We start from the raw sequence: 72,089 nt of genomic DNA on the forward strand, positions 1-72,089 counted from the left end.
TACCTTCCATAAGATTCTTAAATTCGGTTAATGATCAATCCCTCGATTAACGAGTTTCTTACGAGCCGACCTCAACATGTTTTCGCTTGCATTTGGCGGTCCACCAGCTGTAGCATTAGTCCGCCAATACAGTAATCGGTTCTAGGGCTTATATTCCTTACCATTTTAGTAAATATCAAGAAGTTTATACTGTTCAATAATTTAAAAAGTTTAACATTAAATTTTGTAATAATTTTAACAATTATTGAACATAATTGAAGGTAATGAAACTAGTTTTATGCGCACCACCCAGCTTGTCAACACACCAAACAGGCGTCAGTCTTTGTGTCTTTACATTGGAGGTAACATCTTGCTTGAGACTCTTCAACTAAATGCTTTTTTTCTGTGTTTGCAAGCAAATTATTGGTCATTTTGAAATTTATTTTACATATTGACAATATATAATGCAGTGCAGTGTTGATTTAAGGAAAATAATCTTGAATTACACCAAGAGAACTAAAATTTTATGGGTGAAATGGTGCCATGGGGTGACTTCTCTTCCACCCCAATGCCTTCTCTTCTCCCTTCTCCTCCACCCCCTTCTAATTCCCATCATCATCATCATCCAGGAGCCTTCTACATACACACCTCAAAGCAAGTGTACTTTTCTACCTTTTTCGTTGAATTTAGGCAATTTTCGGTGAGCTGGAACCAATTACCCAAAAACCCATTGAAACAATGGTTTCGGTTAACTAGTTTTTCAGTTAACGAGCACCCTTCTAGAACGGATTGTGCTCGTTAACCGAGGGACCACTGTACATTACAGTAAAGTTGCGATAATCTGCGAAATACAAATTCGTGGGCACTGTTCCTATATTATTACCTCTTAAATTTTGCAGTTAAATACCCTGTTTTCATACGTAATTCATGGCCAAGCGCCGGCTGCAGCAGTGTTTATTTACATAAGAAACCTTAAAAGTTGTGGAAATATAATTTCAATGCTTTAGTTTGAATTTGAAATAAAAAATATAATATAAATACAGAAAATATATGAAACAAAATAAGAATAACGAGAAGTCGGGAGTGAATTGTATGGTGGGTGGCTGGTGGACTGACAATCTGATTTTTCTATACAACATCTGCAATCTCACTACAAAATTTTGTGACTTAGAAATACAGAAATTATAAAGTTAAACCATAAAATGAAAATATTGTAATAAAAAAAGATCACATCTGTAATTGTGTGTTATTAAATTATTGGTTCTTCGCTGACTGTGGTCACAGCCAGGTTGACGCTGGGCTGTTTCCATGATGGTGTACTGGTATAACCCACAAAATTATAGGGGAAGGAGCTGTTTCTGTAGTATAGAACTACTTTTTGTACAATATCTATGCGCTACTGACATTATGTATTCTATACAATGTTTAGTGTTTATTAAAGCAGTTTTAGAAGAGTTCATGGGTATTTTTTGGCCCCTGGAACCAAAATAATTACACGTATCCTTCATTTAACAATGGGGATGCATTCCTAAAAACCCACCGCTAAACAAAATGATAGCTATACGAGGGGAAATAAGTAGAATTTGTTATAATAAAAAAATCCGATACACTACAGTACTGTAACCATCGCAATCCATGTCAGAAGCAAAATCATCATGTATCCTCTTTGAGGCTGGGCCTAGATTCACTGTCACAGCTAAGTTAAGGAGTTCATAAACGCTGGGAGATCTGCAGTCCCTACAAACTACCGTAAGAGCGATTTACTAAGGGTTCGTAACTATACCGTGGTGTTCGTACAAACTCTGGCATTAGTTCGTAAAATGCCAACAGCTGGCGGTGATGTTTGTTTATTTTTTCTTAGCCAACCACTGCGACTGATACATAACTGAGTAGGAAACGTACGCCAATCATGTCAACATTAGACCCCATAGGATGCACTTGTGATCACCTGACATTTGAAGAGGAAAATAGGGTAAATTTGGATGACACCCGGCATCGATTTATATTTCGACAACGTGTTTTTCCGATTTATTTTTTGGTTGCGAAAATTTTTTATTATGACATTTCCAATACAAATTTATACTTTTAAGAGTATTTTACACGATAAAACCTCGCCAATTACCCAAAATATTGATTGCTTAAAGTGGACGGCTTTGAAGATGTGGGAAAATGTGGGGTTAAATACCAAAAAGAACACCAAACAAACCTTTGAAAACCTTTTTTAGCCAATAAAAAGGTTAAAAATTGCTTTCGAGTTCATGGATCCCCTCCTTAACTGAACACTGAAAACTACACTACAGTATTACCCCGCTTTAAGCGGTTTCACTTTCCGCGATTTCTCATTTACGCGGTGCCTCGCCAGAACCGAACTTTCACTTTCCGCGGTGCATCTACCCATATACGCGCAGAGTGTCTGGCTCGACACTATTTTTAGATTCGACCCTCCCGCCTGCTCCCGCTTGGGCAAGCCGCGCGGTAAGGTTGCGCAGTGCATGTCTCTATTGCGTTATCAGTGACGTTATAGGACGTATTGGACTGTGATTGGCCATGCATCCTTACCTCCCTCCGCTGCTAGCTGTGATTGGTTTAAAGTAATATGACGTGTCCACCCGCGGGAGGGAGGGAGGAAAGACGACACTTGACCTAACCGCGGCAGTTTCATCCCTCCAGGCCACACCGTGTATACGTGCATCCATTGTTCTGTGAAATGGCTTCCGCCGGACCACCGCTACCAGAGAGAAACCTTTCCTTACCTGGACCCAGCCGCCCTAAGCCAAAGAAGATACGACGTTCCCTAAGCTACGAAGTGAAATACCAGATAATTCAAGATTTGGAGAAAGGAACACGTCAAGCTGATCTCACGCGCCAGCATGGAGTCAACGAATCTACGATTCGTACTATTAAGAAGGATGCAGCCAAGATCAAAGAGCACATGAGAATCACAAAGTCTGCAGGTGCTTCAATGATCAAGTATTGCCAGAACAAGGTGCTGCTAAAGGTGGAAAATTTGCTGGTGAGTTACTTGATTCGTCAGGCGCGACGCAACATGGCGGTGGACATACGATCCGTTCAAGAGTACGCACGTGAACTGTACGCAGCAGTGTCACGTAAGATGGGAATTGCAGAGCCCAAACCCTTCAATGCTTACTATGGTTGGCTGCATAGGTTTAAGAAGAGGAACAATATCACCAACATCAACATTGGTGGTGAAGAAGCGAGTGCTGACCGTGTGGCGGCTACAGATTTTCCTCCGATCTTACGTGAAGTTATGGAGGAAGGGCAGTACACTGACGACCAGGTATTCAACATGGACGAATCCGGCCTATTTTGGAAAAAGCTGCCTACCAAGACCTTTGTTGTCCAGTCTGCCAGCAAGATTCGGGGTTGGAAGTTGCAGAAGGAGCGCATCACCGTCCTCTTTACCACCAATGCCTCCGGTACCTGTAAACCAAAGTTATCGGTGATTCACACAGCCCGCAAGCCGCACGCCTACAAGAACGTGGACATGAGCAAGATTAATGTCCACTGGCTGACCGCACGCAAGGCGTGGATGTTCTCTACTCTGTCCCTCTCCTGGTTTGATGACTGTTTCATTCCCGACGTGAAGAAATTCTGTGAGCAACAAAATGTTCCATTCAAGATTTTGTTGCTCCTTGACAACGCACCAGGACACTCGCCCCTACTTATGGATTGTCACCCCAACGTAAAAGTGGTCTTCCTTCCTCCCAACACTACGTCATTAATCCAGCCCATGGACCAGGAGTTGATCTGCAATGTGAAAGCTGCATACTCGGCAAAGAAATTCAAGCTCCTGAACGACTGTACCAACACCAAGGATGAGTTGCGTAAGCTGGGTGACACCGATAGCGAGAGTAAAAGCGACGAGGACAAGGAACACGAGGTAGTGACTCAAGAAGTTCTCGTCAAACAGTTTTGGAAAAAATTTAACGTCAAACAAGCTGTAGACTTCTTGGTGGAGGTATGGGATCAGCTGTCTATAGCTACGATTCGTCACGCATGGAGGCATGGTATACCAGGTGAGAGGCAGAGTCAACCTGTGACTGGTGAGGTTCAGTCTGTGACTGGCATGAAATGAGTGCCGACGAGATGTTGGAAGATGATAACGTCAGTGAAGAGGAAGGTGGTGCGTCAATCCCAGAAGAACACAAATAACGCATAGTAATATTAAGGGTGCCATCAAGTGTGCAGAGAAATTAAAGCTCTTCCTTTCCAATGACTGACGATGACCGCTATGAAGTCTTCCATACTGGCTGGTGCAGGCTATGGAGCCGTACATCAAGGTGTATCAAGACAACATCAACACTAGCCGTCAAAAAAGCATTACCGAGTTCTTCGCCCGCAACCCACCACAGCCAGCCAGAGCCAGTGATAGTGACAGTGAAAGTGACTGAGGGATTTGTTAGGGAGGCCCTGACAACTATGACTGATAGTGATGGTGATTCACTTAGTAATGGTGATTCACCTGAGGGCCAGCAATCTGCCCTCTGCCTCGGAACCAGCCTCCATCCCCATATGCCGACCCATCTCTTCTACTAACGTAAGTGTTACACCCAACCTTTAGTTTTCCTAACTTAACCTTTATTTTTCCTAACCTAAACTCTTCTATATTAATTGTGTGTGCATACCATCATAAAGTTAAGATAATATTTTTACTACAACATAGTTGTGTGTCGTCAAAAAGTGGAGTTTGGGGGTTGGGCCAGTCTCTATTGGAATTAATCCCATATGTTCTGTTGTTCACTTTACGCAGATTTCACTTTCCGCGGTACCCTGTGGGTTCAATTGACCGCGTAAATCGGGGTACTACTGTACATTAAACACCGACAAGAATATTTATTTTCTTTATAATATTTTCCCGTACAGAACTATACCTATTTATATTTTGAGGTTATAGAAAACAATAAAAAGTGTTAAACTTCATTTTAGGTCATTGTCCCTTTATTTTTGAGTAAAATTATATCTTCCTCTGCAAACTGAAGATAGTAGTTATAGCATTCTCTTAGTAAAAATCTTTGAAGAAATTACTTGGTATGTGTACCACATATGACTCATTTTTATGTGACAACAGTGATCTATGTAGGAGGTTTGGTAATGGTGAATTTGGACACTTATCTGCTTTTACACTTTGGTTGTTTTGGCTGTAAACCACTTCTCCATTACCTCACTAACTACAATTATCAAAATGATTAAAGACAAAATGTTGAACACTGGAATCATAGTTAAATACTACCCAACCCAAACCAAGTTCATCAAACCTAATAAAAAAAGGGGGGCAAAAATGCACAACAGTGGTATCTCAATTTTCTTAGAAAAAGTATAATTTTCATAGGTACAGAGTATTTGATTTGATACATTCAGTAGTGATTATTTTCCCCATTAAATTAGTGAAATGTATCTTAACCTAACATTGCCTTGCCCTACCTTACCTTACCTTACCTAAGACTATTGTAGTGTATTTTACTTGATAAATGTCCTCCATGCATTTATGATACTGTACTTAATTTCAATCGCCACACAGCATCACATCCAAATCAAAATATTCTTGGAATATCAGAGCCTCCGCACATGACAAACAATTAATCGATCGCCCAAGAGGCTAACGAGCTGATCAGTGGTGAAGAGGTTAAAAGTAAGAAATATAAATATTTCAATGACTTTTTTAAATTTATTTGTGGATATAACATTGTTTACAATAATTTCTCCATTATATCTATAAATCTGTTGATGATAAATAAACGTAAAGCAATACTACCACTGTTATGCATCTTACTTTTACTTTTATCCTTTTCACCACTCATCGGCTCATTAGCCGCTTGGGTGATCAGTCACGTCTCTGTTACTTTTCCTTTTCTTTTATCCTCTTCACCAAATGATCAGCTCGTTAGACGCTTGGGCGATCGGTCACGTCTCTGTTACGCACTGTTGGCAAGTACTGGGCATGCACCGACTCTTGAAAGTACCTGAACTTGCTCCAGTGTCGGTCAACTCTTGTCTTGAAAGAGCTCACACTCGGTGCCGTCACAACACTTTCTGGTAGATTGTTCCAAGAGTTCACTCCAAAAAAGTTTGCCCTCACAGTTTTCTGGACTTGCGGCTTCTTCAATCTTGAGCTGTGACCCCTTGTGGGGCAAGCATCCGCCAGCTCCAAGTAAGGATACTCGACTGAGTAGTGACCCTTGAGATGCTTATACACCTCAGTTAGGTCACCCCTTGCCCATCTGTAGCATAAGCTAGGTAAGTTCAGGCTCTCCAATCTCTCAGGGTAGCTGAGGTGCTGAAGTGCAGGCACCAGTCTGGTGGCCCTATTTTAAACATTTTCAACCAACTGACAGTCCCTACCATATCCCAGGGACCAGACGGGGTCACAGTACTAAAGATGGGGAAGCACTTCACTCTTGACGATCGTTACGAGGGACAGACCCTCTAGATATCTGAACAACCTTCTTATAAGACCCAATAATTTATTTGCCTGATTTACCTTCTTCTCGCAATGGCCCAAGAATTTCAGCTCTTTGTCAGCATACACACCTAGGTCCTTCTCACATTCAGTCTTAAATAGTGCAGTTTCTTTATCACGTTGGGACATATGATACGCCCCAGGTGCATCCTCTTACACTTCGTGACATTGAATCTCAGCAGCCATTTCTTTGACCATTCTTGGAGCCCATAGAGGTCCTTCTGCAGCTCTTCACAGTCCGCTTCATTCTTGATTTCCCGAAATAACTTGGCGTCATCGGCAAACATTTGTATGGAGGAGTGTACAACGTCAGGCATGTCATATATGAAACAAACAAACAACAGCGGGCCCAATACACTGCCCTGTGGTACCCTGCTTGTGACAGGTACGGATGATGATGATTTTGTGCCATTAATCACCACACACTGCTTGCGGTCATGTAGAAAGTCTTCTATCCACGCCAGGACATTTCCCCGAATTCCGTACCCTTCCAGTTTGATTTTCAGCCTTTCGTGGGGTACACTGCCGAAAGCCTTGGCAAAATCTAGGTAAATATTGTCGATATTACCACCCTTTTCCAGAATTTGGGTCCAAATATCCAATACCTTGTGCAATTGTGTTAAGCAGGAGTGCCCCGGCGTAAAACTGTGTTGGCAATCCTTTACAAGGTTGTTTCATAGCAGGTGTTCCATCGCTGCATCTCTGATAATACTCTCAAGTACTTTACAAATTATGATGGTCAGGCTCACCGGTCTATAGTTGTTCGTGGAGTGACTATCGCCCTTCTTGAAGATAGGACTCACATAAGCCACTTTCCATTCACTAGGGACCTTTTGTTCATCCAGGCATTTACAAAACAGGATCTTTAGGGGCTCAGCAAGCTCGTTGCACAACTCTCATAGCACTGTAGGATGCACCATGTCAGGGCCGGGACTCTTATGGGTCTTTAGCTTTGACAGTTTATTTCTAATACCCTCTTCTGTGAACACAATGTTGGTCAGTGCCCAGTCAAACCGTCTGTCCTCAAACGCAAGAAGGATAATTGCATCCTCTCTTGTGAACACCAAGGAAAAGAAGCTGTGCATGCCTCAGCTTTATCCTGGTCAGAATCTGCATAACTACCACCTTCAAGCCTTAGGTCTGATACTCCTACGTGCATTTTTAATTTCGACTTTGCATAGCGGTGAAACGCCTTTGGGTTTGACTTGACCTCGCTTGCAACCAGCCTCTGGAATTCCTTTTCAGCCCTTCTACTTTCTATCTTTGCTTGGTTTCTGGCTCTTGTATACATCCTCCTGTACTGCTCATCGTTTGATCCAACCCACATCTTGAATTTCTGGGTTTTCTTCTTAACCTTGTCGACCGCCACATGGTTCATGTGTAGGGATCCACTCGTATTCCCAGAGGCACTGGGTTTGGTCTTGGGTATATATTTATCTATCAAATGGGTCACTTTACTAGTTATGATATTCAGCGTAGTGTCTGCGTTCTTGTACCTTAATAAGTCAGGCCAGTGAATACCCCTCATCCCATTGTAATTTCCCTTGTAATATTTGCACCTTGGCCTGGCCTTATTTTGAACTAGGTAACAGTTAAATCTGAATGACAACACTATATGGTGACTGGTGCCAACTGGGGCAAGGTGCTCCAGTTTGGCCACCATACCCTGCTCGTTTGTTATGATGAGGTCTAGTGGCTTGGGTGTTTGCTCCCCTCTGTAATGTGTCGGGTCTCTAACATGTTGGAACAGAAAATTATCTCTCAGAGTTTCTACAAAAAGAGTTGCAGGGTTATTCAAGTCATCTGGGGTGAACTCGTTTCTCCAGTCGATGTCGCCATAGTTGAAGTCCCCCATGATAAGGTGGTGGCTAGGGTTGAGCATCACTGCATTGTCTATTAAGGCTCTTAAGTTCCTTTGATTTAATGGGCCACAGTTTGGGGATCTGTAGATACGCCTGACAATAAGTAACTCCCTTCCCTTTAGTTTAATTTTACACCGCTAGGACTCTTCAAAAACAACCTCTCCCTGTACCCTCGCCTGGCTGGCTCTAAGGTCTTGCCTAGCGTAGATAACCTCACCCCTCTTGCAAGTTTCTTGAGAAAGGTTCGTAAATGAGTCATATCCAGCAATACTGAACTCTCATTCCTCTGGGTTGATTCTCCTGTTCTTGTACAACAGTTCTACAACACCTACAATATCTGGTTGGTGTACTCTTAGTTGTGTTTCAAACTCCTCTCTCTTATCAAGAAACGTGTCAGTATTAGTGTACATGACATTCAAGCCAGAATTTGTTCTCGGTAACGTCTCTGCTCTTAGTAGTAACCCCGCCCTCTTCCCATTCTCAGAAGCTGCAACAATTGCTAAGTACACTGTATTTTGCAGGGTGTGGTTAGAAATTTCATTGTTTACAAGGCGCTCTCCTCCTCCCGGCTGATAGGCGGAGCTGGTGCCACCTCCCGGGCGGGGGGTAGAGCGGGTGGAGGGTGTGCTGCTGTCCCGTCGCTGTGTCGGCACACTTGCTTCCACCACTCTCTACCTGAATACAACCTCCCTCTTCTGCTTCAAGCCCTGCAGGATCTTCCTGTGCTGTTCCCTCTACATTACCATGCGATCTGGGTGAATGAATACACTCCGAAATGCCTCGCTCATTGCTAAGTTTTTTGCCTGCCGAATAACCTCCCATTTCTCCTCCTCACTCACTAGTGTGATCCTGAGGGGGTGAGGCTTGTCCCCCTGCCTTTGTCCCAGCCTCCTCACAGCTTGAGGGGTTGATGGCATCTTCAGAACCTCTGTACAGTACAAATATTTTTAAACTGCTTCTTATCGTGTGTTATCTCACTCTCAGTTCCCTCCGCCTGGCTCTCAGGGACTCCAAAAACTATTACATTGTTCCTGCGCTGGAGACGTTCCCGTTGTTCCTCCTCTCCCCTAACAGTAGGTCCGTTAATTTTCATTTCTTCGACACACTTCTTTAGAGTCCCTAGCTGCTGTAGAACCTGTTCTGATCCTGCATTACTCTCCGCCCCCTCACGTGGCCCAGCTAATACGTCAGCATAACTCCTCTTAGCAACCACCTCCATTCTGTCGGCTACTTCCTCAGTCTTAGCAAGGATCTCTTTCCCAACTTGTTCTGGTTTGGCAACCAGCAAGGTTCCAGCTTCATCTATTTTCGTCCCTAGGAAACTCGTTCCCCTATGGCTTGCAATCGCCTCATTCACCTTGACTACACAGTCAGGGCAATACCAGCAAGAGCCTTCGTGCTTTATGGCAGTTTGCAACATCCTAAACGCTGTAAGGGTGACTCAGGCCTGTATCCTCCATAGATCAAAATCATTAGTTTTGTTTTTTTTACAAATTCATACTCCGTAAAGTTCAAATGACAATCACTCCATGAGAGATGTTTCACCCTGTACACTAAAGCTACTTTATGGAAGAGGAAAAAATTAGCACCAAAATGTATTGTTTAATACCAAAAGAAGTCATTGATGATAATATTTAATAACAATATTTCGGGTATTACGTACAGTCTTTCCTCGACTTATGACCTGATCGTCGGGACGGAACCCCGTTGTAAGTTGAGGAGAGACTGTACTACAATTTCATCTTTAAACTCCTTTTATCTTACCTAACCCACCTTGCTGCTCCACTCAATTATAGCTAGATGTAATAATTGTAGAAAGTAATCACAGGTATGACTCCCTTTACCTTTAATTGGTTTATTATTACAATTCTTGGATATTCAAAGATAATGAAATTATGAATCTTCAACAAATGTGATACTGTACTGTATACATTCTAATGATTACAACAGAAATATGTCAGACTTGACTAATTAACTGTAACCAGAAATTAACCTAAATGAATTTGTCCTTAATCCAACCTTTAAAATATGAAAGACAGTACACTTTATTTTATGATAGTTAAGTCAGTTTACAGTTAGGTTAAGTTAGGTAGGTTAGGTTAACATTTTGATGTAGATCATTAAAATTTTAAAGGGCTTATAATTTTTGTTCTATGAATTTCTCCAAAAAAAGGGATCAAAGTTTTGGAGTCACCATAACAATTTACATTAGAAAAGAACAATCAATTTTTTGAGTGTGCATTGCATATCAAACCAAACATATCTGAGTTTCCATTGGAATTTTTTTATTATTTTTTTTAACAGACAAAATTACCCACAATATGTAGATGTTGGAAACTTATAAATATTAACCATCATAAATAAAGTTGTTTCAGAATTTGCAAATTTAACTAACACAATATTAATGACTTAATTTTCACTTACAGGTGGAGATACAGCTGACTATTCACCTTTCACCAATACTGAAGAAATAAATCTTGGTATCATGATTGATGGGGAATTTTTCCGGGTCCAGGGAAGATTTTGGAATTTGCTACCTAGCCTAACCACGGAATTGGTTCCCAGACTCGGAACAGAAAAATTTGGAGACTTTCCGTAAAATCCCCAAATAGACCAGAAAAAATGCAGTTTCTGCAATTTTCTGAAAATATGCCTTGGAGAAATCATAACATACTGTATGCCTTAATTATTTTTATTTTCTTCATTTTACACTCTGCATACATACGTGGATATTACGTATTAATATACAGTATTTGTGAAATTTGTGGATGATTTTTCTTTTAAAATACATTCTTGATCATCCATATATTAACATATCCTGCTTTTAATAAGGGCTATATTCTGACATAAGCATTTTCGCTGTATTCTTATCCTTATTATTATTAGTTTATATTAAACATTAAAAAATGCAGGAATAATTTGCAATTAACATTGCAGACTGTATTGGGGATATTTTTAAACCATTTAATTATCATCTTGTTCTGTTTAACATTATTAGTCTCTGATTAGTTGGTAGAATTTCATGAATATACCTACTGTATATGGGTTCCATGACATTTGCTCACAAGATGAACCTAATCTAACCTAACCTAACACATCTTCATTTCCATAACAGTTGAGTATGTGCCTTGTAAACAAATGTCTGCACACTAACTATATGAAGGCTCTCTGGTGAGGATCCATATACAGTATTTACATGGAATATTTTTCCAAATAAAAGACCATTTAAACAGCAGATACTTTCTCCAACTGCTGGTTTAGTCCATGTCATTAGCATATTGTATACATTTTTACTCCTGACATTGGGAAAGTGTTCATGTCTTGCTTTTTTTGAAAGGGTATTTATTACATTTCTATAATCAGGTGGAGACAAGTAGGAAACATTATCTCAAGTTTTCATATCTTGTAGATAACTGATCTTTATACTTGTATAATATGAAAGTAAAAATTTTTGGTACAAAGATAATTTCCTGCTTGATAGAAAGCTAACAGTTATGGTGATATTCTTCAAGATTTTATCCCAATCCATCTGTACAGTGAGTTCATCACTGTCACAGCAAAATTATAATACCTAATACTGTACTTTGTTATATTCTACTGACTTCATCCACAGAACAAGCCATAGTTCTCTTTATTACACTCACCCAACCCCAAGTTCATGAAAAACTTATAACTTTATTGTTAGATTTAATAAGGATAAAGAAGAAAGGAACAGATATTTCACTCTATTCCTATGTTTTTATGGTTGTCACAGGTTTTATTTACCTATATTCACTGTAAATGATCATATTTCATTTCCAGAATTGGCTTATAATCCAAGAAAATAGGAAAATGAGGTGCACCTTAGCTTGGGATTCAAGTTTTTTATACTTGTAAATCGTGTAGCAAGAGTAAACGTTTCGTGCCACTTGGAACGTTTTGAGGGTGCAAGCATACCAACTCCCAAGTCTTCCGCCAGTTGGTACACCTGACTACACTACAATGACGTAGTAACAACTAACGACGGTCGGGTACCACCATGGCCCATCTTGAAAAATCACAAAATTTTTACTCCATTGTATTACGACGGCTGATCTTGCAATTGGCCCTTCATACTAGTGATGCTGACGTCACCTTTCACAAGCCCAGCAGCCTCCATGCACAAGGCGTGTTTTTTTTTAATACATATCAGGATTTATTTATTATTTATATGAAAATGTAATTTTATTTTATTTCTTATTCCATTTTTGTCATAAATATGAATAAAATAATGGTGTAAACTGAATTGGGTCCTAAATTAACCAGGGTTTTAAATATGAATCGTTGTTATCGGAGGCTTTCCTGTATTTGCTGATAATGTTTGAGGTTTAATTTATCAAATTATACAAAAAATGCTACTTTATATATTAGTTGCCAAAATTATGATAAATACAGGCAGTCCCCGTGTTACGACCGTCCCACTTACAAACACCCACACTTATGAACGGGATCCTAATACAGTCATCGCAAAAATTAGTAAATAAAATCGTACTTTTTACATTACTTTCATTATTCCATATCGATTAACATCACTTTACTTAGAGTATTTACATTAATTGTTATGTATGGGATATTATTCTTGTTTTGTATGGGCAGGGTTGTGCTTTAACTTAACCTAAACTAAGGAATTAACACTGTTCTGAGTTAAAAACAAATCGACTTACGATCAGTGGCTTGGAACATACCCGTATCCCTGTTGTAAGTTGGGGACTGCCTGTATTACTAAACATAATTTTATAGTGTCATATTAATTTATTTTATAAATACTGTAAAGGCCAGATGAGTGTTGACACATCAATAAATCACAATTATCTACTGTACAGTACTACAGTATGCAAATAAATGTGATGAAGCCCAAGAAAGGGTCATTAGGTTTATGGACTAAGTGCAGACAGATCTGCTGAAGCATTGTATAAATATGATAGTTGTGGGATAGTAGAATTTTACGAGAAATTAGAAGAAATAACTGATAATGAGGGATCACATCAATTTAAGGTGTTTAGTAATTTATCTAAAACTCAGTTATGTTAATATTTTTATTATCAATATCATGTACAGTATAGTCTGCATTTACGCGGCTTTTGTTTACGCATTTGATCATTTACGCGGTGCCTTGCCAAAATGAAAATGCTTTAATTACGCAGTAAATTTGGTCATTTACGCGGCGAGCGGCTGGAGAGGTCCAGACCGTCGTGCCATTTTTTACCCACGCGGTCCATTCCTGACCATACGCGGGAAGCGGCAAGGTGAGTGGTGAGCATTAGGCCGCTTTTACGTTATCGCTGACGTCATATGACGTATCGGACTGTGATTGGGCAACGCATCCTTACCACCCACGCATTCCCTCGGCCGTTAGCTGTGATTGGTCTAATGTAACATGACGTGCCCTGCCACCAGAGGGTAGACGTCGCTGACCTAGCAGGGCCTGTCTCATTGTTCTCAGTCCGCGTATACAGTTCTCTCTTGTGCCCGCTATTCCCCTCACAACTCACAATGGCTTCCGCAGGACCCCCACCACCAGAGAAAAAACATTGAATTACCTGGACCAAGCCATGATAATGTGAAGGAAATCGAGTTGGGGGAGAAACTTAAGCTCATCCATGACAATGACCCAGACAAGCATCGGTATGAAGTGTCTAATAACCATCTGACGAAAGTTATGGAGCCGTATATCCACATCTATCTCGACAACATCAACGCTAGTCGTCAACGTAGTATTGAGGACTTCTTCGCCTGCAACCCACCACAACCACAGCCAGCCCAAGTCAGTGATAGTGATATTGACAGTGAGGATATGGACTTTGGGAGGTTTGTCTGGGAGGACCTGCAAACCTCTGCGAGTAGTGAAAGTGATTCACCGGAGGACAACTAATCTGCCCTCTGCCTCGGAACCAGCCGCCATCCACGTGCCGACCCAGCTTTTCTACTAACGTAAGTGTTAAAAAACCTAATATTATTGATATTTCTCTTAATTATTAATTGTGTGTGCATACCATCATAATATTAAGATGTTATTTTTACTACAAGGTACGGAAAAAGTGGAGTTTGGGGTGTCGGCCCAGTCTCTCTTTCAATTAATCCCATGTGTTCTGTTATTTCATTTACGTGTTTCTCGTTTTACGCGGTACTCCACGGGTTCAATTGACCGCTTAAATGCAGACTATACTGTACATAAAAAAGTAACGGTAACTCGTTACCTTTTAGAAAATGCAACGGCAGTGGTAACGGCCTTACATTTTCTACCGACTAACGGTAACGCCGTTACTTTTAGAAAGTAATGCGAACAACACGGGATATATTATAGTGCTAACTAATACTACTTCACAGAAAATTATGTTATCAGTCTAGGATCCTTTAAAAAAAGTGTTACATTGGTCTAATTAGTTGCAACACTTATCATGAGAATATACTTTTCTCATGATGTCTACTAATGTCTAGTCTTTTACACATTATCTCACACACACCACACACTACTTCAGGTCCCTTAGTCTTTTGGATTAAACAACTACGACACATAATATGGCAGCAGGGTAGTCTATACAGTCCCTCTTTCTCACCACATGAACACCTTACAAGGCTGTGTGATGTAAGATCAAGGAGCTGGGACTTACAGTCACCACTGATCAAGCTAGTTGGTTTTGCACTTGAGACATGTACAGGTATGCTGTTTACTTTCACAGCTCTTCCATGAGTTACAGATAAAGCACCACCAATCATATGCACCAGACCATGATGACCACTTGATGCCTCTTTTCCAACTACATGAGATAAGTGTGCAGGTCTCTTCATCGAGCTGACCGTGTGATTCACAGCTTGTAACCGTACTCTACTTGCACTGCATTTAGTCATTGTTAGTCGACTTTTTAGGGGTATCTTTTCACCAGTGTTCTTAGTTTCTCTTTTATAATTATTACCAAGAATTTTTTCATTTATATTTGTGGGAACATACTTAGGTTTTCCCCTCAAGACTGCCTCAATTTCAGCTTCTAATGTGTCATCAAGGCCTTGACCCCTCTCTGGTAAAGAGCTTTCATCAGCCTTATTTGTCACTATTTCTGCTCCCTGTGCATTAAATTCATTATTGAGGTTTTTGTCTTCCATACTCTTCTCTTGATCAACCTGGTCATCTGGGTCACCTAGTTTCAAGCCTCCCTCGTGTTTTCTCTTTCTGTTCTTAGTGAAGCAAGGAAGATTAATTTCCATCTCTTTTGATTTCTCCGGATGTGAACTTCTGTGTGTGATGAAACTGTGAGCAGAACCAACAGTGCGAGCAGTTCTCTGAACTTCTGGGAGGTCAGCATTCAGCAACAGAAATCTAAAGGATAAAAACTATCAGAGACCAAAACTTATGGAAACTTATCACATTGATTCTTATACAGTGGTCCCTCGGTTAACGAACTCAATTCGTTCCAGAGGGTCGTTCGTTAACCAAAAATTTCGTTGACCGAAACCAATGTTTCAACAGGATATTGGGTAATTGGTTCCAGCTCACAGAAAAGTATATACAAAGTAAAACCAAAAATGCATAAAGTCAGAAACACTCCTAAAATTCCCCTAAATTGCCCTTAAATCACTAAATATATATATATATATATATATATATATATATATATATATATATATATACAGTTACCCCACTTAACGCGGTCAATTGAACCCAGAGGGTCCCGTTAAAGTGAAAACCGCGTTAAGTGAATAACAGAACATATGGGATTAATTCCAATAGAACCCAGCCCGACCCCCAAACTCCACTTTTTGACGACAAATAACTATGTTGTAGTAAAAATAACATCTTAATTTTATGATGGTACATGCACACAATTAATACTTAAGAGAAATACAGTCGCCAAGTTAATGTCCATTCAAATAATGGACTCAACTCCCTCCCCTCTCACACTACACAGCCAGCTAACAGATGGTCGGTCGGTCCCTCCCTCCCCCCCCCCACCCCCCACCAACCGTCCCAAGGAGATGTGTGGGATAACCTCAAACTAAAGTTAGGAAAATATAATTGACATTGCTGGATTCCTTGTAAGACCAGGAATATTTTGAATATAAATGTCATATATTTTTCACAAAAGATAACATACTTACTCAGATTAAACATTTTATCTAAAAATTGTATGTTTAATGCAAAAAATATGTTGTTTATATTCAAAATGATCACCAAATTATAAGAATTCCAGCAATGTAAATTATATTCTGGCCGGATAATTTGTATGAATTTTATGAGCTAAAACAAATATCTACAGTTAATAAAAAAAAAAATATATTCTTCAACACTATCTGTCAATCAAAGTACCCCACCTTGCCTCCCCCCCTCTTCCAACCGCGCGGTCAGTCCCAACCCTCCCACCACCCCCCACCAATCCTCCATTCAAGAGTTTTTAACATTTAGTAATAAATAATACCTCAGATTAAAGTTAGGATAATATAATTGACATTGCTGGATTCCTTGTAAGACCAGGAATATTTTGAATATAAATGTCATATATTTTGGACAAAAGATAACATACTTACTCAGATTAAACATTTTATCTAAAAATTGTATGTTTAATGTAAAAAATATGTTGTTTATATTCAAAATGATCACCAAATTATAAGAATTCCAGCAATGTAAATTATATTCTGACCGGGAAATTTGTATGAATTTTATGAGCTAAAACAAATATCTTCAGTTAATAAAAAAAAAAATAATTCTTCACGGGGTAACAGATGGTCGGTCGGTCCCTCCCTCCCCCCCAACCCCCACCAACCGTCCCAAGGAGATGTGTGGGATAACCACTAAATTTTAATAAATAATACCTCAAACTAAAGTTAGGATAATATAATTGACATTGCTGGATTCCTTGTAAGACCAGGAATATTTTGAATATAAATGTCATATATTTTGGACAAAAGATAACATACTTACTCAGATTAAACATTTTATCTAAAAATTGTATGTTTAATGCAAAAAATATGTTGTTTATATTCAAAATGATCACCAAATTATAAGAATTCCAGCAATGTAAACTATATTCTGGCTGGGTAATTTGTATGAAATTTATGAGCTAAAACAGGCAGTCAGGCAGGGTGGCGGGTGGGGGGTGGTGCGAATCTAAAAATAGCTCTCGAGCCGGACACTCACCGCGTTGCTGTGGAAAAATCCGCGTTAAGTGAAAGTTCAGCTTTGGCAAGGCACCGCGTATATGCGAAAACGCGTTAAGTGAAAGCGCGTTAAGCGGGGTAATACTGTATATATATATATATATATATATATATATATATATATATATATATATATATATATATATATATATATATATATATATATATATATATATATATATATATATATACATACACCTAGACCCCGACTTACGACTACGTGGACTTACGACCGCCTCAGATATAGATAAAAAAAAAAATTTTTTTTTTTTTTAAATGACACGCATTTTCTATACCGAAACGTTTCCAGTTAATGTAGTCTCCATGTATAATTAGAAAATTATGGGGGCCCCATGTGCATTCAGCTGACTACATTAAAGGTTAAGTGCTCAGTCACACTGTATCCATTCCTTATTATTTATTACTTTCACTGTACTGTATCCATTCCTTATTATTTATTACTTTCACTGTACTGTATCCATTCATCATTATTCATTACTTTTACTGTACTGTATTTCATTGTAGATTTTTTATTAAATTTTTTTTATTTTTTTATTTTTTTATTTTTATTTTTTTTATCTATGTCGGACTTACGACCATGTCGGACTTACGACCTGGATTCGGGTCCCTAACCCCGTCGTAAGTGGGGGTCTAGGTGTATATATATATATATATATATATATATATATATATTTATATATATATATATATATATATATATATATATATATATATATATATATATATATATATATATATATATATATATATATATATATATAATATATATATACAGTTGTACCCCACTTAACGCGGTCAATAGAACCCAGAGGGTCCCGTGTTAAGTGAAATCCGCATTAAGTGAACAACAGAACATATGGGATTAATTCCAATAGAAACCGGCCCGACCCCCAAACTCCACTTTTTGAAGACACATAACTATGTTGTAGTAAAAATAACATCTTAATTTTATGATGGTACATGCACACAATTAATACTTAAGAGAAATAGAGAAATACAGTCGCCAAGTTAATGTCCATTCAAATAATGGACTCAACTCCCTCCCCCTCTTCTCACACTACACTCACTGGCTCTTCCCTCTGAGAAATTTTGGGGGAAAACCAGGTATAGTAATAAATAATTCCTCAAACTAAAGTTAGGATAATATAATTGACATTGCTGGATTCCTTGTAAGACCAGGAATATTTTGAATATAAATGTCATATATTTTTCACAAAAGATAACATATTTACTCAGAATAAACTTTACATCTAAAATTTGTATGTCTAATGCAAAATCTATGATGTTTATATTCAAAATGATCACCAAATTATAAGAATTCCAGCAATGTAAATTATATTCTGACCGGGTAATTTGTATGAATTTTATGAGCTAAAACAAATATCTTCAGTTAATAAAAAAAAAATATATTCTTCACTGTAACAGATGGTCAGTCGGACCCTCCCTCCCCCCCACCCCCCACCAACCGTCTCACCAGATGTGTGGGAAAACCAGAATATTTACCTTTTAGTAATAAATAATACCTCAAACTAAAGTTAGGATAATATAATTGACATTGCTGGATTCCTTGTAAGACCAGGAATATTTTGAATATACAGTTGTACCCCACTTAACGCGGTCAATTGAACCCAGAGGGTCCCGCGTTAAGTGAAAACCGCGTTAAGTGAATAACAGAACATATGGGATTAATTCCAATAGAACCCAGCCCGACCCCCAAACTCCACTTTTTGACGACAAATAACTATGTTGTAGTAAAAATAACATCTTAATTTTATGATGGTACATGCACACAATTAATACTTAAGAGAAATAGAGAAATACAGTCGCCAAGTTAATGTCCATTCAAATAATGGACTCGACTCCCTCCCCCTCTTCTCACACTACACTCACTGGCTCTTCCCTCTGAGAAATTTTTGGGGGAAAACCAGGTATAGTAATAAATAATTCCTCAAACTAAAGTTAGGATAATATAATTGACATTGCTGGATTCCTTGTAAGACCAGGAATATTTTGAATATAAATGTTATATATTTTTCACAAAAGATAACATATTTACTCAGAATAAACTTTACATCTAAAATTTGTATGTCTATATGCAAAATCTATGATGTTTATATTCAAAATGATCAGCAAATTGTAAGAATTCCAGCAATGTAAATTATATTCTGGCCGGATAATTTGTATGAATTTTATGAGCTAAAACAAATATCTTCAGTTAATAAAAAAAAAAAATATATTCTTCGACACTATCTGTCAATCAAAGTACCCCACCTTGCCTTCCCCCCCTCTTCCAACCGCGTGGTCAGTCCCAACCCTCCCCCCACCCCCCACCAATCCTCCATTCAAGAGTTTTTAACATTTAGTATTAAATAATACCTCAGATTAAAGTTAGGATAATATAATTGACATTGCTGGATTCCTTGTAAGACCAGGAATATTTTGAATATAAATGTCATATATTTTGGACAAAAGATAACATAATTACCTAGAGAACAATTTTTATCTAAAAATTGTATGTTTAATGCAAAATATATGTTGTTTATATTCAAAATGATCACCAAATTATAAGAATTCCAGCAATGTAAATTATATTCTGACCGGGTAATTTGTATGAATTTTATGAGCTAAAACAAATATCTTCAGTTAATAAAAAAAAAAATAATTCTTCACAGGGTAACAGATGGTCGGTCGGTCGGTCCCTCCCTCCCCCCACCAACCGTCCCAAGGAGATGTGTGGGATAACCACTAAATTTTAATAAATAATACCTCAAACTAAAGTTAGGACAATATAATTGACATTGCTGGATTCCTTGTAAGACCAGGAATATTTTGAATATAAATGTCATATATTTTGGACAAAAGATAACATAATTACCTAGAGAACAATTTTTATCTAAAAATTGTATGTTTAATGTAAAATATATGTTGTTTATATTCAAAATGATCACCAAATTATAAGAATTCCAGCAATGTAAATTATATTCTGGCTGGGTAATTTGTATGAATTTTATGAGCTAAAACAGGCAGTCAGGCAGGGTGGCGGGTGGGGGGTGGTGCGAATCTAAAAATAGCTCTCGAGCCGGACACTCACCGCTATATGATGAAAAATGCCGCGTTAAGTGAAAGTTCAGCTTTGGCAAGGCACCGCGTATATGCGAAAACGCGTTAAGTGAAAGCGCGTTAAGCGGGGTAATACTGTAAATGTCATATATTTTTCACAAAAGATAACATATTTACTCAGAATAAAGTTTACATCTAAAATTTGTATGTCTAATGCAAAATCTATGATGTTTATATTCAAAATGATCACCAAATTATAAGAATTCCAGCAATGTAAATTATATTCTGGCTGGGTAATTTGTATGAATTTTATGAGCTAAAACAGGCAGTCAGGCAGGGTGGCGGGTGGGGGGTGGTGCGAATCTAAAAATAGCTCTCGAGCCGGACACTCACCGCGTATATGATGAAAAATGCCGCGTTAAGTGAAAGTTCAATGTAAACGAGCACGTATATGTTAAAATAGCTAAGTATGAAACCAGCGTTAGTAATACTGACTATATATATATATATATATATATATATATATATATATATATATATATATATATATATATATATATATATATATATATATATATATATATATATATATATATATATATATATATATATATATATATATATATATATATATATATATATATATATATATATATATATATATATATATATATATATATATGTTATATATATATATATATATATATATATATATGTTAGGATGCTTATTAATCGGTTAGAATTTCGATTAACGAACTGCCTTCCATAAGGATCTTCAATTCGGTTAACGAAAAAAAATTCGCTTAACGAACTTCTTACGAACCGACCTCAACATGTTTTCGCTTGCACTGACGGGCAACCAGCTTTAGTATCAGTCCGCCAATACATTAATCGGTTCTAGGGCTTAAATTCCTTACTATTTTTGTAAATATCAAGAAGTTTATACTATTCAATAATTTTAAAAGTTTAATATTCAATTTTTTAGTCATTTTAACAATTATTGAACAAAATTGAAGGTAAAGTGACTAGTTTAATGCGCGGCATCCAGCCTCTTTACACAGCAAACAGGCGTCAGTCTCTCTCTGTTTTCACTGGAGGTAACATCTTGCTTGAGACTCTCTTCAACTAAACGCTTTTTTTCTGTGTTTCCAAGCAAATTATTGGTCATTTTGAAATATATTTTATATATTGACAATATATTTTATATATTGACAATATATAATGCAGTGCAGCGTTGATTTAAAGAAAATAATCTTGAATTAAACCAGAGAGCTAAAATTTTATGGGTGAAATGGCACCATGGGGTGACTTCTCTTCCACCCCAATGCCTTCTCTTCTTCCTTCTCCTCCACCCCCATTCTAAATCCCATCATCATCATCATCATCCAGGAGCCTTCTACATACACACCTCAAAGTAAGTGAACTTTTCTACCATTTTTGTTGAATTTAGGAAATTTTCGGTGAGCTGGAACCAATTACCCAAAAACCCATTGAAACAATGGTTTCGGTTATGAACGTTTCGTTAACGAACGACCTTTCTGGAACGGATTGAGTTAGTTAACCGAAACTGTATATATATATATATATATATATATATATATATATATATATATATATATATATATATATATATATATATATATATATATATATATATATATATATATATATACAGTAATTACTTCACTAGACCTTGGCGCCAGCTGTCAAACACATCACCTCCCCCTCCCCCCCATCTTCCCAGTCAGGGTTTGGTGGTTTTAGGCATAAAGTTTTTATCTTATAAAATATCAGACTAAAGTTGGGAGAATATAAATTGCATTGCTGGAATCCTTGCAAGACAGCAAATAATTTGAATATAGACATCATATAATTTGCACACGAGATAAAATTTGGTACATAAGTGTAGTACATTTTAGTAATGTACAAGTTTTTCAACTGTATTTTTGGGTAGATTTATATAACTTTCTTCATTTATTTTTACTTATTTACATGCACACACTATACTAAAAATGTTAAAGAATTAATTGTCCTGTACTGTATTCATATGTACTGTACTAAATAACACTGGTCATCATAAAAAAAAAATTCTCATGGTTCTGGATCAAAACAGTCTGATTCTAGTGTAATTGTATGTGCTGAACTCAATTATGACATTCGTATAGCTGTATCAGGCTCAGTTTTCCAGAACCAGCATATCTATATATTTAGTGTACCATGCTATTCATACAGTAATTTATATGCTCATTGGCTCCACTTATGCAATTATTTTGTCCTGATTTGTGCTTTTTTGTTTGTTTCAGTTTGCTGATTCATGATATTGCATATCTACACCTGCATGATTTGTAATTACTCTGAAATTAACAAAACATGGAACGTCGCAAGTGTGTGAACGGTGCTGACAGTTTTTGCTACATATGTGGTGCCTTCACTCCTGGTAGCCTCAAGAAACCAATCACAAAAGCTGTTCGACTGAACTACAAAAGTTACTTCAAATGTCATTTGGGTGACCAAGACAAGAAATGGGCACCTCATGTAGCCTGTAAGTCTTGTGTTAACCACCTGAGCGAGTGGATGTGTGGTAAACGAAGTTCAGGAATGCCGTTTGCTGTACCAATGATATGGCGTGAACCTAAAGACCACAGTAGTGACTGCTACTTCTGTCTCACAAATATTAAGGGAATAAAAATCAAGACACGAGGCAAGGTACAGTACCCCAATATTGCTTCTGCAATCCGACCAGTACCGCACAGTGCTGAACTTCCAGTCCCAAATCCACCGACTGAACAAGAATTGAGTGATTCCGATTCTACCTCTACCTCAATGGAAAACGACTACCAGGATGACTCTGAAAATACCAGGCCTAAACTATTTACTCAAGAAGCGCTTCATGATCTCATCAGGGACCTAAATTGTCAAAAGAAAAGGCTGAAGGTTTGGGATCCAGACTAAAGCAGCGTAACCTGCTAGAAGATGGAAAGCATATCACTACAGCGCGTTACCGACATAGACATCTGTCTGCATTTTTCAAGATGGCAAACAACCTTTGTTATTGCGAGGACGCAGTATCTCTCATGCAACAACTTTGCAAGTCTGAAACATACAAGACAGAGGATTGGAGGCTGTTTATAGACTCAGGAAAAGACTCTCTGAAAGCTGTTCTTTTACGCAATGGCAATCGGCTTCCATCTGTCCCAATAGCACACGCAACAAAAATGACTGAGAGCTATGAAACAATGAAAATTCTGTTGGCCGTTATAGAGTATGAGAAACACCAGTGAAAGATATGTGGCGATCTCAAAGTCATCAGTTTACTACTGGGCCTTCAGAGTGGCTACACAAAGCACATGTGCTTTTTGTGCTTGTGGAACAGCAGAGCTGATGCAGAGCACTATGTGAGAAAGGATTGGCCGACAAGACCAAGAGATGCGCCTGGAAGGTTTAACTGTGCTCACAATCCGTTTGTAGATCCAGAAAAGATATTTTTGCCTCCACTCCATCTAAAGCTCGGTTTGGCTAAAAATTTCATCAAAGCTATGGATCAATTCGGTGCTGGGACTCTATACTTATCTCAGAAACTAGGTGGTGCGGTTTCCGAAGCCAAGTTGAAAGCAGGTGTCTTGAATGGACCACAAATTCGTATACTAGTTAATGATAGCGAATTCACCAAAACATTGAACCCACTGGAGATAAAAGCATGGGAATCATTTGTCAATGTGTCAAAGAATTTTCTTGGAAACTATCGTGCTGACAACTACAAAGAAATCGTAACAACCATGCTTCAGAATTATCATGCATTGGGAGCAAGGATGTCCTTGAAATTGCATTTTTTCCACTCTCATATTGAATTTTTCCCAGGTAACCTTGGAGACGTTAGTGATGAACACGGCGAAAGATTTCATCAAGATATCGCCATAATGGAGAGCAGATATCAGGGACAATTCAGTCCTAACATGATGGGCGACTATTGCTGGACACTGCAACGAGAAGAGAGCAAGCTGTACAAGAGAAAGAGTAAAGTTCAGAAGCACTTTTAGAACTTCATATTTTGTCATTATAAAGGATTTGAACTTATGTTTTTTGGTACAATTTTTTATGAGCTTATCTGTGATAGGTTTAAAATTGTATCTTGCATGACGCGATAATGTTACTATATTTACTATTTTTTTTATTCTTTAAGAAAGTAGGTCTGATGGTAGAATGAAACATCCAATTAATATTCATTAATATGAAATTAGTCATGAAAGCACAGTCACATGAGATAATCTCATCTTTTGCACGACACGTGATGGAATATTAAATATTTGTACCTATTGATTTTTTTATAAAACCTGGTCTGATAGAACAAAACAAATATCAGATTCGAATTCAGCAATATGAAATTAGTTGTGTGAGCATGATCTCATATGTGAACCATTTTGGCTGTTGACCAGTGTATAATTACTAAATTTTTTGTCTAATGCAAATTATAGCATGTTTATATTCAAATTAATCACTGTCTTACAAGAATTCCATCAATGTACGTTATATTCTCCCAGGTCAATTCACTGACATTTTATAAGCGAAAAACAGATAAGACACACAGGATTAATGTCCCCCTCCGGCTGGTGAATACCTCACCTCACCCCCCACTTCTCCCCCTGCCTGGTTGTCAACACATCACCTCCCCTTCCCAGGGGTTCAGGTAGTTTTAGGCTTAAAATTTTTATCTTATAAAATGTCACAGACAAAAGTTAGGAGAATATAATTTGCATTGCTGGCATCCTTGCAAGATAGCGAATTATATATTAGAATGTAGACATCACACACCTCAAATGAGGGATAAGGGATTGTGGACCTGTATTACATTACAGAAGTGATTTATGAGTTCTAGTATATCTGGGTAGACTCTCAGTCGGGAAAGGAAGAGGGCCAGCATAAAGTAATGAAAAATTAAGTTGAGAGGAAAGTGAAAGTGCTTGGTGAGTCAGACAAGAGGTAGGTGATGCGCGGCGCCAGCGAGACCACCCTATCACATCAGCTGATTGCTAGTAAACAGAACATTTTACATCCCATAATTTTAGCTGTGTTGATTTATGAGTGTTTGTTTTAACATAATACTACAAAAAAAAAATGTTTTGTTCATTCTAGGAGATGGGCTGAGGTGCATCTGGGTAGACTCTCAGTCTTTTTAGTATGTTGTGTTCAAGTACCAAACTAAATTATTCCATTGAAACAACACTTGATTTAGTGCAAATTCGGTTTAAAGCAACCTCTCTTGGAACATATCTCGTGTTATATCAATGTTCTACTGTATAAAACAATTATTTTCACCTTTTTCTACTGTTTCACACATTTCTGTCTCTTAAAGGGTAAGCTTGACATACTAGGCTGCAAATACTGAAAATATATCAAATTAACGTCCAGTCTCCTGTGTTAGAGAGAAATGGAGTGATCCCTCTGGTCCAATCAGCCTTTAGGAGACATCATTCAACTGAAATTGCTGGATGCTCATGGTGTTGCTATAAAGTGGCCACTTCCATAACCCCAAAGAGAAGGACATTGTGTATGGCAGCTATTCTTATGACTCAATGTGAAAACCATAACCTATACAAGTGTTGGGTTTAATTTTATTTAAATTCCCTGAATTGAGGAAGTGATTTTTACTTAAAAAAAGATTCAAAATTTATCTAATTTTTAAATACCAGTACAGATATTCTCTTTTACCATTTACTGGGACATAATCTTCAATAAATCAATGCTCTTTGGACCAGTGTAAGTTAAACAAAGCCTTTTGTTTGGGAATTTTTAAGGTGTTGTTCGTTATGGTGAATGTAACCGACAAAAATTGCCCCCAGCCCACTTCATCTTCTCAGCTTGGCCACATTGGGCAGACAGGCTTCAGAGCGATATTTACAAATAAAGATTGGCAACCCTGAATCAGGGTTGCCAAACCTTCATTGTAAATACCGCTATATTCATGGTTCACCTCAAAAGTAGTTAAAAAGTAGGAGAATGTGTGAAAAAGCTGGAGAATTACATGTTAAAATGTACCTAAGATGAGAAAACTGCATAGTATTTTATTGTAGCTAAATGCCAGAATCTGTATATAGAAATTGGATATTTTCTAGTCAAGACCCCAAAAAGAGGACAAATCAGCGTCCAGCTAGTAGATGCACCGAACGGAGGACAGGGAGCTAAAAAACCAGACTTTCTGGCCTTAAGCCCTGGAAGTCTGGCCACCCTAGTTGTCTACCATTTTTATGCTAATGAAACACAGCTTTATGCGAAAATAATAAATGTTGAGGATATTGAGGAGATAATGAAACCTTTGATGCCTGATATTATGATTATGATGGCTAGGAGAAAACTTAAGCTGAATGGCAGCAAAACAGAGATTATGTCATACAGTACAAGGAAATAGGAGGGGAGACAGCACAGATGATTTTGGTTCTTTAAACTTTGGGGAAGTACAACTCGGTCCTGTTGATTCTGTTCATAATCTTGGCGTGCACAGTACTTTGACTCAAAACTGAATTTTAAAGACCATATAAATTCAGTATTTAAGAGCAGCAACTTTTATATTCAAAATATATATGATATTAAACAGTTTTTGGATAAACAGTTTCTTGTGACACTATTAGTCACTTATTTTGTCTTGGGTTGACTATTGTAACTCTTTATGGGTCTGCCTACCTAATTATCTACTGAAGAAAGTTCATTGAGTCTTCAACAGGGTTGCAAGGCTTAATTTTGTTCTCCCACAGAAGACTCCCACTACCCCACTCTTGATCGAATTGTATTGGCTGCCAATTAAAACTAGGATAGAGTTCAGACTCTGTTTAATGATTAAGACACGAAAGTTTGGTTAGCCAACTTATTAATTCCTCTGACTACACATTCTGAAATGAATTTGCATAGAAGTGATGACCCTTCACACCATGAAGAGTAGGGTGTGACCGTTGCCCTCCAAAAAAAAAAAAAAATGGTCCTACAATGCTGTTCAAAGTTTTAGTGTTGTGTATTTATCTAGGAAACACCCCTGTAAATTTTCTTGGAGATCGGTGCATGTTTGAGCAAGCACCGTCGTACCAGCAAGTATTGCTATTTTAGCTTATGAACTTCATAAATAAGTGTGAAAATAGTACATTTTATCAGACTTACAAGATATACTAACACCAAGCAAATGATCGATCATATCAATCTTAATACCCCTAAAACAATATTATAGATTAGTACGAAATACAATAATCCCAATAATTGCATTTCTAGGTTCAAGACCCATTTCTCTCAACTGGCGTACAATGAAAAAAAGAAATACTACTACCCTGCAATGCCTGGAGTGTTTGACGAGCGCCAGCAGGAGATGGCTGACTTCTTCCGTGAATCTGTAGCCCAACTATTTACACGTGGCGATTACAAGGAGCTGGTAGAGCTTTGTCTGCTGCTTGTAACTAAAGGATCCGAGCCAGTGAACTTCACGATGGTCTACCCCGGCGCACTTCACAAAGCAAGGTGGATGGCTAAACTGCTCTATACCCTCAAGATTGTTCTTTTGTCAGGCCAGATCAAAGAGCAGTTTCCCAAAGCCGAGGTTGTGACTAAAAGTCAAATCAGCAAGTTAGAACGGTTTGCTGTGTTCACAGTCGCTGATTATGTCCAATGGTGGATTGTTTGCCCCGTTCCAGCAAGTGCGCCACTGAATGACTTAAATTTGGTCGAAACCTTGGCTGAATTTGCCCCATACGACGCCACAATAGTTGACAAAGCACGTGTGGCACTCGGTAGACACACTTGGTACCTAACTGAGGAGTTGGCCCCACTGTCTTTGTTCTCATCCCAAGTACAAGAAAGGACAAAAGAGGAGATGAGGAAGGCCCTTCTTTGCCAAGAAGGCACTGAAGTTACTAAGAGAGTGGGGCTCAATCATGGGGGCTATGGAAAGCCATATCTTCCCCCTGTCCCAGAAAGTGGCACTGCCCTGGTGGACCTAATTGGGCCTGACTCAAGCTGGTTCTTCACCATTTTAGGCATGCCCTATCAGTTTCTCCACAGTCCAGCCAGTGAATGGGCAGATCATGACGACTAGCTGAACATGAAACGGGTTGTGGACATGCTTCAGGTCGTCAATGGGGCTGCAGAGCGTGGTGTAAAATTTTGCCATGACTTTCTTAATATTGCCAGGGATGAGGAGCGCTTTCAAGAAGTCCTTCAAGTAGTTGAAAATGACAGACTCCACGTTCCTAATCAGCGCAAACGATCATCTGTTTCCGAACAGAAATCATGGTTTCTTGCTCTCGAGAAATAATACCTTGTGAATACAGGTATATGATAAAACCCCTTAATGTACCATGTGAGAATAAGAATGATTAACTTTTTTGTGTTAGTGATAACAGCTTTTAATTAAGACAGGCAAATGATTTGTGTTAATATCCCTTATGATGGTTGTGTATGGCGTATAAGCAAAATTGCTATTTTTCAAATTGCTGGTGCTCACTCAAATATGCATGAATCTTCAAAAAATTGCACGTGGGTATTTTTTATGTCAATATGCAACACCAAAATTTTGAACAGCATTGTAGGACAACGTTGGGGCAACTGTCACACCCTAATGAAGAGCCTAGAGCAGTATGGGAATGTTCTTTTGCAGCCTGATCCATTTCCTATACAACACCCAGCAAAATCAGTTGCCTGAATCCATGAAGCAGCTGACTTTTGTGGAGGCCTTTAAGAAACAACTCAAGATCTTTCTTTTTTTGAAAGCTTATCATCCTGAACAGGGCACGCAGGGTCGTCTTAGCCAAGGGGCAAAATGGGCAGTTGCCCTGGGCCCACCAGCAATGGAGGCACACTTCCAGCCACCAATTTACCCAAGTACCAAAATGAATTACAGGCATACCCTGAGTTATGGAAGGGTTCCGTTCCGGAAAATCTTTCCGTAACGCGAAATTCCGTAATGCGAAACCATTTTTCCCATATACTTCCATTATAAAAGCTGAGATGCATTCCTATGGAAAATCTTTGAGGCCCCAAAACGTGACACAAGCACATATACAGTATGTATCAAATCAGATGGTTTTAACCACATACAATAAGTCATTCATGATGTAACATGATAATAAATGCACACGCCACTCAAATTTTACTTACCAGAAACAACGTTGAGTGCTGCAGGAGGTGGTGAGATGAGGTTGTGGGATCAGATTTACTGGGAGTTACCTCCTTAATACATAAAGTTAAATTTCCAATGCAATTCCTTTATGCAATTTTTTATCAACTTTGCTAACAGTTCCACTTGATGGCCTTTTTCCACTTATCTTGAATAAGAATGCACGATACAATACAGTCAGTCCTCGACTTACGATGGAGTTAGGGACCGAAGACCAGGTCTACAGTCGAATTGGTCGTTAGTTGAAAATGCGAAAATAATACAGGTTGTACCTCTCTAGTCCGGCAACCTCGGGACCTGACCAGTGCCGGACCATGGAAATTCACCCTTTTCCTGGATAGATAGTGACTTGTGCTTATGCTTGGAAGCACTAGCAACACTTTCTCTGCATCATGGTCTCTTTGAAGGGTTAAATGTCGTATAGTAGCTTCTCAAATTTCGCGAGTTTTTAATTCTTAACGTATTTTATTGGAACACAAAAAAATAAATAAATAAAAATTTTGACGGCGGAAACTTGAATTTCGACGGGTTTGAACAGCCCGCCAACGTGCAGACGACGTGCATAATCGTGTAAACAGCGTCATTTCTCTTATGTACAAGAGATTCATTATTGTTTATTACTGAATGTCTTTTTTATTGAATTAATGTTTATGTGTGCAAAATGAGCAATACAATTCATTAATAATACGTTGAATATTAAAACACACGAGGAAATGACACAGCATTGTTTTCGTTGATTACAAAACCAGTGACTGACTGGTTCTACATATAAAACTGAAGAAAATAAGACCTTGGTTGTAGCTGTAGTAAAATTAATATGGTTGTTTTAAGTAATGTTATTTAATGTTAATAAATGGAACAATAGAAGTAGCTAATGATAATGGTAAAGAAAAAAGAGAGATCGCGTATGTAAGTGCGCATGTGCACACGTGAAAACATATCGTCATTATTTTACATAAGAATATGAAAGCAACACTTATTTACTGTTCATATATATTTTAATTAATGTTTCTGAATTTGTTTTTATTGAATTAATGTGTGTGTGTGTGCAAAATTAACAATACAATTTATTAATAATACGTGGAGTATTAGAGGAGACGAGACGGCTACCGGCATTGTTTATGTTAAAGCTTACAAAACCAGTGACTGATTGGTTCTACATATAAAACTGAAGAAAATAAGACCCTGATTTTAGCTGTAGTAAAATTAATGTAAAAAAATTAATATGGTTGTTTGAAGTACCTGTAATGTTATTTAATGCTAATAAATGGAACAATATAAGTAGCTAACCATTAATGGTAAAAAAAAAAGTGAGACTGCGCGTATGTAAGTGCGCACATGTGAAAACATATCGTCATTACTCTACATAAGAATATGAAAGCAACACTTATTTACTGCTCATATATATTGAAGGGTTAAATGTTGTACTCTGTATAGACAAGCAGAGAGAGAGAGAGAGAGAGCAGCCGAACTGCTGGATGTAAACAAACCTTAATTTCCCACGGGTGTTTTTTTTATTTTAAGGGGATTAGCCCACCCGGGCATAGGTCACTGACCCACATTGTGGCCTGAGGGGCAAAAATTTAATACTCCTGTAATAATAATAATAATTCAGATATAAAAAAAAAAAAAAAGCTGCCTATCTACCTATTGGACAAACTAAAATCGTTCCGGACCACGGGAGTTTCCCGACCACAGAATGCCGGACTAGAGAGGTACAACCTGTACATAGAAAATCTAAAATGGGTGTCTCTTTTTCTTCTCAGCACCACGAGAACTCTCACTTTTACTCTTACCAGCCACTTTAAAGGGAATTAAAAACAAAAAAATTTCAGTACACAGCGAGATCACTAACATCGGGACTCGAAAATACGTAATTTGAAAAATATTTTATACGACTAAGCCGGTCGTATGTCCGGGTGGTAGTAAGTTGAGTAGGTCGTAAGTCGAGGAGTACCTGTAATAGTCCAGAACACTGAGGGATAGCAGAACATTGGCTGGAGATTCAAGCAGACTGAAACCATTGGTGCAATTTTGCTACCACAGATGGATCCACATGAAACAATTTTTATTTATTTTGTTTTTAATAAAAATCTTTTTTTTTTCTTCAAAATTGTCAAAATTCTGTAAGGTGCGATTTTTTTGTAACCCCAAATTATGGTCTAAATTTAAAAATTCCGTATGGGCGAAATTCCATAAACTGGGGATGCCTATATAAGCAATGATATATTTCCACGGTTTATAAGTAAACCTACTTACTGCAGTATACCATATTTGTTTGTATTGTATTGATGTTTTTCACTGTTAATAGCTTTGAAAAGAAAGCATAGAAGAAAGAATCCTAATAAAAGGTATCTATGATATAAAAAAAAATTGCAAACATAAAGGGGATTGGGGTAGATTTTTGCCTGGCCCATCTTTCTCAGTGTTTCTTTGGGCCTACTGCTGTGCCAGTGCACCTGCACGACAGGGTTGCCAGACTTGAAGATTTATTGCCAAACTAACGATTTGGGCACTGACCTGGCGCCCAAAATTGTCACTTGGTAATTGGCGATAAAGACCTCTTAAATTGGTTATTTCTAAAACAATGAAATTTAGTGTTTAACTTGAAAATGGGTGTTCTTATAGAAAGATCCAAGAGAATAGATTTACTTGTACCAGTCCTAATTTTTGAAGTAACAAAGAGACAAACTGAAAGAAAACACAGTCTCTGTTTCACTACCAAAGAAACTGAGTGGCACACGTTGGTCATGTTGGGCAGATGCCTGTCAAGCACTAGTCAGTGGTTATGAAGAAATCATGAACACTTTACCAGAGATCTCAGCAGACTACAATGAGAACAGAGAATGCGATAGGATTGCACAAGGACTGGATGATCAAATGAGCAAGCTTGAGACTAAGATTTTTGCAGAGTTTTGGAATCTCATCATACAGTGCTTCAACAGCAGCAGCAAAATGTTACAATCAGTCCAGCTAAACTTAAATGCTGTAGTTGGTGTTCTTAAGTCACTGAAAGATTTTGTAAATCAACAATGCGGTTGATTTGATGAATATGAAAGAGCTAGTAGAAGGTTTTCAGGCACAGAAGAATATTTTGTGGAATGTCATCGACCTCGTTAGAATAATGTATGTCATCAACCACTTGACTATGGTCAGGCAGAAGTTGTACTGACGCCAAAGGAAGCTTTTCGTACTAAGGCTTTTTTGCAGTGTATTGAAAAGCTTTGGGTTTATCTGGAACATCGCCTTGCAGCCTACAATGAAATAAGTGATTTGTTTGGATTCTTTATGGACTTCCCAGCAATGGGGAGTGATTCAATTAGAATGGCTACAAAAAAGTTTTTTTTAATTTTCTCTAAAAGTTACTGATCGAATTACCTAAAATTTTAATGCCACTCCTGCGCAGAACCAAGTCTTAAGGCTAGGAGGCAACCTGTCTAGGTGCTGTGTACCAAGTGATATCCAGACAACAAATGCCAGTTGTGTGTCTACCTCAGTAAGCAGTGAGTGTGTCGATCCCAGGCACAATTTAAAAATGGCCACCGTGGCGTTTGCAACACTATCTCCTGATATTTATCACTTACAACCTCGATATTTACTCTTATGAAGTGATAAAGTGATGTGTAGTGAAATGTTTATAATGAATTAGTGAAGTACTTTTTAATTTATGAAATGTTGATGAAATGGTTGGTGAAATGGCCATGTATGCTCTCACCAACAAGCAACAGGAACATCTGAACAGCAAGTGGAAATATATTACCAAAAGTTTAGATTTTATCACAGAAACTTCTAATTGGTTCATTTCTCTTCCTTAGTAAGTGCATAGTAAGACTCCGCCAAAAAAAAAAAATACTTTCAAAAGATTTTGTCCCCAAAAAATAGCAAGAAAAAAGTGTAGCTATAAACATTTTGGCAACTGCACGCTTAACAGCCACTTATTTTTACTTTTTATTGTGTAACTCCATTACTTCTTCCATTATCTTTATTTCTGATTACACCATTGTCTTCTTTATGATTTACTCTTTCTTGCCACGTGCATTTTATACTGACTGATGAAATGATGTGGGTACAGCATGAAGAGAAATCAACAGTAAACTCTCACTTTTCACTTATACTTACTAAAATGGCTTTTATTTACTTTTTTTATGGTATCATGTGATTTCCCAGCCTTTTTTTTTTACATAGGAAGGCATCATTTAAATAAATATTTGAAAATGTCTTAACCACAAATAGCACTTGGAAAAAAAAATCTCTGCAATTTCTGGTCATTCTGTGGGCTCCAAACAGAGTGAGTGTTAAGCTTATTAAATAAATTTCAGGTAATCCTGAGTGTTAACATTAATAAATTTTTTTAAGGTCAAAATATGGGATTCAACTTACTAATCACAGCACAAATGCTAAACTGACATTGAAAATACACCTTAATATAATATACAGTATAACTATGAATAATGCAAAAATTTACTATTCTCTGATTTTTAAGTAAGTCTGAAATAGTCTATGGGAGGTGACAGTAACACCACACTCACTTCCTATAAACTTCTCCATAAACATTACTGTAATGTTACAATAAATTAAATTTTGTGGATTAGGGTGTATCGCCCCCAAAGATGCAGGGATTTCAACCCTTTGAAAAATTACGAATACCAGAAGTCAGGGGATGCGAATGGTGAATAGGTAAGTACACATTTACTAAATTACAAATAGGCAAAATTTGCAAATCCAGAACCACAAATATTGAAGGTTTACTGTAATGGTATAATATTCATACTTCAAGCCTCCTTTCTAACTTGTCTTCTTCTTTCCCAAAGCATCTCAAGTTTTCAATATATTTTTCAACTCACCTGTCTATACGAGCCTTTAGAAGAACATTGGGGCTGGGTTTCATTCCTACCCTGAATGGAACACCTGTAAATGGATCAGAAGGAGGACGTCCCCAGAGAGCCTCATTGGTAATAAACCTGCAAAGATATATAGAGTTTTTTAGATCACCTTGAGATTAGACCCTCCAGCTAATTTCACTTGATGATTAACCACCCTAATGCTACTTGGTGGTGTTATGTTATGTTAGGGTGTTGGGTAGGTTAGTGTTAGGTTTGGCTGAGGTAGGTGAGTAGAGGGTAAGTTAGGTTAGGGTAATTAACTTTCAGGTGAAATAAGTTGGGCAGCCTAATCCACAGGTAATACATTTTTTTTTCTAAAACTTATAAAACAATTCTAATTTGTATACTGGACAGTAATATGATTCACATAAAACTTATAAAACAATTCTAATTTGTATACTGGACAGTAATATGATTCACATACAATATATGCTATTGTTAAAGCATTTAGGAGTTCAATACTGTTTAGAACATTTCAGACATTGCAGTTTAATCATGAGGTATTAGAGATCAACCAACAATAACTGAAGCATTTACTGAAAAAATAATCAAACTGCTCTTTCCTTGTCTAAAATCTTTCTATAAATCCATTAACCTGGTTCCATCTCTTGCATAACTCTAGATCTACAAATTGTAAGTGCCACATACCCAGTTTGAAAGACACGCCAATGATTTCTAGGACGAGTTTGGAAGACCTTCGACAGGTTGCACATATGTCACCCAGCAACAGTGACCATATGATCAACCCTGTACCCCTGGCTGCACTTACCTTGGCCTTTTGGGCTTGGTGGGAGTGTTTTATACATGTCACTGAAGATGGTGTGAGTTGCACCGCTCCGCCACCCACCCACTGTGTGGTGGCCTAGCTGCACACACTGGCATTTAACAGCTGCAATGTGAAGTGTACTGCTAGCCTGGCATTGTTTGTTGTATGTCTTGCAATATCACTTTAGAAATTTCGGTATTCCTTCTTCTTGGAAGCATGCCTTGGTTCAGCCCATCCCGAAGAAGGGTGACCATTCTAATCCCTCTAACTATCGCTCCATTGCCCCAACTTCATCCCTCTCTAAAATTTTCGAAACTATCTTGAACTCCCATTTTCTCAGTCACATTGAATGCCATTCTCTTTTGTCAGATCACCAGTATGGCTTTCGCCAGGCGTGATCTACTGGTGATCTGCTCTCCTACTGCACCCATCTTTGGTCATCCTCTCTTAGGGATTATAGGGAAACTTTCGTCGTGGCCCTCGACATCTCCAAAGCATTTGACAGGGTATGCCACAAGTCTTTGCTTTCTAAACTTCCCTCATTTGGTCTCTCTCCCCAACTTTGTTTTCTAATCTCTAGCTTCCTTGAGAACCGATCCATGGCAGCTGTTGTCGAAGGATCGATCTCTCGCTCTTTCTCTACCAATAGTGGTGTCCCACAGGGTTCTGTTCTTTTACCTACTCTCTTTCTTCTTTTTATCAATGATTTACTTCACAACTACAACTAATTCTCTCCATTCTTATGCTGATGATTCTACTCTTCACTCTTCTTCACATTTTCCCCTTCCTCCTAACTACAAACTTGGTTAAATTCAATAGTAAAAAACTCAGTATTTACCAATTATGCTTTCTAAATTAGATGATCTCCCACCAATTACATTTCGGGATGCTATCATTCTGCCAAATTCTGAAGTAAATATGTTAGGCCTCACCATTTTCTCCAATATGTCCTGGAAATCACACATCCTTAATATAGCTAAAGCTGCCTCACGAAAGTTGGGAATGCTGTAGATGCCGTAGCTACTTCACTCCTGAGCAGTTGCTCCAAGTATATAAGGGATTCATTCGTCTTAACTTGGAGTACTGCTCTCATATCTGGGGTGGCTCTTCTTCAGTCCAACTGTTAGATAGGGTGGAATCAAAGGCATTTCGTCTTATTAACTCTTCTCCTTTAGTAGACAATCTCTCTTCCCTTTCTCTTCGTTGTAATGTTGCTTCACTCTCTCCCATTTACAGGTACTTTAACGGGCAATGTTCGGTCGATTTGACATCCTGTGTACCGCCGGCAAGGCCGTGGGCTCGTAACACACGTCTTGCCCGCGGTGCCCCCCTTTTCTCTGTGGATATCGGTCACATGAGAATAACCCGTTACAGTACCTCCTTCTTTCCTCACACAGCCAAACTGTGGAACGCTCTGCCTTCTTCTGTGTTTCCATACTTATACAATCTGTCTCACTTTAAAATACTGGTTTTCCGGCATCTTCGTGGTGTAGATTAACACAGTATATCCTTTTTCTTCTCTATTTTCAATTTCTTTCTGTTCTTATTTTTTCGCCTCCTAGTCCCCATTGTGGGCCGTTTGACCTGTGCCCGGGTGGGCTAATTCCCGATTAAAAAAAAAGGGGGGTAGGAGACCCCCCCTATATTGCAAACAAGACTCGCAGACTTCACACATTTATTATCAATCACATGACAGTCAACCACAACAGCTCATCTCTGCTCCAATGGAAGAACGTGAAATCAGATTCCAACGCAGCCAATGACACTTCCTACAGACTCAAGGCAGGAAATATGGTGGCTAACACGGCCGGCCTTAAGCCAATTGGACCAATTGCTCCCAATTGGGCCCCGAGCCTAAGGGGGCCCCGCACTAGAGTAATATACTCTCAGCTCGTCAAGTACACACAACAATACATTGCAATATACAGTATATGTAACATGACACTGCAGGTTCTACAGAGAACAGCAATTATTATAATTTTTTATGAATTTTTACAAAGTCGGTAGTGTTTATTTATACTGTTTATGTTCTGATTTTGTTTTACTGTACTGTACCTGTATTAAATAATAGGGTATGTTAATTACAGAACAGCATTAAAAATCATTTCTCTGAAAAAAATTAAAAAGACAAATAAGTAAATAAACGTGTAACAGCTTTTAAATATCTATAAACCTATAATATTTTCTTTTAACAGTATCATGTGATTAAATTACTATATTACATCTTTATGCACATGCACATCTCTGTTGCAAAATATATAGTAGGCCTATATTCAGACTCAAGTATTTCAGTTTTACAAAAGGGGTCGGGGGATAGGGGGTAAATTATCCCAAATGCGGTAAATCTATAAAGTTTGGTAATACATGCGACATGAGGGCCTCAGTTCCTCAAGTTTACTCCGCATTGTTAAAAAACGTTTTCTTTGGCATGGTGACTGACCAAAGTTTCTAGAGGTCGTCAGATTTACGTTTGCTTCCATCTCATGGTGTGAGTTTCCCTTCGTCGAGTGTAAACACAGCTGACTGGATCTTACTACTAGCTTATTAATTTTGTGTCACGGACCCATAAATGAGGTAAGTCTTAGTGACCAAGATATAAACCATATATCTGAAATATGAAGTCACTAATTTTTGGAAGATTACTGTAAAGAGCAGTACAAAATGTTCTATGATTCTACAGACCTTGGCTGGGAACCTGGGGCCCACCAAAATTGTTCCCAATTGGGCCCCATACCTCCAAGGCCGGCCCTGGTCAGTGATTTGTTGAGTACTAGATCACTTACACTACAACAGGGAATGAAAGCAGCATGGTTTCAGAAGCTGAAATTTAAGTAGCTACATTAATATCTACAAAACAGGGAGTGGTATCCAGCATAGCAATAAAGGGTGGGCTAGGCTATGAAAAATAAAAATATGACCTGCTTTAGAACTCATTTTCATACAAATCTGCAATAACTGACCTTTCTAAAGTATATGCATCTATAGAGTGACCTGACGGCAAGAGGAGTGGCACCGTCATCACATCACAGGTTAAAGGGTCAAGGAAGTCCTCTGGTATTTCCAGTGAATCTGCAAGAACATATACAGTATTAAAACTTACTACAGTACTATACAGTATACAGTAGGGTCGGGATATATCGCGAGATAGGGTCCAAGGATGTTTGCTATCTACTAAATCGCGATATATAAGTACATGTAATCATTGGGGAAAATTGGGTTAGGTTCTGGAGGCCAATAAAAGTGACTAAACTTGACATAAAATGGCACAGTCTAAAGTTAGCAGAATATAAGTTACATTGCTGGAATCCTTGCAAGACAGCGAATAGTTTGAATATAGATATCATATATTTTGCAAAGAGATAAAAATTTTAGTCATATGTACTAATTAAGTACTAAAAATTTTATGTCTATTGCGAACTATAGCAGGTTTATATTCAAATTAATCACTATCTTAAAAGAATTCCAGCAATGTTAATTATATTCTCTTAAGTCAATTCATTGACATGTTATAAGAATAAAACAAAAACTCCCCCTACATAAATAAATACCACTAGGTAACCATTGTCCATGCTCCCGGCCCAGCTGTCATAATAAATCAACTATCCTCTGACTTCTGGAAGAGTGACCTTCGTTTTTAGGCTTAAAGTTTTGATCTTATAAAATGTCACAGACTAAAGTTAGCAGAATATAAATTACATTGCTGGAATCCTTGCAAGACAGCGAATAACTTGAATTCAGACATCATATATTTTGCACAAGAGATAAAAATTTTAGCCCTTTGTTATAAAATTAATAATTAAACTAAAATTTGTATGTCTATTTCAAACTATAGCATGTTTATATTCAAACTAATCACTGTCTTATAAAAATTCCAGCAATGTTAATTATATTCTCCCAGGTCAGTTCAGTGACATTTTATAAGAGAAAAATTTAAAGTCACTCTTAAGGACAGATAAATAAAAAAGCACTAGCCCTTGGCATCAACTGTCAAACATATCACCTCACCTCCCCCCATCTTCCATCTTCCCAACCAGGGTTTGGTGGTATTAGGCATAAAGTTTTTATCTTATATAATAACACAGACTAAAGATAGCAGAATGTAAATTACATTGCTGGAATCCTTGCAAAAGAGCAAATAATTTGAATATAGATATCAGATATTTTGCACAAGAGATAAAATTGATCACCTGTACATTTAATATACAGTAAAGGTTTTTTTTTTTACGCGTTTCTTTCTAGTTTACGTGGTACCCCGCCAGTACCCTGCCAGACCTGGAATGTTCACTTTATGCGTGCATCTATCTTTTACGCGGAGAGCGGCTGGCGGTCATCTCGTGCCACGCCATTTTTGGATTTAAACCTCCCGCCATCTCTCCCGCCATGTTGGGTAAGCGGCACGAGTAGGTTGCGCAGTGTATGTCTTTGTTGCGTTATCGGTGACGTCATATGACGTATCAAACTGTGATTGGGCCAAGCATCCTTACCTCCCTCCCCGCTAGCTGTGATTGGTTTAACGTAATATGACGTGCCGCGGGAGCGAAGAAGCCCGTTGACCTACCCACATCAGTTACACCCCTCCCGGCTACACCGTGTATATCGATATCCATTGTTCCTTAAGAATGGTTGCCACCGGACCACCACCACAAAGAAACCTTGCATTACCTGGACCCAGCTGCCCTAAGCCAAAGAAGATACGACGTGCCCTAAGCTACGAAGTTAAATACAAGATCATCCAAGAGTTGGAGAAAGGAACAAGACGGGTTGATTTGGCGCGCCAGCATGGTGTGAACGAATCTACGATCAGGACAATCAAGAAGGATGCAGCCAAGATAAAAGAACACATGAACATCATAAAGTCTACAGGTGCTTCTATGATCAAGTATTGCCACAACACGGTGCTTCTCAAGACGGAGAAGTTACTTGTGAGCTACTTGGTTCATCAGGCAAGACGGAACATGGCGGTCGACACGCGCTCAGTTCAGGAGTACGCACGTGAACTGTACGCAGCAGTGTCACGTAAGATGGGAATTGCAGAGCCCAAACCCTTCAATGCTTCCTCTGGGTGGTTGCAGAGGTTTAAGAAGAGGAACAAGATCACCAACATTAACATTGGTGGTGAAGAAGCTAGTGCTGACCGTGTTGCGGCTCGGGATTTTCCTCCGTTTTTACGTAAGATTATGGAGGAAGGACAGTACACCGACGACCAGGTGTTCAAAATGGACGAATCCGGTCTCTTTTGGAAAAAGCTACCTTCCAAGACCTTCGTTGCCAAGACTGCCAGCAAGTGTCGGGGCCGGAAGTTGCAGAAGGAGCGCATCACCGTCCTGTTTACCACCAATGCCTCCGGTACCTGTAAGCTCAAGTTATCGGTGATCCACAGCGCGCAAGCCGCACTCCTACAAGAACATGGACATGACCAAGCTAAATGTCCACTGGCTGACCACACATAAGGCGTGGATGTTCTCTACTCTGTCCCTCTCCTGGTATTACTGCATACTTATTTTTACCCACAATAAAGCATACCACGACAAATTATATGTATAAGTAATACTACATTATGCAAAAACTAACATTTTAAGAGATCAGAATCACATGGAAATAAAACACGGCCGTCAGCAGAGGCGGGAAAAATATGAAGTTGTTCGCTGTCATATTTCCCGCCTCTGCTGACAGTCGTGTAATATTTCCATGTGATTCTGATCCCTTAAAATGTTAGTTTTTGCATAATGTAGTATTACTTATACGTATAATTTGTCGTAGTATGCTTTATTGTGGGTAAAAATAAGTACTTGTATATATTAAATGCATCCTCCACAAACGTGAATTTGCTACCAGAGTTTAACAGTTATTCATGTACAGTAGGGGGCAGTGAAATTTTGCTCAAAGCTGCACTCTTCAGGCATTGTTCCTTATACATATCTAAGACTCCATGCCAAATTTGAAGCTGATATGTCGAGGTTTAGTCTGCCGCATTTTCTACTGAAATTTTTAAATTTACCTACAGTACTAGCCAAACAGCCGCTGTGGCGGTGCAATGTTCTGTTCAGTGTTTATCAACTTTTTTTCATATCTCTTATTTCATTTAAGTCGTCTTGTTGCAGATGAGTATGGTGCTATGTCTATATTGATTATCAGCCTTTTCTCATTTCATTATGTCATCATGGTTGAGCCTGGCAATGAATATCTCACACATGTGACTCCCAAGACTGGACACGGAAAGCAGATTGCCAAAACTATTCACGAGTTTCTGGTGGAGAAAAATCTAACCCAGCAGCCCATTGTGTGTGTTGGTTGTGATGGAACCAATGTAAATGTAGGATCAGAAAATGGAGTCATTCATCATCTTGAAATGTTACTTGGTCACCCGCTCCATTATTTCATATGTCAGCTTCACGGAAATGAGCTGCCTTTCCGCGCAGTTTTTTATCACTATGATGGTAAACCAAGTGGTCCTGAGCATTGGCGTGGTCCCATTGGAAAGCAGATCAAGGAGTCTTTGTCTGAGCTTCCAGTTGTCGCCTTCCAGCCAGTCAGTTTCCCTGATTTCCCTGTGTTTAATGATGAAGTGGAGAAAGATCTGTCCTGGGATCAGAAATACCTGTATAGGATTTGTAAAGGAGTTATCACAGGTGTTGTTGAAGATGACTTGGCTGCTATTGAGCCAGGTCCTCCCTGTGTGTCAAGGTGGAACACCTTATGGAGTAGAATCCTCAGGCTGTATGTAGCAACATCAAGACCCAGCCATGAGTTGAAAAGAATTGTCATTACAATAATAAAGTTCAGTGCTCCAATGTGGTTTTACATCAAGATACACCCTTACGTAACACACGGCTCAAGGAACGTATTCCAGTCCCTGCTATATATGAAACACCTGAATAGTGAGGAGGAGACGATAGTGAAGAAGGCTGTCCAGAGAAATGCATACTTCGCCCACACAGATCAACTTCTTCTTGGTATGTGTGCAGATGAGGACATGACTGTTAGAGAAAAAGCTGTCTCAATGATAAGAAAAATTAGAGAGGAGAATCAGCAAAAGGAAGAATGCACTGGTAGATCTGAAGAGGAGGAGGAAGATTCTGATGCTGCTGTTGACGAGAATTTGTTAAACTATACTGATGAGGAGGGTAAAGATGGAGATGGGAATGAGGATGTGCCTCCTGTAGTCAACATGAGAAAGGTGGTGACTCCGAAACTAAAGTGGCAAGCAAAAAACTATCATTCCATGATTAACTGGAGGAATGAACTCAAGACTGAGCCTCCTTACATTGCTTCTCTGTCAAATCTACAGGTTAATGACATTCTTGAGACACCATTAGTGGTGCCCAAGTGGCCAAACAGCACTCAGGCGGTCGAGAGAGGCATAAAAGTGATGACTGAAGCTTGCACTGAAGTGACGGGATACGAATCGAGAGATGGATATATTAGGCAAAGATTATTGTCTAGGAAAATGATGCCAAGGTTCCGCACAAAAAAGAATTTCAATATGAACTTGTAATGATTTTCTATACGGTGTACCTGTAAAATAACATGTGAATTAAATCGATGTCACCCATGTAAAATTTATCATTATCCTGGAAAACATTAAATGACACCTAATTTTTGGCATACACTAAAAGTTGACAAAAAGTCGTTCGCGATGCGGCAGGGTAAGTATGCATGAAATGGCATGAAATTTTGCACAGGTGTTTGTTACAGCCATACAAACGATGCCTGAAAAGTGCAGCCTGCAACTCAAATAAAAGTGTTTTTTCCCTGCCCCCTAATGTACAGTATAAAATTTCTGATAAACTTCCAATGTACTCATGTTTGAAATAATGAATGTATGTATCTTTATATAATTTAACTAAATATCTTCTCGTCAGAAACGGTCATCCCCAAGATTATGAATAAACTCCTTTAGAAATACATCATTACTTCAGGACCAAATCAGTCAGGTTTGCAACAGCCAATCAGCTCTAACTCTTGAGAAGTTGGCAGGGCATCTTTTCTCAGCTGGGAAAAAATGCACTACAGCTCCTCCCCAACTTACGACGGGGTTGGGGACCCAAATCCAGGTCGTAAGTCGAAATGGTCGTAAGTCGAAAATGCTTATATAATACATAGAAAATCTAAAATGGGTGTACAGTATCTTTTTTTCTTCTCAGCACCACAAAACTCTCACTTTTAAGCTTGCCAGCCATTTTAAAGTGAATTACAAACAAAAAGTTTGTCAGTACACTGACGTTGGGACTCGAAAATACGTAATTTGAACAATTTTTGGTACGACTGAGGCAGGTCGTAAGTGCAGGTGGTTGTAAGTCGAGCAGGTCGTAAGTCGGGGAGGAGCTGTATAGTACTCAAATGTACTAAGCTAAAGGACTAAAAATTTTATCTTTTGTGCAAACTATGAGATGTTTATACATAAATTAATTACTATCTTGCAAGAATTCCAGCTAAGTCAAGTCTGTGACATTTTATAACAAAAAACTTTAAGCCTAAAACCACCTTCATCTCAGTAATCGTCATCACTTGCTGCCTGGGAGGAGGTGGGGTGTTGACAGCCAGAAGGGGAGATTAATGTGTATTTGTCAGGAACACAGGAATAAATTATAAAAGGCGGGGAGTTTAAGTTTTTCACTTATAAAATGTCACTGACTTGAATTAGTAGAATATAACTTGCATTGCTGGAATTCTTGCAACATAGCGAATAATTTGAGTACAGACATCCCATAGTTAGCACTAGACAAAAATTTTAGTAATTAACTTAGTACAGTACATTTGAGTACAGGTTGTGATAATTTATGTGGTTGCTCCGCAGTTGTGGTTGTAGTTTCAAAGCTTCGTGACATCACTAGTGTATAATGCGTCTCCATATGCCCTGGTTTATTCACTAATTGGTTGTCTAAGTGCAAAAGTAGCCACATAGAGCCATCATGTATAAATTAATTTTAAAATATTAATTCTTAAGTAAAATGTTATAAGACAATGGTTTAGTAGTGCTGTTAATGTGTGTGCTGTGTAAGTGTCTTGGCATGTCACCTCACCACCTAACTCCCTCACCTAACCACCTGACTCGTCACCTAACCACCAGACTCGTTAGTGCAGCTCGGAATTACATTGATTTATTACTGTATTATTTTACTTTAGTACTATATGTACAGTAGCTAAAACAACTGTCTGTGCAGGTGGGGGTCGATATGCTCCAAAATTTTACGTGTGACTAGAGACAGCCCTCATATACCAAAATTTATCATATGGTCTCATATTGTTTCCCACAAATTATGCACAGATAGTTGTTTTAGCTACTGTACATATAAAGAAATATTTATATTTGCACAGTAATTATAAATAGACCCATAGCAGAAAAATCCAGTGTTCCCAAGCAGTTGGTCTTCCCACCCAAGCACCAACCATGTGAGGATGCCGGGAACCCTTGTCCCCAGGCCCTGAGCAGAAAGGTTTGGAGTGATTTTCTCACCATTTTCTCAGATTTTCCAGTAATTGCGTATTATTTCATAATCAAAATTTGCTCCCAGACCCAGGAATAAACAAATTATAAAATCCCCCCCCCCCTTTTTTTCCTCTCAAAAAATGCTTCTCATTTTCAACCTCAGAATTTTTTCCCAAACCAAGAATTTAGAAAATTTTTGGGAAAAATTCTGAACAAATTTCAATTCCAAGCAAATTTTAATTCCTGATATTGGAGTTCCGGGTTTGAGCGATTCTGGCTAACAGAGATAATACTTTATTTCTCTACAGTATTTCATTGTAAATATTTCAATGCACATCACTTTATCTCTTCATAAGAATAAATATTGAGGTTGTAAGTAATAAATATTTGGAGAGCAATGTAAACACCATGGTAGCCAGTTTTAAATCGCGCCCAGGACACACACACCTCTCGCTTACTGAGCCAGATGCATTTCTGAGTGTTTTTCTGGAGGCTGTGCTATCCAGTGCAGGTTGAATGGGTTGCCACATAGCCTTTAAACCTGATTCCATGCATGAGAGTGGCATGAAGAAAGTGATGCTAAAATTTGAATTAATTTGAACAGGAACTTTTAAGAGAAAATAAACTATATGCCACAGTGGCATGTCTGATCATACGGCAAAATTTTCATTTACATTCAATCAAAATGCCACATAGGAGTAAATGATCCCAAGAGTGTTAAATGTACAGTACAGTAATTACGAGATATCCATCTATGACTCAATAAACCTACCTTTGATCTTTAACGCTTCGCCAATAGGTATTTCTCTCTTGTTTTCTTCTGGGCTTGAGTTGTACATCCGTGGCACAAGAGGCAAAGAATCTTCCATTTTTATTCGATTAGCCCATTTTTTCAGTAGTTCTTTCCTTTCAGTTTTACTTGAACTTATGCCCGGCTGTCCCCATATCTCCACCGAACGTAAAACTGGTGGACCTTTCTCAGATGTCTTTAAGATTCTTATTATCACTTTCTTTACACATCTGAGGGCTAGTCTATTGGGATGCCTCAGGGTACCATTATAAACTCTTGAACCTTGGCATGCACCTCCTAACTCTGGCACATGAATATTCATCCACTGTTTATAGTGAGGGTTTTTTAGAACAATTTGCTCTTCATTTTGGGTAAAGTACTTTCCCACACAAAAATAAATGTCATCAATCTTTTCTTCTAACTCTCCAATTGTGTGTTTAGATGGTACATTGTCTGAGTAGAGACTGGTGGAGAATGCAGCTGAAGGACCTGAGTCATGAAGTGATGGAGGAGGAGAGCAGGAGTAAAAATTCATGGAAAGAGGATACGAGTTCACAGGTTTCTGAGTCTGAGAAGCACCAGCAGGGCCACTGCAGGCGAGACCGGATGAGGAGACATCATTAGGACTGGACGAGGCACCACAAAGCTTCACTTGTTGCTGCTTGTGTTGACTGTGTTCCTCAGGTCTGGTGAAGACAGCAAAGCCAGTACTGCACATGTGCTCAAGTTTTGTTTCCAATTTAATATGACTTATGTCAACAGGCACAGGGAACTCTAAGGATATATCAATAGGTGGCCTAATGAAGTATTCTAACATGAACCCTTTTCTTCTAGCAGATGGGTCACCGCTTATCTGGAAATAAAAGTACTGTATAGGTATAAGGAGATATCATGCCAAAATTTCCCTTTGACATTCAACCCTCAGAATATGAACAATAAATGTAAAGAAATCCCCAGTTTATGTTTTGAGCCTAATACAAATACAGATACCATACTGGCTTTTGGGTTTGGAAGTGGCTCTCAGATTTGACCTATTCTGAACCTGGAAAAAAATCACTGGTCTTACACTTATTTTTAAGATAAAATTATAATTTAGTGCCTGAATTACCTGAATATTAGACACCCCAGTTTATTTCACTTGAAAATGAAACTCCTCAGTTTATTTCACCTGATGATTAGTGTACAGAGTGATTAATTTTCTGGTGAAATATGCTGGGGTGTCTAATACTCAGGTAAAACAGGTTGGGGTGTCTAGCTTTCAGGTGACATAAACTGGGGTATTTAATATTCATGTACCGTAATCCTATTGTTATGGTATTCCTTTATGGGTCTTAATGTTTTGAAGAAAAAAAAACACACAAACAGTAGGCTAGATGGAGATGTACAATGACTAGCCCTGGCCTCACGTCTGAAGCACTCAATCACTGCAGCATCTCACCAACAAAACTCTAAAGGACTAAGGCTGACTTTTGTTGTGGGACTGAATGATGAGGAATTCCTCTATTCTCCATCACCATATATACAACAGTACAGTACAGTACAGTACCTATGTTATAATGATCCCACTTAGTACTGATCTGTTTAGAACTTAATTCTCCGAGGTGTTTAATCATCGGATGAAATAAGATGGGGGTACAGTGTACAATATTCAACTGAATCTTCATACTGTGTTGTGTCTTACCAGGTTAGTAACATCACGGTCGTCTGTTCCAGGCTTGTTAGTAGCTATTCTGGGACTAAGGCAGCCTGCACAAAAATTCATTCTGTAATATATTTAGATTATTAGAAAAAAAATGTCACATTCCTCAATGAGAATGAATTTTAAAATCAATTGAGACAACTTTCTTTTTAGAAACTAAGGGTAAACATTGACTTTATAGGAGTCATCTTAATGAAAATTTTCTGGTGTTAGCCACATCTCAAATGATACAAATGCACGTACAGTGGTCCCTTGGTTAACGAGCACAATTCGTTCCAGAAGGTTGCTCGTTAACCAAAAAACTCATTAACCGAAACCACTGTTTCAATGGTGGTAAAGTACACTTACTTTGAGGTGTGTATGTAGAAGGCTCCTGGATGATGAAGATGATGATGGGAATTAGAATGGGGGTGGAGGAGAAGGGAGAAGAGAAGGCATTGGGATGGAAGAGAAGTCACCCCATGGTGCCATTTCACCCATAAAATTTTAGCTCTCTTGGTGTAATTCAAGATTATTTTCTTTAAATCAACACTGCACTGCATTATATATTGTCAATATGTAAAATAAATTTCAAAATGACCAATAATTTGCTTGGAAACACAGAAAAAAAGCGTTTAGTTGAAGAGAGTCTCAACCAAGATGTTACCTCCACTGAAAAGACACAGAGACTGACGCCTGTTTGGTGTGTTGACAGGCTGTTTGGCGCGCATAAAACTAGTTTCCTGTACAGTCAACCCTCGCTTTACGCGGTCCCACATTCTGCGTTTCCACGTTTACGCGGTACCCTGCCGAAACCGGAATGCTCACATTCCGCGGTGCGTGTACCCCGTGTACCCCTTTACGCGGGTGAAGTATAATTTTTTTATTTAGCTCATAAAATTCATACAAATTATCCGGCCAGAATATAATTTACATTGCTGGAATTCTTACAATTTGATGATCATTTTGAATATAAGCATCATAGATTTTGCATTAGACATACAAATTTTAGATCTAATGCAAGTATTTTGTTTACTCTGAGTAAATATGTTATCTTTTGTGCAAAATATATGAAGTGTATATTCAAAATATTCCTGGTCTTGCAAGGAATCCAGCAATGTCAATTATATTATCCTAACTTTAGTCTGAGGTATTATTTATTACTAAAAATGTAAATATATTGTTATAACCCAATCATTTCACTGGTAGGGAGGGAACGTGGGGGTGAGGGGTAGGGAGGGAGGGAGGGACCCAGGGAGCAGATGGGAAGAGGGGGGGTATTTTGATTGACAGATAGTATTTCAGTAAGTATATTTTGTTTATTTATTGAAGATATTTGTTTTAGCTCATAAAATTCATACAAATTACCGGGCCAGAATATAATTTACATTGCTGGAATTCTTACAATTTGATGATCATTTTGAATATAAACATCATAGATTTTGCATTAGACATACAAATTTTAGATTTAATGTAAGTATTTTGTTTACTCTGAGTAAATATGTTATCTTTTGTGCAAAATATATGACATTTATATTCAAAATATTCCTGGTCTTACAAGGAATCCAGCAATGTCAATTATATTATCCTAACTTTAGTCTGAGGTATTATTTATTACTAAAAAGGTAAATATTCTGGTTTCTCCCACACATTTATCTGGTAGAGAGGGTTGGTGGGGGGTGGGGGGGAGGGAGGGACCGACCGACCATCTGGACCGGTTGGAAGAGGGGGGAGGCAAGGTGGGGTACTCTGATTGACAGATAGTGTAGTGAAGAATATTTTTTTTTTATTAACTGAAGATATTTGTTTTAGCTCATAAAATTTATACAAATTACCCGGCCAGAATATAATTTACATTGCTGGAATTCTTACAATTTGATGATCATTTTGAATATAAACATCATAGATTTTGCATTAGACATACAAATTTTAGATCTAATGTAAGTATTTTGTTTACTCTGAGTAAATATTGTTATCTTTTGTGCAAAATATATGACATATATATTCAAAATATTCCTGGTCTTACAAGGAATCCAGCAATGTCAATTATATTATCCTAACTTTAGTTTGAGGTATTATTTATTACTATACCTTAAAATCTAGTGGTTTTCCCCCCAAAATTTCTCAGAGAGGGAAGAGCCAGGGAGTGTAGTGTGAGAAGAGGGGGAGGGAGTTGAGTCCATTATTTGAATGGACATTAACTTGGCGACTGTATTTCTCTATTTCTCTTAAGTATTAATTGTGTGCATGTACCATCATAAAATTAAGATGTTATTTTTACTAGAACATAGGTATTGTGTTGGAAAAAGTGGAATTTGGGGGTCAGCCGGTCTCTATTTCATTTAATCCCATATGTTATGTTGTTACCTTTACGCGTTTCTCACGTTCCACGGTACCCTGTGGGTTGAATTAACCGCGTAAAGTGAGGGTTCACTGTACTTCAATTATGTTCAATTATTGTTAAAATGACTAAAAAATTTAATATTAAACTTTTAAAATTATTGAATAGTATAAGCTTCTTGATATTTACTAAAATAGTAAGGAATTTAAGCCCTAGAACCGATTACTGTATTGGCGGACTAATACTACAGCTGGTGGACCGCCAAATGCAAGCGAAAACATGTTGAGGTCCGCTCGTAAGAAACTCGTTAATCGAGGGATTGCTCGTTAACCGAAGTTAAGAATCTTATGGAAGGTAAATCGTTAACCGAAATCTCGTTAACCGAGGGATCACTGTATAAACTTTAATACAGGCAACCCCCTGATATACGATGGGGTTATGTTCCTGTAAAACTCATCGCTAGGTGAAATATCGTAAATAGGGAGCATTATAACATTGGGTTCAATGGAATTTGTTCCCAGCTAGTCCCCAACCACACATGTACCCCCGACAAAAAATTTCCTACACTACTACTATCAGTACAAAACAAGTAAAAAACATTCACCACATCATATTTGACACATCTGGTCATCATCACATGTCCTCTTCAAGGCTTGTAGGTGGAGTGGAGATATCACTCTGACTCCCACACAGCCTCTAGGGAGTCTCAAGCTGCTTAACAATGTCAAGCTTCACCTCAGAAACACCATTGTCTTGGGTGCCTTGGCCTTCCCGGACATTTTCAAAGTTACACTGCTCGCTTCACACTTACACACACAGAGCAAAAGCATTTGTCACATAAACAGAGCGAATGATGATAACAAAAACAACGATAGCAGCCGACACTGCTCACATTTTCAAAACAACAGTCGAGGCACTTTAAAATTACAAAAACATAAAATATCACTTTGCAGTCACCATGACACAGTTCAACCTAAATGTTAGTTCTGTCCTCTGACTATATAAATAAAAAACAAAAAACAAAAAAACACTGATGATAAGTACAATGTATGATACTGTCCGATAATTGTGAGCCATGTGATGACGGGTTTTACGGTCGACAAAGAACCAGACCCAGGGATGTAGTGCACGGGTTGAGTGTGTGGCGGCGCGTGGGTAGGCTGACAAGTGAAGGTAAAGATACATAAGGTTAAATATTGTTGCCTTATAAAATGTCACTGATGTGATGTAGAAAAATATAACTTGCATTGCTGGAATACTAGCAAGACAGCGATTAATTTGAGTATAAACAACCCATAGTATGCGCTCGAGAAAAAAAATCCGACCAATGGCTATTCGATGTATTGGACATCATTACAGCGAGTTGTTTTGATCGTATATAGGGAGAAGGGGTTAATTTATAACCATCGTTAAAGCAAAATATCGCAACTCAGGATATCGTATCTCAGGGTTTACCTGTACATCAATAATATAGGCAGTCCCCAGTTAACAAATTTATTGTGTTCCTGAAAATGTGTTACTTTATACTTTATCCTCTTTGCTACTGATCAACCTGTTCACCACTTGGGTAGTCAGTCACATCTCTCTTACAGGGTACACACTATTGGCAAGCAGTGGGCATGTACTGGTTCTAGAAAGTATCTATAACTGCGCCAGTGCTGGCAAGTCTGCTCTTAGATGGGCTCACACTCAGTGTCCACATCTCTCTCTGGCAGGTTATTCCAGGAGTTCATAACTCTCACTCCAAAATTACTTGCGCTGACAATATTCTTAACTTGTGGCCTTTTAACCAGAGACTGTGACCTGTAGTTAGGTAGAATAGTTTGGTTCACTTTACAAACCACAAATTATACAATGCAGCAGTACCATATCTGGTACAGGTATGGGACTATTTATTCATCATGCTTGGAACCTGGTAGTTGCCAAATAGGGTTATTTCCAGAACTTGGAGTGCCAAGCCTAAAATGTACAAATTGTACAGTAAATCACCTGTAACTGACAGTGTAGCGTCTGTTCAGATCATTATATTCACCCCTTAAAAGTAACTAACTTAAAATTGTAGGCAATGGCACTATAAACATCAATAAAAAAGCATATAAATACTGTAGCAATAATGAAAGCATAAACAGGGAAGAAAAAAATATTGAAGTCAGTGTACACACTGTGTCACAGTCACCCCTGATGCTCACCTCAGTAATGCTGCAGCATCCCTACCAAAGGTGCTTTGCACAGCGGACCCCCCAACCTCCATAAACGACTTAACTGTGAAAACACAGATTCATAAAACTTTAAATCCTGAAGAAGTTATTCTCTTTTTTTGGCACTTTCTCTATGTAGGATTGTGTGTGTGTGTGTGTGTAACAGAGTAAAGGAACAACTAACAACTTACATACTGTATATCTACCTGAAATTACACATGAAACAAAACTATACCATAGTACAGTACGTAACACATAACTATTCCATAATACCTGTACTTGTATATGTAATGATCGTCTTTCTTGTAGAACTCGGCAATAAACTTAAAAATAATCGTAGGAGCACAAATGACAACCAACCTCCACCACAGCCATTGTGAGACTGGTCAGTGAAATTAAAATTGTACCCAGGATGCTTCCTTTGAAAAAAAATTAAATGTGATTGGTTGAAAAAACAATCGTGTGATGATATCGATATACATCATTGGTCACGACTGGATGACGTCAGTCATTATTGAGCATGTGTGATGCGCCGATAACATCTCGCAGATGAAGACTGAAAACTGCGTAAAACCAATTAAATTCAATTGTGTCGCTATTATCCATTCCCGCCTGGTATATATGGAGTTCAAAATGCTCAGAATAGGGAGGCTAAATGTTTCAGTAGTTTATAACTTTTGTGCGTGCTATGTCCTAAAGTAAAATAATACCCACAATAACAACATAAATCGTCCTTATCTGGATCTTTTTATATTAGTGCACCATCTCTCAGTGTTATAAACATGTTTTTCCGATGTTTAGACAATTGCGTATTATTTTACTTTCGGACATGGTGAATCCCAAAGTTATAAACAACTGAAACATTTATATCTCGCTATTCTGCGCATTCTGAACCTCATATATATACCTGGCGGAAATGGATAATAGCAACACAATTGAGTTAGTTGTGGATCACGCAGGTGCAATATTGACAGACGTCATCCAGTCGTGACCAATGATGTATCGATACCAGCCCGAGAATTTTTTTTTACCAATCACATTTGCATTTTTCAAAGCAGCCTGGGTAAGGATTTGAAAATCTATGGCTTGGAAATTCAATCAGTGTGACAATGGCCGTGGTAGAGGTTGGTGTCAAGCGTGCTCCTACGATTATTTTAAGTTTATTGCTGAGTTTTACGAAAGATGGTAAAGCTATAGAACTTCTACGTTATCAAGGTGTTCTCCCTAAGTCTGTTGAGTACCCGCACTGTAAATTACCCTATAAATTTAGAAAGGACAAGCATCAGTGGTTTTGTAATTGACCAAGAAGGGTTGTAAAGAAGATAAAAACGAAAATTTGTAAATACGTGATCTCGGATTTCTAAGGAATGTACTTTCAGGCATGGCACAGCCCAAAGGTTTGGTTAGGTTAGGTTAGGTTAGGTTAGACAACTCGTTTTCGTGTTCTGCCCCACCCAAAAGCCCGATTCACCAGGCTCTCTCCCATTATCGTTGGGTGGGGGGAATATCAATTTCCGCCAAAAATGAAGGCCATATTCGTTTAAAACACACAAAAATACACTAGAAAAACTTGTTGGTCAACCCCGAGGGGTTCACGTCCGAAAGTAAAAATTTACCTTCAGTTCAAAGACACCTTCTATATTTTTGTCGAAAATTAAGGTTAGGTTAGGTTGGTTTTTGGTGATTTTGTTTGTTTGTTTGTTTTACACTAAAAATGGGGTAGGTTGAGTTAGGTTAAATTTCTTTCGGTTTTAGAAGTGTCATAGAAGAAAAGTATTTTAGAATTCTTAACATTCGGAAAAAACTACATATAACACCGAGATAGAAGGGTGCACTAATATAAAATGACCGAAAAACGGTGCACTAATATAAATTAAGCCTCATCTGTCTCCTTACTTTACGTGTTAACGTGACAAGAAGATGTCATCTTGAAGTATATATACTGCACGGGGATCTGTGCGACGTTCATCAAGGTCTCCGTCACTTTTCTTCAATATTTTCCTTTATTCCATGTGTTGTTAGGATGTGGTTGGTGTCTTCTGGGTGTTCATTTTCCTTCAAATTGTGTACAAACTGCATAAAGGCTTCGACGGGTCAGCACAAGATTATTTTCTGATCTTGCACAGAAGGGCGTGTGAATGTTGTGTACTTGTGATGAGACAAGTGAACCACTGAGCCCCGAGGCCCGACAACCAACTCCCTGAACCCCGAATCCAGCTCTTTACTTATCGTTTTCTTTTCTTTTTTTATTTTATCCTCTTCACCACTGATCGCCTCGTTAGCCGCCCGGGCGATCGGTCACGTCTCTGTCACGCACTGTTGGCAAGTACTGGGCATGCACCGGCTCCTGAATGTACCTGAACCTGCTCCAATGCTGGTCAATTTTTTTTTTTTTATTGGGCACCCCCCTACATCCTTGTGTAAGGTGAAGCGCAGAAGCGTTTACAGCGCCCAACAGGGAAGCATGCTAAGTTCATGCTTGCCTTTATGTCTCACGAGTTAAGGGCGTAAGAGTCAAGGGCGTAGAAGCCTGAAGAGTCAGTGGTTTATGTCATGAAGTTATTGGAAGCTCCAACAACTTTCCCTGAATACGAATTCGCAACTTTCGATTTACACCAGGTACCTACTTTACTGCTAGGTGAACAGGGACTAATGGGGGCCAGGGGAAGTAGTCCAAACAACTTCCACCGGCCCGGGAATCGAACCCGTGACATCTCGCTTGCAAAAACGGCCGCACACACAACCACCCGTTCTGAAGAGTCTGTCTCGGTTCTCAAATCACACTCGGTGCCGGGTAGATTGTTCCAAGAGTTCACAACTCTCACTCCGAAAAAGTTTGCCCTCACAGTTTTCTGGACTTGCGGCTTCTTCAATCTTGAGCTGTGACCCCTTGTGGGGCGAGCGTCCGCCAGCTCCAAGTAAGGACACTCGACTGAGTAATGCCCCTTGAGATGCTTATACACCTCTATTAGGTCACCCCTTGCCCGTCTGTAGTATAAGCTAGGCAAGATCAGGCGCTCCAATCTCTCAGGGTAGCTGAGGTGCCGAAGGGCAGGCACCAGTCTGGTGGCCCTCCTTTGAACAGTTTCAACCAACTGACAGTCCCTAGCATATCTCGGGGACCAGGCGGGGTGACAGTACTCTAGATGGGGAAGCACTTCACTCTTGAAGATCGTTACGAGGGACGGGCCGTCTAGATATCTGATCGACCTTCTTATAAGACCCAATAATTTATTTGCATAATTTACCCTTTTCTCGCAATGTACTGAGAACTTCAGCTCATTGTCAACATACATCTAGGTCCTTCTCACATTCAGTCTCAAATAGTGCAGCTTCTTCATCCCGTTGGGACATATGATACGCCTCCTTACCGTTGGTACGCCCCAGGTGCATCCTCATACACTTCGTGACATTGAATCTCAGCAGCCATTTCTTCGACCATTCTTGGAGCCCACAGAGGTCCTTCTGCAGCTCTTCACAGTCCGCTTGGTTCTTGATTTCCCGAAATAACTTGGCGTCATCGGCAAAAATTTGTATGGAGGAGTGTACGTCAGGCATGTCATTTATGAAACTAACAAACAACAGCGTGCCCAATACACTGCCCTGTGGTACCCCGCTTGTGACAGGTACAAATGATGACTTAGTGCTATTAATCACCACACAGTGTTTGCGGTCATGTAGAACGTCTTCTATCCACGTTAGGACATTTCCCCGAATTCCGTACCCTTCCAGTTTGATTTTCAGCCTTTCGTGGGGTACACTGTCGAAAGCCTTGGCAAAATCTAGGTAAATATTGTCGATATTATCACCCCGTTCCAGAATATGGGTCCAAATATCCAATACCTTGAGCAGTTGTGTTAAGCAGGAGCGCCCCGGCATAAAACCGTGTTGGCAATCTTTTACATGGTTGTTTCGTAGTGGATGTTCCATCGCAGCATCTCTGATAATGCTCTCATGCACTTTACATATTATGCTGCTCAGGCTCACCAGTTGATCGTGGAGTGACGATCACCCTTCTTGAAGATAGGACTCACATAAGCCACTTTCCATTCACTGGGGATCTTTCGTTCATCCAGGCATTTACAAAACAGGATCTTCAGGGGCTCGGCAAACTCGTTGCTCAACTCTTTCAGCACTCTAGGATGCACCATGTCAGGGCCGGGACTCTTATGGACCTTTAGCTTTGACAGTTTATTTCTAATACCCTCTTCTGTGAACACAATGTAGGTCAGTGCTGTGTCGAACCGTCTGTCCTCAAACGCAGGAAGGTTAATCGCATCCTCTTTTGTCAACATCGAGGAAAAGAAGCTGTTCAATGCCTCAACTTTATCCTGGTCAGAATCTGCGTAACTACCATCCACCAGCCTCAGGTCTGATACTCCTACTCGCGTTTTTAATTTCGACTTTGCATAGCGGTAAAACGCCTTTGGGTTTGACTTGACCTCGCTTGAAACCAACCTCTGGAACTCCTTTTCAGCCCTTCTTCATTCTATCTTTGCTTGTTTTCTGGCTCTTGCATACATCCCCCTGCCCTGCTCATCATTTGACCCAACCCACGTCTTGAATTTCTGGGATTTCTTCTTAACTTTGTCGACCGCTGCATGGTTTGTGTGTAGGGATCCCCTCGTATTCCTAGAAGTACTGGGTTTGGTCTTGTGTATGTATTTATCGATCATATGGGTCACATTACTAGTTATGATGTTCAGCGTAGTGTCTGTGTTCTTGTACCTTAATGAGTCAGGCCAGTTGATACCTCTCATCTCTTCCCTCATCCCGTTGTAATTTCCCCTTTAATATTTGCACCTTGGCCTGGCCTTATCTTGTTCTAGGTAACAGTTAAATCTGAATGACAACACTGTATGGTGACTGGTGCCAACTGGGGCAAGGTGTTCCAGTTTGGCCACCATACCCTCCTCGTTTGTTATAATGAGGTCTAGTGGCTTGGATGTTTGCTCCTCTCTGTAATGTGTCGGGTCTCTAGCATGTTGGAACAGAAAATTATCTCTCAGAGTTTCTACAAAAAGAATAGCAGGGTTATTCAAGTCACTTGGGGTGAACTCGTTTCTCCAGTCAATGTCGCCATAGTTAAAGTCCCCCATGATAAGGAGGTGGCTAGGGTTGAGCATCGCCGCGTTGTCTATTAAGGCGGGTGTATCTGTGGATACACCCGGCAATAAGTAAGTCCCTTCCCTTTAGTTTAATTTTACACCACTTGGACTCTTCAAAAACATCCTCTCCCTGTACCCTCGCCTGGCTGGCTCCAAGGTCTTGCCTAGCTTAGATAACCACACCCCTCCTGCAGGATTCTTGAGTTAGGTTCGTAAATGAGTCATATCCAGCAATACGGAACTCACATTCCTCTGGGTCGATTCTCCTGTTCTTGTACAACAGTTCGGCGACTCCTACAATATCTGGTTGGTGTACCTTCAGTATTGTTTCAAACTCCTCTTTCTTATCAAGGAACGTTTCAGTATTAGTGTACATGACATTCAAGCCCGAATTTGTTCTCGGTAACGTCTCTGCTCTTAGTAGTAACCCCGCCCCACCCCCCATTCTCAAAAGCTGCAACATTTGCTAAGTACACTGTATTTTGCAGGGTGTGGTTAAAATTCTTTTTTTTTTTTTTACGGGATTTAGCCCACCCGGGCATAGGTCAAACGACCCAGAACGGGGCCTGGGGGTCGAAGAAAAAAGAACAGAAAGAAATTGAAAATAGAGAAGAACAGGGTTATACTGTGTTAATCTACACCACGAAGATGCCGGAAAACCAGCATTTTAAAGTGAGACAGATTGTATAGGTATGGAAACACAAAAGAAGGCAGAGCATTCCACAGTTTGGCTGTGTGAAGAAAGAAGGAGGTACTGTAATGCGCACATCATTGTTATTCCGAAAAAAAAATCCCTTTAATTCATATTACGCTACATAACATTCAAATCCACTGCGCTTGAAGATTCTCAGAGAACGGGAAACGTTGATAAAGGGCTACTCACCTACTCAATGTTACTGAATCATGTGTTGTATTGTACCCAGGTACGGTTATATTATGTTAATTGTATGTATTCATAGCATTAAAGAGAACTCAGGGTATCCATAAAATGATCGGGAAAGTCCAGTTGAGCCGGACTAGTGTACTGTAGGACTAAGTGTGGATCATGGTTTGACGGTCATACTATTTACGTCTGTGAACGTGTAGCGAACATAACTTCCACAGATTTCATATGAAAATACATAAGAACAATGATCTGGAAAAGGGATAAATGTATCAGAACTATGTGAGGTGTTGGAAGTGACCCAGAAACTATACTTGAAAGGAAATACCTTGAATGTATCGGTGTGAACTTAATACACCTCGTAGCCTCACGTGACATATACCCACGACATGTACAGTGATCAGAGAATCTTATGTCTGTATTCAAGTAGTGCAATGTGTGAGAGGAGGATCCCTAATTACAGTTTTAAGTGAAGTGGATATACCCATGCTATGAACATTCGGCTTTTGTTTCAGGGTAGCGTCTTTTGTACCCGGACTACAGGTCTGAGTTGATGATATAGCCCAATTAATTTCCCACGGAACTGTCAAACCCGAACTGTATTCTAGTATGTAAGTCAGGATTAAAATATGTATTTATAAGACACAAGGTCACAATAAACGGGAAAGTGTTCATGTGAGAACCATAAGAAATCAAAGTGAAAATTAAAGTTTGGAAACTGTAGGCCTACGTCGGTGAGAGGCACAGGACCTCCAGCCTCAGTGGCACCTACTCTCTCATCAACACAGGTCAGTTAACTTTATCGGGCTGTATTCAGCCCTAAAAAAGAGACATATAGCAGTTATTACAGTTTAAAACTTTGCCTGATGTATAAAGTGAAATAGTAATGTGTTGGTGTGGGTGATAACGGCCCATCAGGCATTATTTCTCAGTGGCACCTACTCTCTCATCAACACAGGTTCCCGGGTTTTGAACTCACCAGCAGGACCGGATTTACCAATAGGCCAAGTAGGCATTGGCCTAGGGCCCACCGGTATCTGGGGGCCCACTGAAACTAATTTGTCGCGTAGCGTGCCAGCGAATAACCTTGTTTCAAGTGTACACCGAGTATTTCATTATATAATATATTCACAACCATAAGGGCCCCTGTACAATAAGTATAGGGCCCGGAGTATGGGGCCCCTGTACAATAAGTATAGGGCCCGGAGTATGGGGCTCCTGTACAATAAGTATAGGGCCCGGAGTATGGGGCCCCTGTACAATAAGTATAGGGCCCGGAGTATGGGGCCCCTGTACAATAAGTATAGGGCCCGGAGTATGGGGCCCCTGTACAATAAGTATAGGGCCCGGAGTATGGGGCCCCTGTACAATAAGTATAGGGCCCGGAGTATGGGGCCCCTGTACAATAAGTATAGGGCCCAGAGTATGGGGCCCCTGTACAATAAGTATAGGGCCCGGAGTATGGGGCCCCTGTACAATAAGTATAGGGCCCGGAGTATGGGGCCCCTGTACAATAAGTATAGGGGCCTGGAGGCGGGGGCCCCTGCACAATAAGATAGGGCCTGGTATGGGGCCCTGTACAATAAGTATAGGGCCAGTATGGGGGCCCTGTACAATAAGTAGGGCCCGGAGTATGGGGCCCTGTACAATAAGTATAGGGCCCGAGAGTACAATAAGAGGGCCCCCTGTACAAATAAGTATAGGGCCCGGAGTATGGGGCTCCTGTACAATAAGTATAGGGCCCGGAGTATGGGGCCCCTGTACAATAAGTATAGGGCCCCTGTACAATAAGTATAGGGCCCGGAGTATGGGGCCCCTGTACAATAAGTATAGGGCCCGGAGTATGGGGCTCCTGTACAATAAGTATAGGCCCGCAGTGGTCTTCAACTGGTGGGCCATGGCCCACTGGTGGACCATGGGGTGGTTCTCAGGTGGGCCACGGACTAGGCCCTATAGTAAAATGAAGAAAATAAGATAAAATAAGATAATAAAAATATATATATACATTTTTTAAATGTCCGTGTCCAACCATCGATCTATCTATCTATATATTTATCTATCTATCTATACATACATATATACGAGAGAGAGAGAGAGAGAGAGAGAGAGAGAGAGAGAGAGAGTAAAGTTCAAGAAACCTTCAGCGCCTTGACGTGTGAAGGACAGGATCGTTTCACGTTCAGTTCAGTACGTGTCAGGGTTACCGTTGGTTTGCTGACAGCTCGCTCAGCCAGTCAGTATCTTCTCAGCCTCAGCTCAGTGATATTTTATATTGTGTACGCGGCACTCATTATTAACTAATGATATTTTACGTGTTTCATTAAATGGACTTCAGTGTTATATTACGTGTGTTTTTGTGTCTATTTCTTGTGATATTGGTATCTCTTATAGACTTACACTATTTTTTTGCTTACAGATTATTCTTGGGGGATTCTCATGAGATAAATATGTCGTCCCTGAAAAAATATCTGAGTGGCTCACAAAAGAGAAAGTTAAAAGCAGCCAAAGCTGCACAACTGCAATCAGTTCCAAAGCTGACAACATTTTTTAAACCAAAAGAAGAATCAGAGCCAAGTACCAGTGACAGTAAACTCCCAGGGGATGACACAGTAGATGTTCACTTTCATGATTCAGATGACGAAGCGAGGTCAGCTGAGTCACAGTCACAGAGATTAAGTAAATCAGCACCTACAGCAATGGAAGTACCACCTGTGACTGAAGCTTCATCCGATTCATCTCAGTTGACTTATAAGAAACATTCTGTGGAACAAGGTGTCAGTGTTAATTTGTGTGTGTCAAGTGATCCAGCTGACTGGCTGACAATTGATGATAAACTGATTGAGTATTTACTAAACCATCCTCTTGATCTAAATTGTGAACAAGGTGACTTCTCAAGATCTGCAAGAAGTGAAAATGTGGGTGAAAAGGAAAGAGTTCGATATGTGCCCAAATCCTTGTTTACACGTCAAATGGCAAATGATGAGAATGTTAAAAGGGAATGGCTTGTGCATTCTCCAAAAACTGGAGATGTATTTTGTGTTCCATGCAAGCTATTCAGCAAGTAAGTCTCACTGTTTACTAGTGGGTTTAGCGACTGGAAAAACTCCCAGCGTAGAGTTGCTGAACATGAAAGTAGCAAAGAGCATAAAATCTCAGTTACTACTTGGGGTGTGAAGGCAATTACAGCAAGGCGAATTAATTCCACTTTGGCTTTGCAAGTAGAATTGGAGAGAAAATACTGGAAAGAAGCTCTATTGCGCATAGTTGAAACACTAAAATTTTTAACATCAATAGCTCTTCCTCTCAGAGGTAGTGATGAAAGAATAGGCTCTAGCAACAATGGGAATTACCTTGGAGTACTGGAACTCCTGGCAAAATTTGGCCCTTTTCTTGCACAGCATCTGGAGAAGTATGGTGCTGTAGGTAGTGGAAAGACTTCCTATCTCTCAAAAACGATTTGTCAGGAAATGGTCAATCTGATTGCTGAAGAAATTCACTCAATTATCATAAGTGAAGCGAAACAAGCCAAATATTATTCAGTTAGTGTAGATTCTACACCGGATGTTAGTCATACTGACCAACTTACATTCATAGTTCGTTATGTCAAACCTGATGGCAAACCTGTTGAGCGATTTCTAAAGTTCATAGACAAACATGACCATGGTGCAGAGAGCATAGCCTCAAGTGTTGTACAGTTAATTAAAGATGTTGGTCTTGATTTGAGTGACATGAGAGGGCAGAGTTATGACAATGCTGCCAATATGTCAGCCATTTACACTGGTCTCCAATCCAGAATAAAGGCTATGAATCCCCTGGCATATTATGTCCCTTTTGCAGGTCACTCCTTGAACCTTGTAGGAACATCAGCTGCCAGCAGTTGCCTTGGGTCTGTTTCATATTCCAGATTTTTGCAAGCCTTATACAACTTCTTCTCAGCCTCCACATATAAATGGGATCACTTGAAAGCTGCACTACCTGCTGAAGGGATTGTAGTGAAATCCCTTTCAGAAACTCGCTTGAGTGCGAGGGCTGATGCTGTTAAAGCAGTGTTTTTAGATTACGTTGAGATAAAGTCAGCACTGGAGAACATATGTTCTGACAGTAGACAAACTGTGGCTACAAAGCTTGAAGGTGAAGGCCTCATAAGACAAATGGAAGCTTTTGAAACAGCACTTCTTACTGTAATATGGTATAAAATCTTAACAAGGTTTAATGCAACCAGCTTATCACTTTAAAAAGTTGAGACCGACCTTCTGTCAGTTGTGAAACTGTATGAGAGTTTGATCTCCTTCGTCTCAGAAATGAGACAGGGTCAGTTTGATGAAATAGAAGATCAGGCTAGGGCTTTTGCTGAGCCTGTCTACACAGAGACAACAAAAATAACAAGAAAGAGAAAACATTTCTTTGATGAATCAGTTGGCACTGAAACTCAACTTGATCCACGTGAGAAGTTCAAGGTGGACAATTTCTACACCATATTAGATTGCCTTAGGAATGAATTAGAGCACAGAGTGAATGCCAACTCAGAAATAAAGAAGCTGTTTAGCTTCTTAACGGAGTATGACAGTATGAAATATGATGATCTCAAAGCCCAACTGGAATTGGTTGTCAGTACCTATTCCAGTGAACCTGGAAGCATCTGTTCTAGATGAGTTTTTGCAATTTAAAGACATTTTGTCTTCTGAATCTGACAAGTCAGTGAAAAACATCTCCACTTTGCTGAGGTTCAAAGATGGTATTTTGACAACTGCCTTTCCAAACATGAGTATCTTGGTAAGAATTTTCCTTACCATCCCCATTACAAATTGTGAAGGAGAGGTCTTTCTCTACTCTATCTAGGGCAGGGGTTCTCAACCAGGGGGGAATTTCCCCCCTCAGGTTTTCAGGGGGGAAACTGATACTAATATGGAAAAAATAATGGATTTTCAGTATTATATGCATATTATTTGGAATGCACTTTTTAAGGCAGACAATCTTGGAAAAGAGGGGGGAATGACATTCTGACATATGGTGACAGGGGTGCATGGGGCAAACAAGGTTGAGAACCACTGATCTAGGGTGAAAAATCACCTGAAGTCTACCATGGGACAAACCAGATTAAACTCACTTTCATTATTATGCATTGAATCTGGCCTCCTACAATCCCTTGACCCAAACAGTATCATTGACAAATTATCCATGAAAAAAGTAGGAAGAAGTTATTTTGAAATTCACACAGTTTGCTGTACTTCATGTGCTTGCAAAATTGATTATGCTTCAAGTTAATTGTATTTCTTTCATTTTTCCCATATATAAGATGTACACTCGCACCAAAAAGTATCGGTGCAGGGTGAGATCGACGAGTTCCGAAACGATACGTATACACTGTGATATGTCGGGAAGGTTGGTAAGTGTATCCTCATAACCCCCCCCCCCCTCCACTAGGTGTTGCCATATGGCTGACAATTAGGGCTGCCAACATATGGCTGGAACAACTCGCCTTTCCCAATACCTATCGTCACTGGTCTCAAATTGTTCACACTACAGTATGAACCGATACTTTTTGTTGCGAGTGTACATGATATAGAACTAAGTTGATTAAAAGTAATTATGTGTCACATTGTGTTGAAATTCTTATTTCTTACATTATAATATTATGATATGTAATATTTGATGACATTTGGCCATTGCAAAATAATTACAGTAAAAAAAAAAAAAATATATATATATATATATATATATATATATATATATATATATATATATATATATATATATATATATATATATATATATATATATATATATATATATATATATATATATATATATATATATATATATATATATATATATATATATATATATTGATTATTGAAACATGCAAACATTTCTATAAATTTGGGGGCCCACAAGTAGGTAAATCCGGCCCTGGACATACCAGTACTGTTTCTACGCCTGGTATTATAGGTCACTCCAAGTAACGACCGCGGAGTTTCTCAAACATTCCATTATGTATTCCTACTCATGTGTGGTGGTATGCCGGGAATCCACAGGTTCACAGTGGAGTACTGTAGCATAGCTGGGAGTAGTCATCTCACATGGTGGGACGCTCACAGGGATATGTGCGCTGACCGCGTGGGACCTGTTTCGATGAGAAGACAGAGGATACTAAGAAATAATGCCTGATGGGCCGTTATTACCCACACTAACACATTACTACTTCACTTTATACACCAGGCAAAGTTTTAAGCTGTAATAACTGCTATATGAGTCTTTTTATGGCTGGATGTAGCCCGATGGAGGACACTGACTTGTTACGATGAGAAGACGGAGAATACTGAGGGCAGTGTCCTGCCGCCTCTCACCGTGCAGGCCTATAGTTTCCAATCTTTAATTTTCACTTTGATATCTTATGGTTCTCACATGAACACTTTCCCGTTTATTGTGACACACTAAGGTAAGGTTCTGGTTGGCTCGTTCCTGGGTAAATTCATTGGGTTATAATATCAATGCGGTATGCCGGAGGCGGCCTAGACGCCAACCCGAACAAAGCCTAGCATCGTATTTTCATGGCGTGGGTATACAAGATATTTTCTTTGAAGCATAGTTTCTGGATCACTACCAACACTTCACATAGGTCTGATACATTTATCCTTTTTCCAGATCATTGTTCTAATGTATTTTCATATGATATCTGCAGAAGTTATGTTCGCTAAACGTTCACAGACATAAATAGTATGACCTTCAAACTATGATCTACACTTAGCCCGGATCAATTGGACTCTCATAACCTTCCTATAGATACCTTGAGTTCTTCTCAATGCTATGAATACATACAATTAATATTATATAACCGTACCTGGGTACAATTCAACAAATGATTCAGTAACATCGAGTAGGTGAGTTATCCTTTATCAATGTTTCCCGTTTTCTGAGATTCTACAAGCGCGGTGGATTTGAATGTTATGTAGCGTAATATGAATTAAATGGGGTTTTTAGGAATGACAATGATGTGCGCAGTACAAGGTAATGTTAGGTAAGGTAGGGTACTGTAGGTTAGCGTTAAGGTAAGTTAGGAAAGGTTAGGTTAGCACTAGTGAAAGTTAGGTAAGGGTAGGTTATGTTACGTTACATTAGGGAATAGGGTGGTTAATCATTGGGTGAGATAAGCTGGGGGGGGGGGGTGAATCTTCAGTTTCAGTTGATCTCGTTGTACATTACAACCCGAAGAACAAGTTTATTGTCCACTCACGAATGATGCGGAACAAATTATCAGTTTATTGTACAGTTGTTGTGAAGTAGTGGTAGTTCGAGGTGATTATAATATAGTCTTTTACTTTTATCAACTTCACCACTGATCGGCTCGTTCGCCGCTTGGGCGATGTCACGAATCTGTTATGCACTGTTCGCAAGTATTGGGTATGCACTGGCTCCTGAATTTATCTGAACCTGCTCCAGTGCTTGACAAGTCTGGTCTTGAAAGAGATCACACTCGGTGCCGTCACAGCACTCTCTGGCAGACTGTTCCAAGAGTTCACAACTCTTACTCCGAGAAAGTTTGCCCTCACAGTTTTCTGAACCTGCGGCCTCTTCAACCTTGAGCTGTAACCGCTTGTGGGGCGAGCTTCCGCCAGCTCCAAGTAAGGACACTCAACTGAGTAATGCCCCTTGAGATGCTTATACACTTCAATTAGATCGCCCCTTGTCCGTCTGTGCTATAAGCTAGGCAAGTTCAGGCGCTCCAAACTCTAGGGTAGTTGAGGTGCCGAAGTGCAGGCACCAGTCTGGTGGCCCTCCTTTGAACATTTTCAATTAACTGACAGTCCCTAGTATATCTCGGGGACCAGACGGGGTGACAGTACTCCAGATGGGGAAGCACTTCACTCTTGAACATCGTTACGTACGAGGAACGGACCATGTAGATATCTGAACGACCTTCTTATAAAACCTAATAATTTATTTGCCTGATTTACCTTCTTCTTGCAATGACCCGAGAACTTTAGCTCAATGTCAACATACACACCTAGGTCCTTCTCACATTCAGTCTCAAATAGTGCCGTTTCTTTATCACACTTGGTGCCATCACAACACTCTCTGGCAGATTGTTCCACGAGTTCACAATCTTCACTCCACAGTTTTTGAAACTGTGTCTTCTTCAACCTTAAGCTGAACACTCGACTGAGTAATGTCCTTTGGGGTGCTTATAGACTTCTACTAGTCACTCCTTATTTGGCTATAGTATAATACAGGCAGTTGCAGGTGTTCTAATCTCTCTGGGTAACTGAGATGCCTTAGTGTAGGCACCAGTCTGGTGGCCCTCCTTTGAAAATTCTCAATCAAATGACAGTCTCTAGCATACCTGAAGGACCAGTACCCTAGGCAGGGAGGAACCTCACTTTGAAGTGCATTATAAAGGACAGACCATCTAGTTATGTGAATGCCCTTCTTATAAGACCTACTACCTTAGTTACTTGACTTACCTTCTTCTCACAGTGGTTCGAGAACTTGTGTTCGTTGTCTCTCAGTTAATGATACGCCTCCTTACTGTTGGTATGACCTAAGTGCATTGTTTTGCCTATCATGACGTTGACTCATAACAACCATTCCTTTGCCCACTCCTGAGACTGACTAAGATCTTCCTGTAATGCTTCTCAGTTTGTTTGATTCTTAATTTCCCTGAATAACTGAACATCATCTGCAAACACCTGTATGGAGGAGTGTATGATTATTTTTAAACTCTTAATAGAAAATACATTGTTCTGTATAATATATTTAATTCTTCTTCTTAAACATTTAAAACCTGTGTTCAGTTTGTTCAGGACTGATACACTCATGAGGGCTCTGGCCATTATGACACCTCTATGTGTCAACAGTGGTGGATGGTTTTGGTGGCTCCTGGACCTTAACACTTAACATCCCAATAAAAGTTGGAGCACAGAGCATATAAGATTATTACTGAGCTGGTCAGTTTAACCCCTGTCAACTCAGGAGGTTGAGCTGATAAGTGTTGAATTTACATGAGGTTGAGGTCGTAAGGGTTGAGTTTTAAAGGGGTCGGGTTGATAGGGGGTTGGGTTGATAGGGGGTTAAGTTTACAAGGGGTTGAGATGGTAAGGGTTGAGTTTACAGGGGTTTGAGCTGATAAGGGGTGGAGTTGAAGGGGGTTGGGTTGATAGGGGGATGGGTTGATAGGGGGGTTGAACTGAGAGAGGGTTGAGTTTGCAGGGATTGGGTTGAATAGGGGTTCATATTATGCTCTTCTGTGTTCTTATAACTAGAGGATATAACAAATGATAAATACTTATACAGTAAGTCCTGCTTAACGCCGTGCTTCCGTTCCTGAAAACTGCGACGTTAACGGAATAAATTTTCCCCATAAGAAATAGATAAAATATGGGAGTTACGTTCCTCAGCCCACCTTTGCCCCATGAAATAGGTTACATACACAGAAATTCAATGGCATTTTATAGAAAATAGTATACCCTGTGTTTCCCTTTTCCCATGTGATTTTATCAAGATTTATCTTATCCACGTTTTCATTGTGGATCTATATATATATATATATATATACAGTATATAAATAAACTAAATCATGGACGGAGGTGGTGGAGCGGAGGCGAGTCACTGAGACCCTGCGGGTGGCTCCTTCTGGTTTAAAACCTCCATTTTCGTAGCAAGGCTAATGATTTTATGTTGCTTCTTCACAACACTAGCATCAGTAGCACTTGATGGGCGCCTGGAAGCCATTTCGAATTGTTAGAGTACGTACAGTATTAAGAGCAAAAACACTTAAACACACATGAACGCTGTGGTAGCTTAACAAAGATTGGCGACGCTTGGGTACGCTGTGATGCTCCGTGGGTGCGCAAACATGAGAGAGGGTGATGCGCCGTACAAAGTAGTCCGTGACGACATTGTACTGAATCGGCTGAACATTATCCGAATCATAGGTATCTAAAGAGCAGCGACATTATAACGAAACAACGTTATTGGGGGCAACGTTAAATGAGGACTTACTGTACACGACAGAAAAAGAACATACTATTGATATACATAAATGTAAGACATAATAATTTGCATAAACTTACATAACTAATTTATATTCAAGTATAACACATAATGTTCTTTAAAGGAAATATTCGTTATTGTGCTATTAAAGTTCAGGTTTAACAGATACTGTACATGTTCACAGCTGAAACACAACTATGTCACAGGCTTCTCCTCCACACCAGAACCTTTATTGGTGTCCTAACTTTCACAAGAACCTTCACGGGTGTCCTAACTTTCACCAGAACCTTTGCTATTGTAATTTTCACCAGAAGTCTAATATAAACAACATCAAGCGTGTCAGTATTTTCACAGTAAACATTCACACATCTTTGAACATATATTTTTACTCTCTTAAAAAAGCTTTATTTTCAGCATACATCACTACCCGTCCATAACTTAATGTTGTAATATCACAGTAAGTCTTCTGGCCACATCAATACAGTGTTCAAATGTGTCCAATTGATTATAAACATTAAGTCTGCCTGCTGTTATAGTGTTATCACTGCGCTTTAACAAGGAAGGTTTTCAAGTGCTTTCAAGTGCGTAGCAGAGATAGAACTCTCTAAGTCTGCCTAGATCACTACACCCATTTTTATGGTGCCCACTGTACACAACATTCATGCAATGTTTATGATGATTTATCACCGCAGCATCACCATCACAGCTCACGAGGATGACACAGTTGTCACTGCGTTGTTATACCATTCTCTCCTGACAAGCTCAATCTTGAATTAGTCTGTGTAAATCAACTTTAGTAATTCGCCAGACCTTTGTCAACTGAGGGTCATCTTTGAATGAGTAACAGTAGAGTTTGTTTGTGATCTCTATCATTGTGTGAGTAGCGATCGCTGGCAAGTCAGGGGTATATATACCACGGGGAGCAGGAAGAGAGACGTCCTCCGTCACGTCATATCCCTTCCCTCCCCAGGTATGTGACAGTGTTCTCTAGCCATTCAGTTTGATTTAGTCAATGTAGTGAATTATCAGTGTTCATGCTTTAACAGTTGAATTGTCATTCACCCAGTAAGAAGTAATGTAAAGTAAATGTCGCCTAACGTTTCCAGACAAGAGATTTGTTGTGATAGTGAGGGAAGGGGTATCACGCCTGGGGGTGACTCACATCGACCTCACCCCACCAGCGAACCTGACGATTGACACCGACCTGATAACGAGATCTGAGATTGCCGAGTTCCACGACAATTTAAATTATGAGTTACTTAATGCACAAAGGCAGAACATACCATACAAAAAACTCAGATCAGACAACAATGACCCTAAATGGATAAATAATTATTTAAAGAACATTATTGGCCAAAGGAAGGCTATAGGTAGAAGGATAAAGCGTGGCGAAATTTACCTCTGGGATTATTATAAGGTATTGGCGAGTTGGGTTAAAACCGAGATAAGGAAGGCCAAGAGGAATAATGAGGTAAGGGTAGCAAGGGAGGCGAAGACAAACCCCAAGGGATTCTACCAAATGTATCAAACTAAAACACGAGAAAAGATTGGACCAATACGGTCAGATACCGGCGAGCTAACTGATAACGACGGAGAAATGAGCAATAATCTGAATAAATATTTTTCAACAGTTTTCACCACTGAAAATTTAAACATGATTCCCGAGGCACCGACTCTATTCAGAGATAGTGAAGAAAACAAATTAAGCGAGATAGTAGTGACTAGTAATGATGTTAGTAAGCAAATAGACAAACTAAAGCCTAATAAGTCACCTGGTCCCAATGAGATATTTGCCATAGTATTAAAGGAATGTAAGGAAGAGCTTAGTATGCCCTAAGCAAAGTTGTTTAACATGTCCTTAAAAACAGGTGTAGTACCAGAATCCTGGAGGATAGTGAATGTAATACCGATTTTCAAGAAGGGGGATAGATCACTATCCTCAAACTACCGCCCAATCAGTCTAACATCAATAGAAGGCAAATTACTGGAAGCAATCATTTCAAACTCTATTCGAAATCACTTGGAGAAGCACCGATTGATCAATGATTCCCAGCATGGCTTCACAAGCGGGCGTTCTTGTCTAACTAGTCTATTAACATTCTTTTCATCAGTTTTCAAATCGGTGGACGAGGGGCACAATTATGATGTGGTATATCTCGACTTTCGCAAAGCCTTCGACAGAGTCCTCCACGAAAGACTAATTGGAAAGGTAGAAGCACATGGCATCAAAGGTAATATCCTTAAATGGATTAGGGCGTGGTTACAGGACAGGAAACAGCGAGTGAGCATTAATGGCACTAAATCCCAATGGAGCAATTTCACTAGTGAAGTTCCCCAAGGCTCAGTACTTGGACCATTATTATTTATTATATACATAAACGACATAGATATCGTCAGAGACAGCAACATAAGTAAATTTGCTGATGTCACCAAAATAGGACGTGTTATTATATCTGACGAGGACTCCACAAAACTACAGGAAGATCTAAAAAAAATTTTCGAATGGTCTGAAAAATGGCAGATGAAATTCAAAGTGGACAAATGTAAAATACTCAGTATAGGAGATGTAAACAGGGAAACCAGTTACCAGATGAACAACGATGCCATTGAGAAATCCGACTGCGAGAGAGATTTAGGAGTAATGATAAGTAGGAACCTTAAGCCAAGCAAACAATGTGTATTTGCTCGAAACAAGGCTAATAAAGTACTTGAGTTCATACAAAGGAGTGTTAGTTACAAGACTAGCAAGGTCATCCTAAAACTATATCTTGCGCTTGTGAGACCTCACTTGGATTACGCAGTTCAATTCTGGTCACCTTATTATAGAATGGATATAGAATCCTTGGAAAAAATTCAGAGGAGAATGACAAGGCTAATCCCAGGCATTAGGAACCTTGAGTACAGAGACAGGTTAAAGCATCTTAATTTGCACTCCCTCGAGAGACGTAGAAGGAGAGGCGATATGATAGAGGTGTATAAATGGAAGTCAGGGCTGAACAAAGGGGACATTACAAAGGTACTCAAACTATCCGACCAGGAGCGAACTCGTAACAATGGTTTCAAATTAGACAAATTTAGATTTAGGCGTGAAATAGGTAAACACTGGTTTGGTAACAGAGTAGTGGATGTATGGAACAAGTTACCAAATATCATCATTAACTCGAATATGCTGGATAGCTTCAAACATAGGTTGGATGCTCATATGAGCAATAGGGGTTGGGTGTAAATGGGACTGCCCAGTATGGGCCACTAGGCCCCCTGCAGTTTCCTCCATCCTTATGTTCTTATGTTCATCATGCTTCCCAGTCCCTTGCCTCGTCCCCCGTGACGCCTGCTCTCCTGTTTGTCTCCAGATCCAATTTGTGGTTCTCGGATCACCCCACGACTGCCCCGGAGCCAATAGATTCCCAGCCGGGAGCAATATATCGACGATGTCATTGATTCAACATGATTGAAACGGCAGGTCCACCTCGTGGGCCGAGGGCCCCAGACCCGCCTCGCGTTGGAGTGCAACCGACCACAACAGCAGTCTTCAGTTGTTGGAGGTGCCAGTGCTATACCCTGGGACATGCCTTGGAGTTATAGGTCTGCAGTGTTGTTGTATGTTTTTGTTAATAATTACCCCATGTTGTGTGTGAGTGCATCTCCTATGCACTACCAACACTGTGAAGTATCTTAAGTAAGGTTGTCTTATGAAAGTACCTCGTAATGTGTGAGAAGTAAAGTTGTCCACTTGGGACTCTGAGTAAAGTTTTGTAACTGTACTGTAATGCCACGTACCACCAGTAGGTGTGAGAAGTAAAGTAATCTGCAAGGAGTTGTCATGTAACTATGTATCGTGAGTAGGGACAAGGAACTGGTCCTGCTATGTGATGTAATGTGACACCAGTAAGGTTGTGTGCAGTAATTGTGTAATATCTGAGTAATTGCTGTTGAGTAAAAATAAGTAAATAAGAAAATAAGTAAAGAAGGAATACTGAGTCTGCAATAAGCCCAGGAGTTGAGCCTGGTAGTTATATGTTAATAATATCTCTTTTTCCATTTGATTTTATATTAATAAACCTGTTCTTAGAGTATTTTAGGAGTATTCATTTCTCCCACAGTAGTTACCTTTATTTCCGTCCAAGTGACTTGATACCAGAATTACACTACCCATGTGCCTTAGACCCTCGACATGCTACCAAAAGAACTAAGGTTAGGCAGTAACCATTGAAGTAGAAAGAACAATTGAATTGAAAGAACTAAGACAAGAGAAGTAAGAGTAAGATAAGGCAGAGTATGAGTAGAGAGAGAGAGCCGCCGTTAC

The 72,089-nt window shown here is 39.2% G+C and overlaps 1 protein-coding gene across 2 annotated transcripts; it reads right to left on the reverse strand.

Annotated features, from left to right (window-relative positions):
• Window positions 1-14,395: 14,395 nt before the first annotated feature.
• LOC121869454 (RING finger protein 37-like) lies at window positions 14,396-54,035 on the reverse strand. Of its 2 annotated transcripts, none has more exons than XM_042370815.1 (6): window positions 53,699-54,035; window positions 47,267-47,348; window positions 45,568-46,438; window positions 38,326-38,434; window positions 34,561-34,677; window positions 14,396-15,652 (listed from the first exon to the last, which is right to left on the reverse strand). In XM_042370815.1, exons 2-6 carry the CDS (start codon window positions 47,345-47,347, stop codon window positions 14,734-14,736), a joined length of 2,097 nt encoding a protein of 698 aa, XP_042226749.1. In that variant the 5' UTR covers window position 47,348; window positions 53,699-54,035; the 3' UTR covers window positions 14,396-14,733. The 2 variants fall into 2 exon arrangements, with proteins under 2 accessions (XP_042226749.1, XP_042226742.1); XM_042370808.1 differs by lacking the exon at window positions 53,699-54,035 and adding an exon at window positions 51,794-51,894.
• Between the last annotated feature and the right edge of the window lie 18,054 nt (window positions 54,036-72,089).

This window comes from Homarus americanus, unplaced genomic scaffold, assembly GCF_018991925.1.
Source record: "Homarus americanus isolate GMGI-L3 unplaced genomic scaffold, GMGI_Hamer_2.0 scaffold32583, whole genome shotgun sequence".
NCBI lineage: Eukaryota > Metazoa > Arthropoda > Malacostraca > Decapoda > Nephropidae > Homarus > Homarus americanus.

What these genes read in the sequence shown, in the direction of transcription:
- LOC121869454 (XM_042370808.1), bottom strand. Translation starts at nt 51,855, where the DNA reads ATGGAGGTTGGGGGGTCCGCTGTGCAAAGCACCTTTGGTAGGGATGCT. An exon ending in ACCGTGATGTTACTAACCTG is followed by an intron (nt 46,439 to 47,266) that starts GTAAGACACAAC and finishes TTTTATTTCCAG; the next exon opens with ATAAGCGGTGACCCATCTGC. An exon ending in CGAAGCGTTAAAGATCAAAG is followed by an intron (nt 38,435 to 45,567) that starts GTAGGTTTATTG and finishes ATGTTCTTGCAG; the next exon opens with ATTCACTGGAAATACCAGAG.